General features: G+C 35.7%; 1 protein-coding gene across 1 annotated transcript; it reads right to left on the bottom strand.

Moving 5' to 3' along the window:
- Positions 1-9,177: 9,177 nt before the first annotated feature.
- sdc2 (syndecan 2) lies at positions 9,178-63,137 on the bottom strand. Its single transcript, XM_015357074.2, has 5 exons — positions 62,675-63,137; positions 19,060-19,177; positions 13,090-13,235; positions 12,500-12,653; positions 9,178-11,223 (listed from the first exon to the last, which is right to left on the bottom strand). Exons 1-5 carry the CDS (start codon positions 62,732-62,734, stop codon positions 11,060-11,062), a joined length of 642 nt encoding a protein of 213 aa, XP_015212560.1. The 5' UTR covers positions 62,735-63,137; the 3' UTR covers positions 9,178-11,059.
- Positions 63,138-64,487: the final 1,350 nt, after the last annotated feature.

Raw genomic sequence — 64,487 nt, 5'->3', positions numbered from 1 at the left:
CAAATGAAATACGAACCAGAGTGAATATTATGTGGACGTGCATTTAAAACAGAGAGTTGGTTAATTCTCATTATGTTACGTAATGTTTATGCCACTGTCAAAGTCACTATAATCATGGCCAGTCTTTAATGCGTAATGAATCAAAATGGCATCTGAAAGTACAATTAATATCAAGAATCCTTATACTTTATTTAAAAATAAATTATTTACATTGAGTGCTGCAGCGCATTGAAAAGGTATTCCAAAGCTTGAACAGCTTTCACATTCTGTTACTTAAAATCTTGCAGTTATGACACTTCAAAGTAGCAATTAGTATTTTTAATATACATGTATACACACACAATCTTCTCTATGGGTTGAAAATAAAAAACGGAACAAAAAGAAGTCATTAACTATAACATATGAAAGAAAAAGCAGTGACTGCATAAGCATTTAAGCTCTTTAATGTAATAAACCTAAATTAATTTAGATGTATAAAATTATCTTAACAAACCTGCAAATTAGTTGAGAAGCCTCTGTGTGCAATAATAATGCCCCACATGATTTCAGAAAAAAACACATCTCTTTATCAGATTGTGAATGTCAAGAAAATCATGAAGACCAATACACTTTCAGAAGAAGGATGAAACATTTCAAAGACTCTTAATATTTCTTTAAGCATGCTGATGTCTATCATTAAGAAATGTAAATATCCAGAAACCATTTAGATCATGCTGCAAAGTATTTTTCTAAGGCATTAAATCTAATGCAACCCCAGAATAGTGCATCACTCAGTCATCACTTATTTACAGTAGACTATCCCCACTATCAAGCATGGTAGTGGCGGGGTTACTGTATGTTACAGTTTTGCTTCTCATCAGCATAGAGTGGGAAACTTGTCAAGATTTGTGGGAACATAGATGGAGCAAAGTACTAAGTACTTTGAGGAAACTGTCAGGCTCACACATATTCAACCGCAATGTATGTAATACACCATACATACTGTATGTGTTCAAACCTATTTCCATAGACAGGTTTTTATTATGTACCTTCTGCTACATTTGTTTCCACAATTATTAATTGTGTAAATCTAATTGGAATAGTGGAAATCTATTCGTTCCAGTTTACTTTTAGTTCTCACATTGGAATATGCACCAAGGCTCCATGCACACAAAGGATATGAGAAGGTTCTAGTGCCCACTTCTGTGACAACCAATGATCATCCTAATTGTCTGGTCTACAGTAAATTTCTTAATCCACAAAAAATGTGTCCTATGCCCTTTCAGAGCTATTTCTGTACCTGTTTATGCAGAATCAGAATCCCTGCTATATCCCATCTAAGAGATTTGTAGGTGGTTTGTGTACGTGAGTTGTGGTGACACAAATAACCTCTTAGTTGTTTTTCTTCTGCTTAAAAATTATATCCTAAAAAATGACAAAGGGTATGTATTGTCCAAAGTACCTACTTAGACCGAATGGAACAAATAATTGCCATTTCGCTGATTTTCTTAGACTGCATAACAGCAAATAAGAGATTGATATCCACCAAAATTACAGTTATTTTAAATACAAATAAAGCAAAAGAAAAAAAAACACTTTAAAGTAATCAGGGCAAAACCTGGCTTGAACAAAATACATGCTGTAATTCCAAAGTCTAAGATCTTAAACCCACGTAATAACATACTGAATGGATGCCTCTTAGAAATATAGTGTGCCTTCAGAAATTATTAACCCCTTTGAACAATTGTGTGAAATGCAACAATTATATTTCTATATTATAATCAAAGGCTTTAATGCATTAAGATATTGATATTTACTGAAAGCGTACATTGAAAAAGACATTTTTAAGACAAACAAAAGTAAGGGGTCTTATACTTTGTGTTGTCAGATACTATGGCCAGCAGCCATATTGCCCTGCAACTCACAACAAGCTAAGGAGGTATGAGCCTGTCCAGTACCTTGATGGGAGACCTCCTGGGAAAAACTAAGGTTGCAGCTGGAAGAGGTGTTAGTGGGGCCAGCAGAGGGTGCTCCCCCTCTGGTCTGTGTGGATCCTAATGCCCCAGTATAGTGACAGGGACACTATACTGTGAAAAGGTGCCATCCTTTGGATGCAAAATAAAACAGAGGTCCTGACTCTCTGTGGTCATTAAAAATCCCAGGGTTTTTTCTCAAAAAGAGTAGGTGTGTTTCCCTGGTATTTTGGCCAAATTTCCCACTGACCTTTATCAATCATGGCCTCCTAATAATCCCCATCTATGAATTGGTTTCATCACTCTGTTCTCCTCCCCACTGATAGCTGGTGTGAGGTGCGTGTAATATTGTACTATGACTGCTGTTGCATCCTCCAGGTGGGAAAGCAACAGCAGCCACAGCTAATGAATTATTATTATTAATTATATACATCATTACTGTATAACATAACCATGTACAGTGGACCGTTACACAAATTATCCCAGAAGGTGTGATATTTATATTATGGCAGGACTTTGTGTAGTTAAGCAAAAATGAGCACAAATGGACACCACCATACAAATGAGAGGTTCTTTTACCATTGTAGAAGGGCAGCAAATGCTGTACATTATGCTAACTTCCATTCTTCTTTCAGTGATGTGACATTCACTTATTCTGTTAGCACAGGCTGCTTTTCTTTTTAATCTTGGTGACGCTGATGCTAATGCACACTGACTCAGAAAGGCCAGGTCTGTTAACTTGCTGACTGTCTGAAAAGCACCGGCCTAGTATCCCTGCAGTTAGCCCCGTTATGAAATGTGCATTGAGGATGACATTCTCACTCTCATCATTTACACTTTCCACCATGTCAGTCTGTACAACTGTGCTACATTATTCATGCCAGTTCTTGTACATCTTAGGCCTCTTTGTAGCAGAATAAAGAGTTTTGCTGATAGCTCTTAATCAGAAATTTAGTTTTTGTATACTTTTTAATGTTTATCAGTCCCATCCAAGTTATTTTGATAATGAAGCTTGTTTTCATGAAGTGATGATTTCTTTATCAACAAAAAATAATACTCTTCAGTAGACCACATTGAATTTATAGACCAACAGAAAATAAAGTGAAACACAGTACATTCCTGAAATCATCCAAGAATTAAAAGATTCGGAAAACGTTTTGTGTTGTTAATTCGTAGAGTCATATCTTAGTTCACTATACGATACTTACATTTACTTTTTAATTGAGAAATACACTGAGATCCTAGAGAAAAAAGATTGAGAGATCACAGCGCATACTCAATCCCAGCCCCCCTAATACAGCTATATTAGGGGACTTGCTAATAAGATATGTAGATAGTGCAGTATGAACAAATGAGGGATTCTTGATGTGCTGTCTGCCTGGAGTTAGGTTCCAGACCTCCCTGAGTGAGTGGAGAAGCTATTGACCACGGGTAGATGTATTTATCACAGTCCTTGTTGTAACAAACATTATAGGCTGCCAATACTGCAAGGCAAAAATAAGGATTTAGATTAAACCTAAAGGAAAAACATCTATGGTGTTCTCCTAAGAAGTTATACAAGTAACATTAGCATTCCCAGAGAAGCAAGATGACATTTGAAGATTTAACATCTAAAAAAGGTGAACATATTATAATTATATGTAAATCTAATAACATTTACAAATATATGGTTATTTAAATTCATTGAAGGATTCAGTGTGACAGCCAAGTGTCAGACTTTGGAACATTCAAAAAACGCAAGACACAATGTCTACAAAATAACCAGTTAATGTTGGTTTCATGGACATGTTGTCTGTATGAGAGTTCCACAGCAATATAAACAGAAAAGGCATGAATTTCCCAAATAACTAAGTAAATCACATGTCAGGTGGGGCAAATTGATGTGGTTAAATAAATAGTAAATAGTTTGTATAGTTCCACCAGCAGAATGACTACTGCAAAAAAGTGGACTTGCATCCTGTCAAGGATGTATAGTTTGATAGAAGCAAGGTTAATATTGAAAAACAAGGCCATCACTTTTGTGAAGAGGTGAAATGGATGTGTTTTGCTTTGAGGCTGTTTCACATCCCCAGGTCTATGTGTTCTTGTGAGAATTGTGGACAGTTGGATGCCAAAATGTACCACAATACCATCTTTCAGCAGAGGGTTATCAAAAGTATGAGTAAATTAATCAGAATACATGGAGGCTGCATACAGTATATTCAGGAAGTGACTGGGGAAGTGGGATTGTTTTCCAGAATGCTGGTGTTCATAGGCTGGTTTCTGAAAAAAAACTGGGGCACCAGCACAAATCCTTTTCCTAATTATGCAGATGGCAGACTATTTAGAGCTGACTGGAGCCCCTGTTCACAGTGGCATGTATCTTTGTGGTAACTCATCACAGCACAGCTCTGACAAACCTGGTAGACACAAGGAACCCAACTGGCAAAACAGTTTTTGGCAATACACAGAAAACATTTGTTTTTCTTATTTCTTCATTTTATTACAAGCCCTGTATTTTATTACATGCTTCACAGTGAGTAGGAAAGCCTGGAATAAGCTTTGTAATGACAGTTCAAACAACATTTAACACCTGATTAACATGATGTGATCAACCGTGAAAAATACATCAGAAAATACACATGAATCTTGCTATCATAACCCACTTCTGTTTTTTCAAATGAAAAAGGCTGTGGGGAAAACATTTTTGTTTTATTCCAGTGTTTAAGAACCAGGTCAGATTGTCTGTGGTAAAATCTGGAGATAATTTGTAACAATCTAAAACATTTGCTGATAAAACAGCAATGTTCTAAAACAGGTGTTATTAATGCAGCCATGTTATAAGAGACCAGGCTGGACTGTTGGCTCTTCAACAAAAAATGTTTTGCCAGTTTACAGATTTTGGCTTATTGCAGAGTACAACACATTAAGTGAAGGAAGATCAAATATACGATAAAGCAAAGTACAATGTCAACACAACATGGAAGAAATAACCAAGAGCAGTTGTTATCTTGTGAAGCAGGAATTTTAAAAGCTGTGATGCTCAATGTTTGTGATTGTAAATACATGTTTCAAGAAAGTATTGAATTTTCTGTACATAATATATATAAACATATTTGCTGATTATCAGACAAAAACTAGCAACAATGTTAGAAGTATCATATTATCCTGTTTCTTTTTCTGGATAAATTGCACTGTGGCCTAGAATCCAGATAACATCATTTTATGCCTAACTTTACTGTATACAGTAGCTCAACCAAAGTAAATAATAACACAATCACAGTTATGTTTCTGACAGAAAACGACAAAAGTATATTTATTAAAAATGGTAACCTTTCAGAGCCTTCTAATGTACAGTATAGGAGGCTAAAATTTGAACGACTTCCTTTATGTTTTTCACAATGTTTATATTTTTGTTTCATAAACTTAGCAATTCTGAAATGAAAAGTCTTGCACATGTACAGTACAGTAAGTCACTGTGTGCAAGCTTGAAGCTGGACCTGTTTTTCATTGAGTAGTTATTATGAGGCCCACCAATGTTTACTTTGGGAGACATGTTCTTGAAATTTCTGCATGATTTAGCACTGACTAAGAGTGATGGTTGGTTGCTTTATTGAATTAGTTCTGTCTCAAAGAAGGGAACCCAGTTGCTTTTGTTCATTGCTTATACAAGAATGACACTTGAAAGAGCTTATGAATTCAATAAAAAAACATCTGAATCCTCAGACATAGGTCTAGTTTGTTCAACATACAGCAAGTTTCATACAAATTTGCTCACAATCATTGTTTATGTTTCCAGCAGAGGAAGTCTGTGCAATAAAATGTTCTACCAGGCAATGTTTGTTCCAGTACAGATCACACTACCGCAAGTCCTACTTTCTAATACAGTAATGCATCAAGCTGCTTCACAGGAGTACAAACAACTCCTTGTTAAACAAATAACAGCCTTAGTTCATGCTAATATTTGTGTACATAAAGGCAGAAAACAGGTACTCAACTAATGTGAGTGCTGATTTTTGTTTTTCGATATTCCATATTTTAATTTATTTTGAAGGAAAGAATTTTTATTCAGCCTGCTTTCATGGTGATGGCATCCTTCATTCAAGTTTGTGTGTGGTATAAATGTACTGTATATACCGTACACTGTGTCCATATTTTAATTAAAGCATATAAACCAGTACTTGATTACACCATAATTCAATGTCTGTGAATTTCCTTGACATCACAAATAAATTCTACAACACACACAGCTAACCCAGCTGGACTTGGGGCAGCTACAGTATGTTTATCGCAGTCAAACCGTTCACATTCAAGCTTCATGTCCTGGAGAGCTGCAGTGACTGATGGTCTTTATTCCACCTCTGCTCTTAATCACCTAATTAAGATAATAATTAACTTAATTGGACCAATTTAGCATTTGTCTTCAGATGTAAGTGATTTATAGACACCTTGCTCAATTCTGGCTCTAAGAAGCTGAGGTTGTCCACGTACAGTATAGATAAAAGTTAATATTGTGAAATCTCAATGTTAATCTTGGATCTTAGATAGAGGCTTATACAGCATATTTCCCCCCTTTAATAAAGAGAGTATGATAATTTATTGATAACTAGCACCTTTTTGGTTACAACTTTATCCTTGCAGTTATGGTTATGGATATTTTAACAATACTGATATTACTATATTAAATAATAGTATAATAAATATTTTTTAGATTAGGCAGGGGAATGATTCTGGGATCTCTAAATTAAGGAAATGTTCAATCTAGTTCTCTAATATTACATTTTGTGTCTGACAAAGAGGGATTTTTAATTGAAAATATTTTACTTTCTATTACAAATACTGATTTAATGGTGTTACTAAAATCTGGACTTTTTTAACATTTAAAAGAGTTGAACTCCCATTCAAACTGTTTAGGTCTTTTGCTCAACTGTTTTACATTTACAAAGAAACAGGCCAATGACTTATTACTTGCAATAACCTCCCACTGATTTTTCATTTGTCACCACAAGGCAAGTACAACACAACATGAACTAGACGGCATATTTCAAAGGCAGCTTTCCCTCTTTCATTAAAGTACCAATCACAGGTGTGTCACTATAGGTGTTCAGAGTCATTAACATTAATAAGGTTAAAGGACATTTCATTTTAATTGCTATTGTTTCTAGGCACGCTGTTATTTGGACTCAAGTTTCTCACAAGGGAAGCTAATTATAGCTACATTACAAGAACACGTGACCAGACAATGTGACAGACTGCTAAGTGAAAAGTAGTCCCTTAATTAAATATCTAGCTGTGATGTTATTACACTGTCAAAGCCTTAAGATGAGGGTGGCAACACAGTTTGAAAGAGACAATTGCTTTCCAATCTAAGCCTCAATCCCTGTCTCCTTTCACCATAAAATGTATCATTGGACAACAGAATTTTACTTTCCCCAAGTAAGCACTCTGTGGATAACTTTAGTATTTGACATTATTGGTGAAAACCCTCAGACAATAATCGTAAAAGTATAAATATTAGCTGGGGACATGGTGACCTTTTTTGCTTTACAGTCAAGCAATTTATATTTGTGGTCATGTGATTAAAGCAAGTACAATACAATACATATTTTGTGTTGGGGTAATTCAACGTGCGGATTTGATTATATTAGAACAAAAACGTACATTGTGTTCAATTTAATGATCCCCAGCAACTCTAAGTATTGGAATACATCCACTTTAAGTAAGTTTTGGATTGTACAGTATGTCAGTAATTGGTTGCATACCCCTTTGTGGTAATAACTGCATGAAGCCTGCAAGCCGTTGTGTAATCACGGGGCCTGTGCATGGATGGGAGCCTCTGGAACAGACTCATTCGTCTTTATTGATGATGTAACTGATGATGATGAATAAACGTTGTGAAAACATTTTGACTTATATAGAAGATAATGTTTTCATACTTGACTTTCATACATACTTAAGGCAACCAAGGAGTTCAGCCTCAAAACAAAAGTAAAAAAATCTTAGACTGACCATGTCATGATCCACATTTAAATACAGTTTAACATGTATTTTATATGCTTTAGAAATAGTCAGAACACCGCAAGAACTCAAAGTGGATACAGAAAAGGCTTGGCAAATGATCAGAGATAATTGAGCTCAAATGGCTGCTCATGCAGTATCTAAAGCAAAATTAACAGTTAAGACTTTGCTGTCCCACAACACCTGTAAACCAAGAACTTTGTCTGAGAACTTAACCACCCACAAAGTGGCACTGTGCCCACAGAATCACCCCAATATGCATGCTGACCTCATGTTTCCACTTGTCACCACTCATGAACTGAACTCCTTCACAGCAGCTATCCCCTCATCTGCAGAGAGCAACCTACTTTTCCCCAAGAGAAAACCACGATCCCGGATTTTGAAGCTGTGGGTACAATCAACATAATCAGAGTTTCTTTACACAACTTTTGGGCTTACTGTCCAGAAGAGCACAAGGACTGAGTGCATGCTGAGCCTCTGCAATGAGAGGAGACATCTAAAGTGGTTCAGTCACATAGTGAGCTTGTTCCCTGGAAGGCTCCCAAATCCCAAATCAGATGCAGGGCATGCTAGAGTATATCTATTTCTTAGCCAGCCCCGAGAACTTTTGGAAATCTCAAAGGGGGAGATGAAAGTTGTTGTAGTGGAAAAATAGGTCTCGGTCTTCCCTACTAAAGATGCTGCACCCATGACCCTCACTTAGACAACTGAATTGAAAATGGATGGACTTACCATGGTTTAAAGGCTCTTAGCTAGAAGGGCTTTGATGTGGTTCCAAGCTTGAATCAATTATAAATTGAGCTCAAATTTGGGTATATCGCCATTGACCTAATTATTCCAATGTCCTGATACAATCTTGTTTGCTTTAGCAGAGAGGCCATCTAATGACTGCTTCTCAAACTCTTTTTACTGCTTTGCACCTCCTTAAAACTGGTTCAATTTGTCCAGTTCACCAAAAGTGTTTGAATTAATAATATCAAATTATATAAAATTAAATAATTAAAGAAACTTCTATGTCCCTAAAGACCTAGAGTTAGAAACACCTGCCCTAGCAAGGGATAAAAGCCATTATCTTTTTCTACCTAAAAGTATAGATATGACATGGTTTATACAATAAACTCACTGTGAGTATGTTCCTGGGTAAAGTGGTAATGAGTATTCTTGCCTACAAAAGGAATGAAAGAGAAACCTTAAGGGTGGAAAACAAGAAAATAAATGTCAACAGGTGTTCATTTCAATTATAGGCCACAATGTTTATTCAGTAGTGTGTTTGAAATTATAGATACAATACTGTCTGCTTCATAAGACTAAAAAAAAAAGGTACCATTACAGTTGCCTGTGCTTATAAAATACCAGCTTACACCATAATACAGAAATCTTCCATTCCAGACAGGTACAAGCACAACTCAGAATGGTAGGCACTTCAAAGGCTTAAACATTTTGTGAATATATATTTCTTACATATACTATTAAGCAGTTGGATTCAAAATGGTCTGATCTCTAATCAAAAACCTCAGAATGGGGGGAAAAAGAACCGTGGCCATAGTAATCTGCAGCAACTTCGAGAATACTGTTAAAAAGTCTTTGGGTTTGCTTAGGCTCGTCAGTAGCTTCTATCAGACCCTCCACTGAAAAGATTAGTGTATCATGGACAACTATTTAACTATTCAGTTAAAGGCAGAAACTGCAGGAGACAAAAAAAAAATATTTTTCAATCCACAGTGTGATGAATGTTTTCATGTTCTAGTTTGCCTATCCAATTTCCTAAGCTCAGTTTCAAAGACTCTATATATTCAGGCATTTCTCATGTGTATTACATTTTTACAACAGCAGTGGGATTCCATCACTGGTTTAACTGTAATACATTAGCTTACAAAGAACCGTATGACTGCAGTTCTACACGTAAAGTCACAGATGTAAGTGTTGGCACCCTCCAATGTTATTCACTAACTTACTAAGTGTACTGAGCAGTATATTAAGCTTTTATTTGAAAAAAAAATAAATATTTGTCTAGTTCCTGAATTACTCATTCATCCAAACCAGGGGTTTTCTACTCTACATCAAGTTAAATTGATGATAAAGGGTGTGAATACTTATTTCTGCAACGCTAATGAAGTGTACGATGTCATTGAAATAAATGTGAAAGTGCCCATGGTAATTCTGAATTCTACAGCAGCAATTAAATTTTGTGCACTGGTGCAATTTCTCATGTTCATATTTTACTTATTTGCAAGAAACCAAAGCTAGCTCATTAAAAATAAATGTGTGGCTAGCTTTACAATAAAACAAGTCTTATTAGTAAAAGTGAGTTTTTTAAAAGGGTCTTCCAATTTTTTAATGTTCTGGACATTGACAAACAATGGTCAGTGAATCCACACCAGGAGAGACCCCTGTTGTATTAAAAAATTAAAATGTAAAAACATTGTAAATGTGAAGAATTGGAACAAAAAGTATATGAGAAGACAATTTAACTTTTTGATCATGCACTTCTACCTTTAACACCAAATTCTTTGTACAAAGATGCTGCTTTTACAACTGTCTGAAGCTACATTAAGAAAAAAAATCTCCAACTTGTTCTAAGTTTTATATGAACGAAAAAGACAATACATTAAACTTCATAACCTGAAAGATAACAAATTTACATTTACCATTATCTGAATTAATATGAAGACAAAATTGCACCGTGAAAACTATAGAAAGGCAATTTTAACATTTGAAACAGATAAATTAATGAAATACATCTTGTAAGATCAACCTCAGACATGCTATGACAAATTTAAAAAGAAAATAGTAAAGATAAAGGACAAATATTTCCACGTATTATTTTTACAAATACGTTCTGCTGCAATTAAAAACTAGTCAGTGATATGAAATGACATCTGTAAAAGATGTCATTTGTTTCTCACCTCCACAAACTAAAAGTGTTTTTTTACTTCTATCAGCCTTTTCAATGAATACAAGAAATGTTTAAATACATTGGGATTTGCCAGAAAATAGCCTTGGCTGGCTTTCCTTAAAAGAAAAAAAGAGGTCTTCAATACTCTATGCAAAAGCTTTTTTTATTTCTTTAAAAAGTTCTTTGTCTCCATCAGAGATGCTTTTTTTAAGGTTTATGCATAAAACTCCTTTGTTGGTGCCTTCTGGTAAGCAGCACTCGATGGCTTGCGCTCTCCAAGATCATAGCTGCCCTCGTCCTTCTTCCTCATGCGGTACACCAGAAGTAAAATCAGGAAAATTGCAAATAGAAATCCAATGACTCCACCAGCAATTACAGCTGCACAGGGGGAAAAAAAATCAATATTCCGATTAGTGATACTCTGCATCTTCTGTTTACCCTGAGTTTTAACATACACAGAGGTTACCACTACACACAAGCCAGCTCTACATGTCTGCTTAGGACAATCTAATTTCACATAAGCTACTGATAAGGGTTTATTATCTTTGAAGGTGTAATGCATGAAACCGGTGTTAAAAATGTACTTTAAAATGAGAAAATGCAGTTACTACTATCAAAAATAAAAGGCCCCTTTTTCTAAAGGTGTATTTTACTTCACAGTGTTAAGTCCTTAAAGCTTTGTGCATTCAAAATTTAAATGTTAATATGACCTTTAGGAATATCAGATTTCATTCAGCACCTTTTGGGAACCTCATTGACAGTAATTTTCACTATTTTTTTTTCAAAGAAATAAAATTCAACAGAACATAAATGTACATGGTATAATTAACTCGGAATGCTTCTACTGGGTATGTGAATGTAGACAGAAGTATTCACAAGAGGTTTTAGGCAGTATTCATTGCCGCAGAACAAAAATGGAAATAAGCCCCCTGTGGATATTTAAAGTGTCACATGATTACACTTTACCTTGGGAAAAGTGGTAAAGGATGTCAAAGGCTTTATACCGGAAATATGAAAGGCTGTACTGTCTCACAAAAACCAAAAAAAGTAATTCACCACCCACTGCTTTTAACTGCTTAGTCTCTACTGCCATTTTTTAAAGAGCTAAGGGAGTCTCCAACCATAATTACACTATTGTAATGTTAAGTCCTTATCCGTATCAGTCCTTATCCTTATCAGTATTGTAATGTTAATCATCAAAGAAGATTAAACAGATTAACACAGATGAACAGAAAAATGTTTTCATATAATATATTTTGGGAGAACAAATTAATTGCAGTTTTATGTCATTTCATATAAGTCTACTGCCATGTTCTTACAATGTTGTTAGATCAAAGGTTTACAGTATTAATATCCTGAAAGCTACAAAGTTAATGATCCAGGATGATGTCAAGGTGGCTCACTGTAAAGAGTGCAGCAAAGTAGTGATTTTCCACAGACACAATAACAGAAAGGCTTTTTAGGAATTTAAGCAGGAAGAACTTATGTTTATGAGGGATATTCTGGTAATCAAGAAATGTATTTTTATTTTATGGAGCTGGAAATCAGAAACTAAATGAAGATGTTACAGCTAAACTGCAACTGAAATTAAGATCCACTGATGGCCCAAGGGATTTGCCATAGTCCAAGGATGCAAATGTATTCATATACAGACCTGCCAATACTTCTGTTCTCTGGAAGAGGTTTTCGGAGCGTATCTCTGCTGATACATCTGCATTCGACCCTCTGCTGGGTTTCTTTGGAGGTCCACTAGTTGTGCTGGTTAAATCATTTGTGTTCTCTTCTCCTTCAGAGAAAACAGCTGTGGACTGTAAGGAAAGAGATTGCAAATAAGCTGAGCTCTTTGCTCTGATGAAGTTTGAAAAACGATGAGCTTCTTCAATGTCCAACATTGTGAATTCAGTTTTTCAAGCAGTGATTTTTTGGGCTTTTGGCATACAACTTGGAAACTGCTTATGTGACATATAGCATGTAGCAGTGGACAACACTGAGCCCTCATTGAGGTTGCTCCTGAACTATTTCTACAAAACGTCAAAAACACTGAGTAGTGCACTAACACAATTCCATCATCACTGCATATAATTTCTGGGATGTAGCAACTTTAGAAGACTAGCCTTTCATGAAATTATTAAATAAATCTGTGGTAGATCTAATTTTTGATTATCATGTAAATAATTACCAGGCGAAGAATTTATCTAATATAAGTTGTTAAAAGAGGTGGTGATAAACAACGAAAAGGTTTACCTCTGTCCTTGCAGGCTTTTTGGGAATAATTCTGGATGTTGATGTTTCAACTTTTGGTGTAAACTCTTTAGTTGAGTCCCTGGTTGGCTCTGCATTTGGAACAACGTAAAGTGTTTTCACAGTGATGGTCTCCTCTGGTACATCACCTAGTCCCAGGACAAAAATGAAACATTAAAAACAAATGAATTCTCAAGCACCACAATAAAGTAAATCCAAAATAACAAACAGTCATTAGTACTGGAATACACACTTTACCTCTGGCATATTAAGATGAAGGCTATTGTACATGGCAAAATGGTGGGATTGTTGCAACTTTCCCTCAGTTCTGTTCTGTATCCTTTTTAAAGAATGCTTGTGTGATTGACAAAGCCCAGCCACCCCTTGCAGATGTACTGCACCTGCACCATCTTCTTCATTTTGTGTTTGGTGTTGATTTTATTACGTACGGCTCATTGGCAGCTACTGTTATAATTGTTATGTTTTTGTCAACTGAGACAAACTCTCTGCAACTAACTTTTTCCTTTGTTGCATAACAATATAATCATACTTATATTCCACGTTGGATGAATTGTCTCCCTTCTTATATGTAAAGCACCGTATAAACACAAGGGAAAATTCAAGAATACGAGAAATAATCATTACTTTAAGTCTCTATGTATGCCTTATATTACTTTAAAAATTCTACTTTAATGATATACAGTAGCAGTTGGGCAGTGGGAGAGTAGAAGCAACAGGGAGCTCAACTTCAAAAAATAATCCATTCATGGAGGCCAATTTTTGATAAACTCATGTTTAAAAAAGTTGAAATAAAAAATTCTATCTTATCGTCTTCAACCATGTCATTCCTTAACTGATAATTCTTTTTATAATATAATCCCCTTATGCTTTGAGGGGATAAAAGCTACATATCAAATAACTCCAATTAAAAAACTGAACCACAAACAGTGTTTCTGGGATGCTTAATCTCTCAAAGTCTTGGCTCTGTCTGGAAAAGAATGAGAAACTCGCTACAGCTGTTACCATGGACACCATAGTTGCAGCATTCTGAGATCACGAGTTAAAAGGAACCTAACAGCTCAGAAACTTCTTGAGATCTGCGGGGATCCTGCGGGCTGTTTATTGGATCAAAATGTAAAAACATGCATTAATGTGAAAGCATGAACACCAACTTCTCTACGTTCACTTCTAAAATATACCAAAAGAAACCTGTCGCTTCCAGTGCAACTTTAAATAGCAGGAAAATTACAGTCTTTTCTGTAGTATGTATACAGACATATGGTTGGCACAGTGGTATGCTTAGCACTGCTGCCTCAAAGCTCTCTTTTGGTCAGAGGCACCTTGTGTGTAGAGTTTATCTGTTCTCCCTTCCAACACATGGCCGCAGGAGTTTTCTTCCACAGTCCACAGACATGGATATCCCTAGATGCACATGTGATTGTGTATATGTGCGCCCTGTGATGGACTAGAATCTCATCCCTGGTGATCCTGCCTTGTACCCACTGGTTTCCCTGTTAGGCTCTTGCACAACCCTGCATTAGACTAAGCTGGCTAAATGTACTGATATTTTTTAACAAACATGAAGGTCACAGGCTAGTACTGTGCAGCCATTCTTGGAAACAAGGCAAACTGCACATCTGTGACACATTCTTTGCATCCAAATGCCATCTTGTAGGACTCTATCCATTATTCTTCTAGAGCCTGGACAAGCATGCTTGTTCACGGATCTCTGAGCCCTACATTCCAATGTTATTTCAGCTCACTCCAAAATATTAAATGGTTCTGGCATCAAGTCTGGCACTAGTGGCCATCCAATGTGACCCAAAAAAGCTGTTTTTTGACAAGCAGAAGGAGGATGGTACAGTCCTGATGGAATGTAGACACATCCGGATGAGCCCATAGAAAAATAATAGAAAATGTGATCCAGGAGGTTGGGCAATTTAGCATCGTGCAGTAAGACTGTCAGCATTGACTACACGTAGAATTGGAGACTAGAGACATGACAATCCTGCCCAAAGCATTACACTGTAAAACATTCACTTCATGATCCATACACAAGCTAACCTTACTGACCAAGTTCTTTAGTGTTTACGCAATAAAGCCACTCAAGAGTGTCATGGTTAATCATGAACAAATCCATTAATCAATATTTTACTTCCTCTACTACCTCTCATTTGCTGACTTATTACTTAATTCTAGAGAGAAAAAAAGACATTTGTAAGTCATGTAAGGAACAAGCAAATGTTAATACCATGCTAAAAAAAAAAGTGTCATTATTTTGTGTTAATTATTGTTGGAATCTAACTGTTCCTATGACATACAGCACATGCTTTCTCCACTCTTTTTTCACTTGCAGGATTTACTGAAATGCTAGGATGAATCAGTGTGTTAAATAAAATTTTAAACGTTTATGGATAAATAACTAAATTTAAATAGACATGTTAAAGTAGTCTACATGAATAAATAAAGAACAATGGGTTTTTTTTATAAAGTCTGCCAACATTTCCAAGACTATATTAGGCTGGTTTGGACTTGACACTGAGCCCCCCTTCATTCATACCATGATCTATGAGAATTTATTTTATATTTAAGGCTTAAAATTTAGACCTTTCTGCTTAAAGTTTCCCCTGATGTGCCACCCAAGCCCTTCCTTCGCATTACACGAATACAAAACGTTTTATACAATCTTTATCAAGCTACGAGTTTGCTCTAACAATCTAGTAGAGTGTCAAACAACCCCAGCTCCCTCTCCAATATGGCACTTTGTTAGGCATATCATAAAGACAACAGATGAGACAAGGCCATTCTGCCCACCAAACGCATCTGGTTCTATTCCTCTATAGTCCCATTCCAAGTAGTAGAAAATAAATCCCCAACCAAGTCAGGAAGCTGAAGCATCTGGCAAAAATATTGCAAACTAAGGGTGAGCATGAAAACTCCACACAGAGAGGCCTCCCTGCTTGGAAATGAACCCAGAACCCTGTGACAACCGTGAAGACCAACATGTAATCATTCTTTCTGTGTTGATTTAGAAGCCTCAAGCATGCTTGAAACAGGTTTTCTGGGCATATATACTGCTTTGTTTATACTTATATACTATTTTGAAACTACACCTAGCTAATCCTTTCTGAAGCTCCTAATCTCCAAAAAAAAAGTTTTTGCAGATTTTTTTATAGTAGCATTGTTAGTTTATTTAAACCGCAAACCAACAGTAAAATGTGGTTCAAGTTACAATTTAATTTGACAATGTAACTACTGTTTATTTTGGCCTTGTTTTATCTCAGTCCTTTGTAATCTAGATATGGACTTTGCACAGACTCTTCTCTTTTATAACTCCTCCCCCCCCAAAGCATTTTTTAAGTTTTGATTTTTTTGGTTAGAATTCCTTTCTCTACAACAACTTTATTTCTACATAGCTAACTAGAAGTCTGTAACCAGGTGAATTTATTTCATCTAAAAATAAACTGAATGTGAAGGGATTTACTGGCTTGTCTCTCATTATAGTTAGGGTGACACAGTCTTTGTCACAGTCTGCTGTGCTCATTCATAATCCTCACGTTAGGCCCTGTTGCTCTTCTCAGATAGACAAGACATGAGCCCTCAAACTAAAAGGAATAGAAACTCTCGTTTGATACCCATATCCACAGAATAAAGCTAATAAACTGTATATCTAAGTCCTCTACCACATTACAACTATAGAAAAGTCACCATGTTCTTAATCAGATATTATTCTGTATTAATTTGTTACAGGTCACACAATGAAAAAGTAAACCCTTTGATTAAAAGAATAACTTATTAAATTACTCAACTTTGTGAGGGCACTTTTGAATTAATCATGTGTGTCTTTCAAATCCACAGACTGTGGATTAATTAAAAGTCTGGAACAGAAAGCTGGACTCAAGCCAGCATATGCGTACATACTGTAGTATATTTAATTACAAAGCACATAATATACCATTTTTGTTGGAAGTCAGTAATTTATAACTTTATACAGAGGAATTCAAGAGTCTTAATATATAAAAGTGTAAGGACCTTTAATTTACTAAGGAATGTTCTAAGAATGAATCGTAATGTTTCAGTTAAGGGTATTGTCCCTGACAACAAAAAAGCTTTAGGTCCTTCACACTTCAATCACAATACATAATTCCTGAGTTAATAATTCATTATTTCAAGAAATATCAAGCAGCATAACTGTTCCAGCTCTGCTACTGGAACGCTGCAAGTCTCACATCTGAATGGAAATTCTGCAAAGTCCAGCTTTCTATTTTGATCTCAGGGAAAAAAAAATCTTGGATACTACGAGTTTAGGTCTGAGCCCCAGTTGGAATAACTAAGGAAAAAAGACTAACTAACATGTTTTACTTTTTCTTTCCACTGAAAAACAGCTTTCAGCCTGCTGTATGACATATCTTAGTCAATTGTGAAAAACTCAAGCACTTTTTTCTATAAAAGATACCAGACTAAAGCAGATTCTACAGTAATCATTGTTACTGCCTGATATACTGTCTAGTGCCTGATATATTGGCATGGAAGAGCACCCACCAAACATGGCTTGCAAAAGTATTCAGACCCTTTCCCTCCCATTTCGTGAAATTATAAAATTATGCATACACTTAATATTTTATCTTAATATTTCATTTAAAACCTGAATGCCAAAACTTCAGAGTAAATGTCAAGAAGAACAAATGAGAAAAAAATAACAGAAAAATGTAGATTGCCTAAGTATTCAAACCTGTGAATTAAATATTAGACGGAAGTAGCTTTGACAGCAATTGTAGATGAAATTTGCTTGGTGCAATTTTTGCCTTTTTGTCTTGGTAGATTTGCTCAAGCTCTCAAGCTTGAAGATCGCTCCTAAATAAGAATCAAGTTAGGACTGCTCCCTTTAGTCTTGACAAGCTTCCCAATTCATTCTGATGTGCAGAGCTATAACACAATTCTGCTTCCACTAGCTTGACAGTAGGAATGGTGTTGACTGAGTGATATACTATGTTGGGTTTGCAACAGATGTAAAGATTTATATTTAGACCTCAAAAGCTCCAATTTTGTCTTGTCTGACCACAAAAACATTAGTCACGTTAGCGGTATCACTTTGGTGCTTTGTTCAAATGGATTTGAGATTACTTTTTTTGGTTCCATACAAACCCTCTAAATGCAAGATATTACGGACTCATGGACGTTTTCTTCCATCTCAGCCATTGAACTCTGTAACTCTTTCAGTGTCACTGCTGGCAACACTGTTATCGCCAAAAGTGTACTAAACTGTTTAGTTCCACAGAAAACAGAAGAGTTTTAAGAAAACAAGTTTTGGTTACCCTAATTAACTACAATTAATTTATATTTGCAACAGCAAAGGGTTTAGATACACATGTAATTATGACTTTTCTATTTTTATTTCACTCTGATTAACCATTTACTTTTTTTTGTTTTTTGCTTTCAAAGTGTGAAATAGGTTATGTATATAACACATTTAAATTGCTATTAGTGTCATGAGTTCAGGATTTAACAAAATGTGAAAAATAATTCAAACTACTTTGCAGAGCAATGTATGACATAATGACACTCTTCCTTGTATAGGCATGTCGTCTATACTCCACTATTGAAAATTTGAGCATCCTCTTCAAGAAAAAGACTTCCTTAAAAGAGTATTTATCTTCCATCCAGCGAGACCTGCTTTGAATATCGATGGAACGATGTGTCACTAAGGTTTAAATCTGTAACCTGGCGACTAGAGTAACCCAACATGAGTTTGGCTTTCAAAAGCTCAACTGCAAATGGCCTTGCATGAAAACAAGGGCACTCAATATTTTTGTGAAAACAAAAGACACTTCTACCTTGAATCAGCAGCACAATAAATCTTGAAAGGACCAGTGTTAATTAAACTAGCAAAAAAAATCCAGGAAAAGGGTTAACAATCTTGACTTCAGGAAAAAAAAAGTTCAAAATCAAAAAGAAGGAAACTTGACAACTTACCTGAGCCTGATCCAGAATTAAAATCGTCATCATCTACAGGATAATCTCCTGACATGCCATCATCAAGGTACAAATCTTTATCATCTGCTGTTTTGACTTCTTGTGCTGAAGCCAATATCTGTAAATAAAAGAAAAAAAACATCAATTGTGAATCATTTAAAACCGAAAACAACATAAGGAGGAATAAATGGATTTCAATTTCCATTTTGACTGTTTTGTAGCAACTACTATATTCCTTCTTTTTTAAGATGATCCCTACAATAATGGTTTTAATGCCGACGTAGTAGGTTGTGACAAGGCAGAAGTCATGCATCACACTTGATCATGTCTTTTACAGGTGCTAACGAAAATGGGGAGAACACTCTACATACACAATTTACCAGTTCAATTGCTAAAAATACACTTGTTTGTCAGTCTTCCTAAGTCCCAAACTAACTAGCAAATTATTTAAGCAGATACAGAATAAAGGTTAAACTCTGTAGCTTCTACTAGTAGAAAGCACCTATAAATTAGATGGTTATGATGAAATTATTAAATGCCAATAGTTAATTAAGATATTAAGTTGAATGTGTTATTTCTTAATACATTTCTTACAAGTCCTAAACTCCAAAGTATGCAATATTCCATATATTAAATTATAAAAACATGTCAACACTGTATACGGTTCGTTATTATGTACAGAATTAATCAAGCAATGATGTATCTAAAGGAGAATGTACATGTATGGCAACACGCCCCACTATAAATCAGTGGAACACTTTTTTGATCTAACAGAACATGGGCAGAAACACCTGGCTTTATTCCACCCACAACAGTTCCCTTGGTAACTTGATAAAATGCAGAAACATTTGTCTTGTTATTGGGGTGTCCAAATGAAAAATGTAAAAGCCAGCTACTTAACAACGTTCTCCCCTGTGTTCTGTGGATTCTAGCCGAATGATTAAAGGTACATGGGAAAAAACTGAAAAAAGTGTGTCAATAACTCATCACTCAGTAGACGTCTTTTGCCTACAGCTCCAGGCTCTCTGGAAGCTCAGTGGCATGGCTTTAGCTGGCCAAAATAGCATGGCAGCACCCATGGAAACAGCATTTGAAGCTGTTCAAGCTCATCCTAGCGGATGATGTTTTTAATACAGATTGTGCTTTTGAAATCTGTACAAATGTGCCTGTAATCAATCAGACAGATAGAGAGAGGGGGGTGGGGGTGTGGACAGTGTTAAAAACCTGCTTCAGTCAATGGGCTGTATTGATTCCTTTTCCAGTTCGTGTACTTAGCAGATAACATTGATGCTAAGAAGCCAGATTCAATTTTCCAGTCATTGCTTACAAATAAAAAGGGATCTTAGGGGGGAAAAAAAGACAAGACACACTTTCTTTAAAGAAACTAGTGCAAGAAGAACAGAAGTCCAGGTACTGTATGTGGTCCACAAAGCTCTTAAGGGCATGATGATTAAAATGGCACAATTCTTCAGATAGCTGAAAGGAACAGTGACTTTCTAAATAAAGGCATTCTTGTTACAGTTCTTTGATCAAAGGAGGAATTTGTTCAAAACCACAGCAACTTGATTTTATCCTTTTCTATTGCTTTTTTCCTGTTTTTGTCGATTTTCCTAGCAACATCATTTCACTTTTAGCCGAAGAGTGTTTTTTTAGATATAAGATTCAAGACATCATCCTTATTGTATTGACAGATATAGATAAATAGAATCACATTCATATAAGTGTAGGTAATAAAAGTGTCCCTTCATGAAACATTATGTGAAAGCTCTTATAGTAAACTCATCCAAATGATAAAGTACTTATATACAGTCATACCTAGATTTACAAGCTTAACTCATACACTGAGAGCTTTCAGGAAGGTGAACATTCGTAAACAGAAAACACAACTCCCATAGGATCCCATGTTAAATTTTCTAACTTGTATAAGACCAACCTAGAGCATTAGCCAGCACTCTCCAATCATTAGAACAGGAAACCAGAATACCAAGCATTGGATTCACTTCAAAAGAACTCACTGGCACATTAACAAACCTAAACAACATATACTGTGCAAAGCACTAAATAAGCTGTGAAATCATATTAACCAATCAGGCCTTCCAACAACAAGTAAAACAACCCGCACCAGCATTAAATATTTAATTTATTATTTCATGCTTTCTTCACTTTCTCAGAACTACCCTGATTTTTATGGACCTAAGATGGGTATTTCTTGCAAAGGCAATTTACGCTTAAATAAAATGAAAAGAGCATACACACACTGCAACACAACAAGCACAAATCTAAACAGTAGACCAAAAAAGTCCTAAGACTCAAAGCTTCAGCATGTACGCCCTTGTGTACAATATGTTTGCCATCTATAACGGGGTTTTCTTCTTTGTAGCAAAAACAGGTATATATTTATTGGCTTTGTTTATGTGAAAACTAAAAACTAGAACATTGTGAAAGTGGCCCATAGACACAGTTTAGAAGCAGAGATACTGAAGATAATCACAGCAAAATAACAGTTTACACTGAAGATCGTGGAAAGGTAATGCAGCTAATACAAAGGAAATTCAGAATTAGTTTAGTCAATCAAATCAAAATCAAGTGAAAATGAGTATTTTAAATGGTTTTCTATTTGAGGAGGACCAATATAAATAAAACAAATTAGGTTTATGATAAGAGCTGCCTTCCTCTTATCAGGTAAATAAGATTATTTCCATGGTGCTGATTAATCAATACATGTCTTTAAGGCTGTTCTTCAATGTTATCCACATGACCTAATAAACATTTTTGAAGATGACATTAAAAGAATGAATTTAAGTACATTAAAACCTGATAATTTAAATTCACATCTTCATACTCTTTCAGATCCATAAGTAATTTGCTTCCATAAGGTTAAATCCTGCAGAAAACATTCCAGACATCTAGCTAATACATATAAATGTGTTTCCTGTTAAATATCTTTTATATAAAGTTATGTTATATATCTATACTTTATAAATACAATGTACTGTGACCTTGTCAAATACATCATAATATAGCATTTACGTTAACTGAAAACATTACATTGTCCTATACATAAGGCAAGATATCATGCACCTCTTTCTCATTAAACTTATGTGGAAAACCTTGCTTTCCTTATATTGTTAAGTTCAAAATTCACCTTTTGAAAGCTTCTTCAGCATTTCCTTTAAATTCTAACTCCTTAGATAATTCACTTTTCACAATTCACTTACATATTAAAGGATTGTTATATGTAATATGGTTATACCACACATTCCATTTGTTTGTTAACGGGTAGCCCAGCAAAACAGTACTAATGACCAAGGGCCTTATTTTCACAGAGCTCTGGCTGTCTTCTAAATTTAGATGCAACACAACATGTGCTGTTAGGCCACTTTAGTCAATTTAGTTGCACAAAACTGCAGCTCTACAATAGTGAGGCCAACAGGTACGAGAAGTTTACACACTGAAGGCTGAGCGAGCAAAACCACAGACAATGAATAAGTACAGGTAGGATGATCTGAAAAAAAAAATCATTTCACAGAAGCGACCAACAAAACCCAAGCAAGTAGCCACTTCTTTTTACAACAGAGTATTTTAATATTAAGTGAGCAACTGTCAACCAGTAAGAACGAAGGCAGTGAGATACAAATGGATTGTCTGCAATCATACTATAGACTGCAAACAGTAAGGTGGGTCAGAATAAGCAGGGAATGATCTGAAACACCCAATTCAAGGAGACAACCTTGCAATACAGTCATAAGAGTATTATTTCACTGCAGAGAAGGCTCTGAAAATGGAAAGCAGCTGCAATTGCCAGCAGCCATATAACTCTGCAATTCACAACTGGCAACCCACTGAAAAACTAAGGTTGCTGCTGGAAGAAATGTTAGTGGGGCCAGCAGGGGATGTGTGCTGAGTGTTCTGGCGCAGTATGGCTGCCATCGCATCATCCAGGTGGATGCTGCACATTGGAGGTGGAGGGGAGTCCCCATTACCTGTCAAGCGCTTTGAGTGGAGTGTCCTGAAAAGCACTATATAAGTGTAAGCAATTATTAAATTATTATTATTAATTATTTCAGACTAAATCTGTGATTTGCATTTCCTTTGAAAATAAAGCCCCTGATTTTTAGTACTTTATGCTTGCTGTTGATTACATGAAGAAGACTTTGTTATAGCCATTGAAGATGTGTGATGTCAACATCTCGCTTAAACAAAACACCACAAAAAAGACTGCACAGCACTTTACATGAAAAACTTTTCATGGTGTACAGTATATATTATGCATACTGTATAAGCAACGTACTATACATTTTTCATAACGCACATTGAGGAAACAGTGAAAAGAACTGTTCTTGTACCTTTTGTTTTACAACAGACACTTCAAGGAAAATGGATCTTTTTTGCTGAAGCCTCAAAACTGTGGTGTTACACAAAAGCAAGCATAACCTATCACTCCCTCCTGACAGGCCTTAAGCCAAAAACATATATGCATAATGGTTTTAAATTTTTATACAATAATAATAATAATAATAATAATTACTTACACTTATATAGCGCTTTTCTGGACACTCCACTCAAAGCGCTTTACAGGTAATGGGGACTCCCCTCCACCACCACCAATGTGCAGCATCCACCTGGATGATGCGACGGCAGCCATAGTGCGCCAGAACGCTCACCACACATCAGCTATCAGTGGGGAGGAGAGCAGAGTAATGTAGCCAATTCATAGAGGGGGATTATTAGGAGGCCATGATTAGTAAGGGCCAATTGGAAATTTGGCCAGGACACCGGGGTTACACCCCTACTCTTTTCGAGAAGCGCCATGGGATTTTTAATGACCACAGAGAGTCAGGACCTCGGTTTTACGTCTCATCCGAAGGACGGCGCCTGTTTACAGTATAGTGTCCCCGTCACTATACTGGGGCATTAGGACCCACATGGACCGCAGGGTGAGCGCCCCCCGCTGGCCCCACTAACACCTCTTCCAGCAGCAACCTTAGTTTTTCCCAGGAGGTCTCCCATCCAGGTACTGACCAGGCTCACACCTGCTTAGCTTCAGTGGGTTGCCAGTTGTGAGTTGCAGGGTGATATGGCTGCTGGTGATAGAGGTGCTTCCCAGGCCCGGCCTGCCAATAAGTATTTGGCCCAGACTTAATTTATACAGAAAATTGCAATATTAGGGAAGAAGGAGGTGATTTGACTCATTGAAACCAATGAAAACTCCTACATAAGCACAAAGTGTTTCTTTGCACCATCTGACTGCCTTTTTCCATGTAGGCTGAAGCCATGAGCTGGTGCAAGGCGGACTGTAAATGGAGTCATTAGAGAATGTTATGAAGTAGGCTTTAACTGACCTACAGCAAAAATGAAAACAGTTTTGAGACCGTTTAACATTACAAGGATACAAAAACCAGGAGCATGTCAAGGACAGCACATTTTAAACAGTGCCCTCTCAAATTAAAATGTGCCAAAACTACAGTGAAGCTTTTCAGTCAGCTACTGTAATTCTTGAAGGATGGGCTCTCCGGCTTTTCGTAGCACGACTGCATTAGTTCACATAGTGTTGCCGTTTTCCCAGCAATACTCTGCAAATCTTTCCTGTCCAGTGCTTTGTGGCGTATTTCAGATTCATGAAGCAGAATTGAAAAATGTTACAGGAACTGAATCTGCCTTAAAAGTTTAGTTAATAGACGGAGCTGTGATGTGTTCGAAACAATTTTGATATTGCCAATTCTTCCACATCACGTCCATTGTAAAAATACCAGCCTTCTGCAAAAACATCAGCTGATCAAGCTTTAAATGAATAATACAGCCATACAACATCTTAGTATTGTTTTTTGTCTTCGGTTTCATTTAATAAGTCACATACTGTACAAATAATCCCTGTGTTAAGTTTACTCGTTACTACTCATCTATACATCTACATTACTCCATAAATACAAAGGCCTCATAAAATGCCAAAAAATTATTGAAAGTACAAACTTTCCTAACCTGAAGAAAACATTCCTAATGGAACCTCCCTGTTAAGTTTGCTTTCACAATTCATCCAGAAAAAACATAAGCTATACACTTACAGCTTTCCAGATGTCAGACCGATCGTTTAAAGTCTGCCATTTGTAAAGGACCACACACTTAACAGCAGACTTTGGCAACATCACAATCTTGGCTGAGCTAAGAAAAGAGTCACCATCTTTCATCAGCTTCACCAAATCTGCAGAGTTTGTAAGTCTTGGGAGTTTTAATGACCTGGAAAAAATATATTTTAAAAGGCACCAGACTACACCCTTTTGAGCCATACCACAGTAACACAGTGGAAGAACTAAATTAATATGGGCTACAAACAATTAAATAATTTATTCTGAAAGATCCTAGCACCCCAAGTGAAAACCATTCATTTTTTCCATTCATGTACGAAGCTTTTCATCTGAAAATCTTAGCAAGACTACTATCTTTCAGAGGACAAACAGAATACGATTCAGAGTTAATTTGAATGTCTATGTTTCGGTTTCAGAACATATCCTGAATGTCCTAAAGAGAAACTATTTAACTAAACATAAAATGTTACCATCAGGCTGCCTTCCATAGTAACAACAAACCTGCAATAGTTATAGCACATAAATTAAATCTTACTAGAAATCTGTTGCATTTTTTTTTGACAAGCTGAACAGTCCAGTGGAGTATGTTTCAGAAACCTCTGTAACTACATTTCCTACAAGACACATTTTGTGATATGACATATCTACTGGAAAAAATCTGCTATTACTGGTTAATGAATAACTAGTCAGTTGGAGTTCACATTGTAAAGTCTCTAAGGAGATGATACAGCTCAAGAAATGGTAGGAGAGAAAAGGCGAAAGATTCCTACACAAATAAGCTCATGCCTGCAAGTTACTTTATTAAAATGTGGACAAGACCACAAATTCACTACTCCTCACAGCTTAGTTGTTGTTTTTGGGAACAAAGGTTGGGAGAAGAGACTTCCTGGGTCTTCTTCTAGCTCTTTATCTGTTAAAATTATGCTCATATTAGCTCAGCAAAAAAGGGCTGACTTGTCCATACCATACGTCTATGGGCAAATGACCTGAAAGGGCTTGCTGTTATCCTTCTTTCTCCTTCAAAACAGTTTTAAAGAATTCTTACAAAAAGCTACAGAAACAGCTGTAAAAACTCGACATTGTATACAGTCTTGAAATATAACGATGGAATGCAACCTCCATACTCTCAACTTTAGACTCTAAAAAAAATGTTTAATTTTGTTTCCTACACTTTCAGTTCAGTCAAACTGTGAGATTACTGACAGCACTCTGGGCCTACATCAATTTCGCTTTTTGGCTTAGGTTCCCCCTCATGTGTCTCAATTACAAAGTTCCTCTAATTGGTATGCATTTTGGAAGACAACCTCCATGACACGCGGTGAGGTATCACTTAAAAAAAGCGATTCACAGACATATTCACAGAATAGAAGTATAGCTTTATTATGCTTTAGGTATGTATAAAAGTATACAGATAAAATGCAAAAGTGTACATTACATTTTACATTGCGATGTCTATTTTTGCCAACACAATCTCCTGCTTGGGTTTCCATTGAATACATTTAACTAATGAAAAAAACCAAATCAAGGAATCCACAATAAACAAACCCTTAAGGCTGATTATAGATCAAGCGCATCTAAATGCACAGAACTGAGAAGGATAAAGACTAGAAGTCAATGTTGTAGCAGTAACACCTATTACTAAGATTAAAAATTAGTGCTAGTGTTTTTATTTTTCATTAGCCTCAAATGGAAAATAATCCCATCACATCTTATCTCCTCTGTGTTTTGCCTTACAACTGTGTCTGAGATGGGGCGCTTAAATGAACAGCATATTTGAACACAACACAGGCCATATAAATTGGTTCCATTTTAACACCTCCAGTGATGAAATACCTAACCCTCAGTGCGTCTTTGTCTGCAACCCCAAAAGGGGACACCCATCCAGAGTGTTATCCTTGCAAGGTCTACTTACCATACACTAGCTCCATCATTCAAGGATGACCAATCCATGAAGACGCCGTTGGTTGGAGAACAATACTGAAGACATGACAACCAATCACCATCCATGATTACTGGACTTCAAAGTTGATGCACAGCACTGACAAATTTCTCTAAAAAGGTCCCAACTTCACGTGTTAATCAACCATGTGGCCGCAACCACTACTATCAGCGCTACAAAGAAATGGACTTAATTTCAGGTAACACAAGAATGAGCGAGAGTAAGTACATAAACATAATTCCACCTAAGAGTTTATCCAAGAGTGGTCTTGGATAAGCTACCAATTGTAATTTCACCTGATCAATGAAATATGGTTGGACTTTTGTTGAAAAGCGCAAAACATCAACGTGTACTCAACAGTAGCAACTCAAAACAGTATGACTCAAACAGGCCCAGCTGCATCTCGCTCTCAGACTGGACATGGATCTGGCATGCACATACTATAGTAGGAAAGCTGAGCTCAATGCAATGCTAGCAAGGTATTCTTTCCCATTTCAAGGGCCAACAGTTCAAGTTATGCCACTAAGCCGGCAGAAAAAGAATGGCCACAACAATAACAAGTCCAGATTTAGCTCCGTTTCCTTGCATGACTTTCAACTCTCTCCAGAATGGCCTGGCCAGTGTTGCTTCAGGTGAGAATAAATTCAATATTCACATTATAACCCGCGAGAAGTCAATTATTATTCCAAACATTTGATAATGGGTAGTTGACACTAGCAGCTAAATATTTACTTGTCTTCAAGCGTATGAATAAAGATATCGGATTGATTTAATTTAGAGTGATGACAATAAGTGTTACAGTCTATGTATTTTACCTCTGATGTTATTGGTCTCTTTGTAATCCCTAAGAGAGTAATCAGCCATTTGTACAAGTGCTGATTAATTCATGTATTGTTGCACTCTTGCTGGCTTGTTAAAGCCATTTTGTTGTTGCATTAATAAAACTGTATATGGTATACCTCGAATCTGTGTACATAGATTGCTTTTTTGTTGTGTCCAATTGTTTCTTAGTAGCCATACTGTATTAGCATTATCACAAATTAGCCATCCAATTTCTATTTGTTCCAGCATACCCAAACCATCCCAGCACTACAATGGCCTTGTGTATTTTTATCTATATAATTGCAAACTGTCCTTCTACTCACGTTGCACCATTTGTCGTATATCCTGCCCAAAAAAGACAACAAAGATGAAAATCAAATCGTAGATGTTCAAATCCAAATTCTTAAAGGCAAATTACAAATTATCACCCTGTTTCAAACTCACAACAAACAGTTATAAAGTAAGTCAAAATGAGTTCTGGTAAAAAAAAAACCCGGCAAGTGGAAGATGACATTTGCCTTTCATTTTGTATGATATCTCATAAAATTCAATAAGGGCCTATTTATTGCATTTGTCATAATCTGTGCCCTGATTTATGCATGCAGAGATGCTATATTATAGAATTTAGAAGGGTTGAGGTTAGGAAGAGTCTAAAGCAGAGCTCTATGCCTTGTGTAGTTTGTGCATTTGGAATGATTTTTTGTCATTATATTCCACACATCCTGCATAAAATTGTTGTAAACTTTTAGGTGCTATGTATCATACTGTCAAGATGTTTTTTTTTTACATTGGTACATTTAAGATCAAGTACTTTAATATACTATAATCTACTTTTAAATTTAAAAACCTCTACTAATGCAACAGATCCGTTTGTGTTTTGGGTAAGATGCTTTTCATTTAAGAGAATTAAGACCCTTACTACAGGCAGTGGACAAAAAATGGAAATGCCTGGGTAAATGACGTACACCAAGTATACTGAAAGTAAAGAACTTCCACACACGTGTGGCTCATTTGCTCATTAAGTAAATAGCATCCCAGCATGCTAAGGGTTATGCATAAAACTGCTAGACAGGCCTGGCTGCTTGTAATTACAGTATGGATACAATGGCTGCAAGAAAAGATCTTAGTGACTTTGGAAGAGGGGTAATTGGATAGCAGGAGCTTAAGTGACCAGGACCACTCAAACTGCTGGCATTTCTCAACCAGCAGTGTCTGAGGCAATTTCAGTATGGAACTCTGAGGGAAGGACAGTGGCAGCAATGGGCAACAGTGGGCAGAAGTGCATGCTCTAGGATCCCGATATCCACGCGTTAGTTTGAAATGCAAAACAAACCCAGCAACCGCAGATCAAATGACAGTAAATTTCAACCTAGGGCGCGAGCAGCCCACTTCATCCGAAACAGAATGCTGAGAAATCCAACGAGTGGAATATCAAGGTCGGGTTTCAGGGCAAAAAACACTCATCCCACCTGGCAATGTACGTTTGCAAGCCCAGTGGTATGAAGTGCATAGGCAAACTGACAAATGTGATACTGTCAGAGGAATCATCTTTCATCATGTTCTCGACAAATGCTTCAGTTCCTAAGTAGTGCTATACTACAGACCTCGACAGTCTTGAGTGCTTGGTTTTAACAGTGAAGGGGTCTGGTGGTTCTACGGTGTTGTGGGCCGCATTAATATGGCATGGTTTGGGTGCATCCATTCCTTTACAAGGCACAGTCAATGCTAACCTCTATCTAATGGCAATGAGTGATCATCTTCACTTCATGTTACAGCACTTCCTTCCTGTTGGGAGGAATATTTTCCTGGATGATAATGTAAAACCTCATATACTTTGGAACTGTAATTTGAGATAAGAAGAAATTTTGCTTCCTATTTTAAATTTTACTATTCCTATACGTTATGTTACTTTAAAAACAGATTACTAGCAGTACAACTTGGAATTTCTCTTGGATTGTTAAAGATTAATTTAGCTGGGTGCATCACCCCTTGTTAAATATTTTTACAATTCCCTCCATTCTGTATTTGTTGAAATTTAGTTTAGCTTTGATTAAGAAAAACACACAGGAAAGGAAGATCTCGAACTGCTTCCACACTGAATACTCTATGCAGTATGTTGCTGCATTTAGTTACTTTTTTTTTAGTTATGTTTTTTTAAAGATTACATACAAAACTGATCAGGTAACTGGGATTTTGCCAAATTACTCTAACAGTGACTTTGTTGAAGCTTTCCAACCCACTGGCTTTCGTCAAATACAGTAAAAATAGCTTACTATTTCTTAGTTTTCTACACTTTGTTTTAGCTATTCATACTGTATGTTTGTTTTATATTTGGTACTTTTTATGTGATGGCGAGGTGACAAGTGGTATGACAGAGGTGAGCCACCTTCTGTCCTCTGTGGCATGTGACATGGTGCAAACTGATGCATGAAGTAGTGATTTTGCGACACAAAAGAATGAAATACATGGTAGAGTTAAGAGTCATGGCTACTTTTGAGCAAAAAACAGAACACTTACAAACGAGAAAAAGACGATCATTGACCTCTCACAAAGGGGCACTTGCAAAATCTTCTTATAACGCCTTCTTATAACAGAGTTTGCACAGGATCACAGGCGTGATGGAATACATACAATAAACCAATTATGCTGTTAATTTCCATGCCATCATATCTTCTAATGGTCACCTGCAGAACTGCACACACTCCCTAGAGGGTGCATACAGTCATAGTTATTGTGGAACACATACTGCGCAGGAATCCATAAATGTGTGTCCAAAAATAACCTTAGTCCTGACCTTTAATTGTTCCTTAAGGTGAAATGCAAATGATCATAGGAACTCCAGATTTAAAAATCTTCTGGAAGAAAACTGTACGTCTACGTGCTTTATCAAACACTGCTTTTCTTATAATAATTGATACCAAGTATTCTATCACCTCTACATCTTTGCTTTTTAAGCATTATCGACAAATTTAAATATTTAGTTTCATTGGACTCAGTAAAACAACTTATTAATGCAACTTCAACTCAAAGCCTGGTTAGTTTCATAATTAACAGAACTTTTAGAAATTAAAGTGCATTTCTTGTGAAGGATTTTAATTGATTGAAGATTAGGTTCTAATTGAGTAATTGTCTCAGTATATTTTAAGCAATTAAAGTACATTCAATTAATACAGTGTCAATCAAACCTGATATAATTGAATTTTACAAGGTGGTGGAGAGCTCAAAAATGTATGACAATGTGAAGAGTTTTTTTCCTTTATGTTGGTACTTCAAGTTAATCCTGCCCTGTCAAATTGTTATTATTGAGTGTCCTGTTAATCATTTGTCATCTTTAATAAAGTATTTGAATAAAACTGACAAATGTTTCATTATCTGCTCTGATGAGGGTTCTTTTATTAACTTTCTTGTAGTATTTATGGACTGCTGTATGATGCCATACAGCTATCTCAGCACAGATCTACAGATACTCTACAGTAAAGTGAAGCTTGTAAAAATAGCTGCTGTAGTAACCGTACTGAATGTTATGCTAACTTTGTAAAATCCCTACAGTACAAACATTTGAATTTTCCTGTCATAAATAAAATTGAGATTGTTTCATTGTTAATTGGTTGGCTAATGCATTATATTTGGGAAAAAGTCTTTCCTAAGTGGCCTTTGTGAAAGATGTTTTTATTTTCTTATTTGGAAGCACTCTTCATTGAGGTCAATAGTGACAATGACTCTAACTTTATCATGTATTCCATTCTTCTCTGTGCAATTGTCTATTTAATTCTGAGCAATCAGTTTAAGCTGTAGCACAAAAATCCCGAAATCACTACTTCATACATTAGCTTGTAACATGGAAAAAGTCCTTTTTCCAATAGGGTATAAGGAATTGGCACAGCAATGCCTGTGTTACAAGAATGTGCTATTTACCTGCATCACTTTCTATACCTCCTAGCACAATTAACTGCTTTTGTGGAGCTCTTTTCATTCCAATGGGAAGGCAGGAATTCACTTCATTCACTGAAGCACAACATGCACAATGGTGATGCATGGCAGCCATTATGTTAGAGAAGTGAGAAATTAGTTTTACCAGCTGAGTGCAGGTGGGTTTTTATATGCAGGCAAAAGTGAGAAAACTCAAACTGGAATTGAACCAGGATATCAGGTTTAACACCTCCTACTCTTACAAATAGTGGCATGGAATCGTCAAATACTTTGAAAAAGTAGTCAAGACCTCATTACTCCTCCAAAAATGTGTCTTTTTATCAATTAATCGTCCATGGGAAAATTAATAAATCGATGCATTATCAGAACACACAAAGGAAACTGAGATACCAGAAAATTACACGACTAGGCTTGATGCTATGATATATTCACTCAATGTATAGCAAATGTCAAGCACCAACAGTCTGAATGTTCTGTTCTTAACCTTGTTTATGTTTCTATAAAAAAAAATACCATGAAAAAAACTGTAATACAGAAACTGGGTTAACATCAGATTTATTCAATAAGTAGCTCCCTTCTAATGACGACTCTTCCTTTACCGTGAAAATCCATGAAAGAGAGTGTATGTCAGATCCTAACAGGATAAGAAATACAAATCACCTCACTTTAAAGTTCTTGTTTTGTACATTTCATAGGTATATAGTGCCCTCTATAAGTATTTGGACAGTGAAGTCAAAATTGCTATTTGTGCTGTTTACTCAAGCAGTTCAGATTTGAGATGAAAAGATGAATGAGGCAAAAGCACAGAATGTCACCTTTTATTTCTGGGTCATTCGGTGCTTATATGTTGTAACACTTTTTGTGTAATGTCCTCCCATTTCAGGTAGCATAAGCAGTGGGACAATTGAGTACTAGGTGATTCTTATTGGTCATGTGTTTCCTGTTGCACTGTTTGTGCACATGTGAAAGAAGTGTAAATGTGTAGCATTGGACTTAGCCTTTGTTCTTCACTTTGGTTTGTGCATTTGGAGTCAGTATGCATTAATGATCACGAAGACTAGAGAGCAGTCTTGAAAGAACAGCAAGCCACTTGGGTGCTGAAAGAAAAGAAGAATTCGATCAGAACCACAGCACAGAACCTGGGTACAGCAAAATCAGCAATCTGGAATACCTTGGGAAAAAAAAGAAACCACTGGTGTACTTAGTAATCGGCAGCAACCAGCTTGCCCGAGAAAAACAACTGCAGTTGATGATAGAAAAATGATCAGCGCTGTGAAGAAAGTCACAACTGCCGATGAAATCTCCACATTACAGGGGTCAAGTTATCACAATCTACTGTTTGAAGAAGGCTTTGACAGCAGAATTAGAAAAGCTTAACTGCAAGATGAAAACCTCTGATCTGCACCAACAAGGTCAGACAATAATTTGCTAAAAAGTACAGAGATGTGTCAGTAGAGTTCTGGAACAATGCGTTATGAACCAATGAGACAAAGATAAAACCCTACCAAAGTGATGGCAAGGCGAAAGTGTGGAGAAAGGAATGAACTGCAGACGACCCAAAGTGTACCAATTCTGTGAAACATGGTGGGCATGCATGGCTGCCTCTGGAACTGGCCCACTCATCTTTATTGAAGATGTAGCTGATGACTATAGCAGCACCATGACTTCAGAAGTGCCCAGAAATATCTTGTTAGCCCGTGTACAGGAAAATGTCTCCATTCTTACTGGCCAGCGCTTCATCATGCAGCAAGTCAATGACCCAAAACACACTGCTAGCACAACCAACGAGCTCACTGGGGGGGGGGAAAGTGGAAAGTCTTACACTGGCCAAGTCAATCTTCCGATTTAAATCCAATCGAATATGCATTTCACTTGCTGAAAAGGCGACTGACATTCAAAACCCCCCCAAAAAAATGGCAACTTAAGATGGCTGCAGCAAAGACTTGGCACAGCATCTCTCATCTGCAATCAAATGCTTTTATTAAGGTTATTTACTTTTTAAAGAAGTTTTATTCTGCTTTACTTTTAGTTAATTTGTCCTAATACTAATGCTCACCTAAAACGGGGGAACACTAAAAGTGGTATTATTTAAAAACGTTCAAGCACATATGGGCAGAAATAGCCAGAAATAAAAGGGGACCTTCTGCATTTTTACCCCATATTCATCTTTCACTGATCGTTTGAGTATACAGTAAAAAAAGTATTTTGACTTCACTGTCTCAGTACTTATAGATGGGAACTGTATATATAGTACATTTATTTTCTAAACCACTTTACATATATATTTATGTAGTTCAGGTGGGTAGCTGTGTTGTGTTTTCTCTCTTTTCTTTTCAGCATGGAATAAACCTATTACTTGTTCCTTTGCATATATACTTGTGTTGCACATTACTAGTTTTCAAAATTCAGCAAAAAGCCAAGTCACTTTTCAGATTATTAGAATATTTACATTGGTTTTCTTAGTTGAAATTTCAGCTTAACAGAAATTTAAGGTATGAAAGTATAAAGCAGAACCCATTACAAACTGCAATGCACAGCAGTACTGCTTTGTACTCTAAAATATTTATACATTTCAACTTCATAAAAGTTGATTACTATTAAAGTCTACACACCAGAAAGGTCAAATTTATACTTTGGGCAAGAGGGATTTCACTTCTGTAATAATTTATTTGATGTCTATATTTGCATTTGTATGCACAGTGCTTTCTTGATGTGTGTTAATTGCCAATGTGTTTCTACAAATAAAGAAGAAAACATTTTTCAGGCTCCCAAAATGTATTATACATCTCCAAAAAAGGGGAAAAAATCCAGATGAGAATTGCAAAGCATACTTTAAGGTAAATATATCTGGCAGTAGTCAAGACTATTTTGAATAATTCACAAGAAACACTATGCAATAGTCTACGGTGCCCCACATTCCATTGGAAAACATTTATGTAAATACATATTTTTAGAAGTATTGTAAGATTTTTTTAACTGAACATAACATGGAGCTGCTAGGCCAATATTTTAAGACAGTTTAATGTCAACAACCGTTACTAAATAATAAATTCCCTTTAGTTTTTCACAGGCAGACTAAAATTAATCTAAACAAGGCCTTTGCAATGAAGGATCTTGCTTTTTTGCCTGCTTGTAACAATCATCGTACTTGCAGAATTTCAGACAACCACCAACTGTCCTATCTAGACCTAAAATACAAAATAATGTGTCTACATTATGATGATTTTCCATTAATAAACTGGTAAAAAAAATTCCAACAGAAATGGTTAATAGCTCATTTCTTTAGTCTATATTTTCCTTTAATATGTATTCTTTTAAAAGCAAAACTATGCTAATTCATCAAATAAGACTTCAAATTCTTCTTTAAATATCAATCAACTACTATATACAACTACTAAGCATTCCAAAGTTGTGTGTTCCTATCATCTTAGCTATCAATTCAGCTATCATTCCTATCATTTCAGCTAGGCATAGTAAAACCTATTTGAAAGCTGTGATCTGTAGTGGCTCTTTTTAATCCATTAGACAGTAACTGGTCCTAAAGGGATTGTTTTTAGCCATGCCCTGGGGTTTCTTAATAAGGAACTAATTAATTGTCAACCAACAAGAGCTCTAAAAGCCTTATTCTTTGTGCAAGCTGACTTCAAAACAGACCACATTACAAAGTACTTGGCATTTCTTCTCATATAAAGACAGAAGCAACTAAACAATTAGAGAATTTAAGGGAATGCAATATTTCTCACATTTAATAATTTTAATGACTAGATATTTATTTTAAAGCAGTGTTTTCCACTTGATATTAAAAACGCAAGCTGCTTTTAGCACAAATGTATCCTGTGAAAATAAAAAAATAGTTAAATGCCCTTTTCAAATAATTCAATAAAACAAAAAGTAAAGTGACAGGAACTATCCTCTAAAGAGGAAACAAGGTTATATATGATGAATATTAATTACACATGATAGGTATTAGTCATCGGTAAGTACTTACAGAACTGTTGAGCTTAATCATGCTCAACAATCAAGTGTTTCATATACAAGTAAATAAATACCTTCTGTCCACAGTAACAAAACTAACAGCGACAATTAAAACCTGCCCTTTGTGTACTGCAAGATATGTTCATGTACTGACATACTTAGGTCAGGAAGACAAATATCAAGCTTACTTGTGTCATACAATCACTTCTGAAACAGGCATAGAAAATTACAGTAATTCATTATGAAATAAAAAGAAACTGAGCCAAACTAAGCTTTGCTTTGAATTAAGTCTTTATGTTTTTGTCTACAAGACAGCATTACATGATTTCCCACATCAAGGTCCAGTAGTTATAATATTGGACGCATTCTCACAACATAGCATCCTTTCCTCAGTCACAGCACAGAAGATCTCATTTTAAACCAGAATGGCCAATAGGGATTAGCATTCCATGTTCAATTGCCGAGTATCAAACCTCCAGGAAGACAGTCATCATTCAGTACTTACAGAACTGCAAGCCTAAATCCTTTTACCCTCTCACTTGTTCAGCAGTTAATCCCAAAACAGATGTACTTCAAAACAGTTTTCCATGCACACATAGTCAATTCCAGATGAACAAAATGAACATTTTAGTGAAAGAGAAAGTTGAGGGCATACTGTATTAAAAAGGATATTCTCCAGTTTAAATCAGAGTAATCAAATTTAAATTAATGTACTTTCTCGGGTAGCACTGAAGGTGGTAAAAAAACGGCAATAGACGAACCGTCTTTTTGCCTAGCATACAAAATACTTTATACTTGAGTGTACTTGAGTGTGCCAACTACTTTCTCCTTGCCCAAGATAACTCTGTCATAAAATAATGCATAATATCAAAAGTATTGGGAAGCACATTTTAGTCCATTTAAAAAAAAAGTCCTATCTCTGTTATCTCTTTGCTATCTCTGTTAAATAACAATCACAACCCATATACAAAGGGGTCAGGATGACCTACATAAGAAAGATATGGTTTAGAATGACTATCTTAAGCTTGAATGCAACTACTATACATGTGAAGCTCCAGTATAGTACTAAAAATAAAATTGGGTAAATGGATTCTACTGCCACTTGTGACATTTTGCACAGGATATACCAACAAACAGATTTTCCGCCAAATCAGGAATGACTTCCTTTAACATACATACCTGTATATAACTTTAAAAATCTATATTTTCATATCAACTTTTAAATTCATAAACCAAATGTGAAAGTCCTGGGTAGGAAAGAGAATGTTACAGCGCTTGTGATTTTGGTAAAATCTCACATGTAGCTTTACCTTTTCATTTAAGTTTATATTAATGGGAGGTTTAATATTAATGGAATATTTTTTCATAAGAGGAAATGATAAAGAAAATGTCAGGAGACTATGACATATACATCAGCCACTGTACTGTTGCCAAATTAACATTTTCACTATAAAAGATAAATCACTTTATAAAATGTTAGGGACATAGTATGTAACCTTACTCAAAAAGAGATTTAATATTATCTGAACATTCTCTAACACTCTGTGTGTTGTCAAATAAATAAATAAAGCAGTCTGTAGCTTTAACTATTTTTAAAAATAGATGTGGAAACTTAGAGTAGCTGTGATTTCCGAAGTATGAAATGCAATGCCCAGTTAAGCACAATATCTCTGACCTTGGCCTCATTTCGACAGCAGTCACTGTACATATAGAAATACTCAGGCACATACAGATTTTCTCTAAGATCTACTGTATGGAAGCGTCATTGGAAAGTACAAATAGCTGCCTCAATCGCAGGTTTGTGTCTGAGCTTTGCAGTTGAAGTTAAAAGTGAATGGTTAAACTTTGAAAGAGTACAGGTCTAAATCAGCCCACACCCTTCACGCACAACATTTGTAATATTTAATTTTAGTGCTCCTTAAAACATCTGAATGTGACAAAACCAATACAAGCCGTATAAAACTTGACATTTTACTGAACATATAAATACGTATGCTATTTATGGGGGGGGGGGGGGGGGGGAACATGGTGGAAAATATAGTACTTGGCAAAAGAAAATAACCTCAGCAATTGAAAACGGACAAAACATCCAACGCTGCAGAAAAGCCACTTTTTCGTCATCGTATAAGTCACCTTTCATCCTCCCCTCTCATTAAAAAAAATATTATGGCATGGTCTGGACCCACAGGCCAAAATCATGTGTGCTTGCACAGTATGATAAATATCATCTCGGATTCCAAAACAAACTGCTGTCTGACATTTTTAAGACGGGTGCCACATTCCTAAGCCCCACTGCCTCACAAGAGGTCTATTGTGCTCGGGTCTTAGGCCAGACCTTTCAGGGTCTGCCAGGATTAAAGTCCAACAGGAAATACCACTTCAGTTCCTTCCTGTTTAATATCCCAAACACACTTCACAAAGATGGTCTTCTTTCGGTCTCATTTTTTAGCAGCTGCTAACCAGAGTAAACAGTTTTACAGCAACTGGTAGAAACCAACCAGAGGAAGAAAAATAAATAACACTGCTTGCTTGCTGTCCTTAACTAAACACAGTGAGGCCCCTCGTTTCAATTACTTCTGAAAACCTTAAAAAAGTTAATTAAAAATCATTACACGACTCACATTTAAATCTAAAAGTATGACGAATCTTTACGGCTTAATTTGTGCTGAAATGTTATTTAATGTAGTTTTTCTTGTTACGGAACTACTAATTATTTTAAAGAAAGTTGCTGTAGTTGTGATAATTTGCGTTTCAATACATCAAATGAATCAGCAATATTCATAGGATAAATTATCAAAGGATTTCCTGCTTCACATAAACAGAATATGTACAGTATAAGGTAGGGACTAGGAATTCCTTGCATTTTACGATAAAGGTTATTTAACTCTGCATCAAAAAATGCTTACCAATATGAGAACGAAAACTAATTATATAGAACAAAATATTTCTGGTTATTAAAGGCTTCCTTCCATCACATATGCATAACGTACCTTTAATTTGGATTTTTATTTCCCAATAACAGCGGCTATAATAATACAGTTGTTTTTGTATGTTTATGACAGTGTATTTTCATTTGAATCAATTCTCTTCATGTTGTTCAGTGATAATGTGGGTAATCTAAATTGCCTGGTCTTTAAACACCATTTTAAGCATGGCCTCAAAATCCAAAGGAAAAAAATGAACACTGTTTTATTGTTTTTTGAAGATAATTATATTGACTCTGGTCCTGGTTTTTACAATTGTTTACAACAGTGGACCACCAAAATCATGGAGACAACCATAATGTGGAGCACTAGGTTAATCCTAGCACCTTGCATTTTAACATACGCCAGTCTTGCAGTCGGCAATCATTTTTGAGACAATCAAAAAGCTTTTCTCATTATAAAATTTACAGGAAAGACAACAGAAAAGAGTCAAAACAACTGCCTGACAGCCTATCATTTGGTACACTCATTACACAATAATTGATAATGTAGGATCATGATGCAGAGCATGCTTAAAATTGTAAAGAAAATACATTTAAAACCTCTAAGCAGTAGCAACTGTTAACAACATGTTCAGAACTATAATGAGAACTTAAAGAAATGTGTACCAAACGCTCCAGGGAGAAAGTCTTTTAAATCAATCCTTCTAAATTCAGTGACGACAGCAGTTACGAGAGCCCCGCCTCTGATCATGTCACAGAAAGTTTTGCTTGTGTAGAACCACAGCCAACGCGCATAAATGGTTTTCCAGAGTTCTTCCAACAAGACACGCCATTCCCCCTCTATAATTTCCTCTCTTCAATATTGCTTCCTGAGAGGGCGTTCAGTGGAAGAATGTCAGTTTTATGGTCTCCAGTAATAACAACATTTATGAACTGACACATTGGCAAAAAATCATGAGAACATTTAAGGCGAGTAATTTGCTATGTATTTTTCTGCTGTCTCTTAACTTCAAATGGCAGCCAATTCGGCTCTGGATTCTAAGTCAAGTGGTTCAGAGAAAACACCAAACTCAAGCAAAAAGCCTTTTCCTTAAAATTTGAGTTAACATTGATGAGTTCTGGTGCTTTGCATTACTTCAGCTCTGGCTGCAATACGAGAAGAGCAGCACTGGGACTGACCTTTTGAATACACAAAGGTCAGAGCAAACATAATGCAAAGCACTTCACATGTCTATTATATGTCATAAAACAGATGTCTTCACATATTTATAAATTCTTGGAACTAGGTCTTGCAACAGTAAATTACAAAATAGATCAAATATAAACAAAAATGTAAAATTACGTTAGCATTTATATATTTTTTTCTACTTGGTAACCAATTGACCTTTCATACAACTGTACTTAATTTTAAGAAAGTGAACAAGTATGCTGTTGGTGAAAAATGGCTAAATTTCATGTTCTTAGAAATATCAGTAGTACAATTTCATTTGGTGGCTGTTATATTGCTACACAATGGAAATATTCTGATAATACAGCTTTAGCTAGAAACATAGGAGAAAATCAGTTTTATCACATGCATTTCACCACGATCATTACATTTCTGAAGCAATAACAATGTTGGGTAGATGTGTGCTGTTACCTTTCTATAACAGCCTAAAAGCTTAAATTACATTTCATACATTTAAATAATTTAGTTCCATCTGACCTGAGAGTTAATCCAGTTGGAAAACTGGCAAATTCTTGTATTTTCTTTTCATGTTGTCACAGAACTCTCAATAGACGCAAAATTCATAAGGTCAACCTCAAATGGTAGTCTTGGATATGCAGTGTCCTGCTGATGCCAGAGGTCTCTGTAAATTTCCATTAATTCCCTTTGGGTGCGAGTTAGCCTCCCAAACCACTTTACTGACCACAGATTTGGCTAAGCCATTCTTGTATCCTCTTAGCTTTAATTTTCTGGATGAAGCTGGATGTTCTGATTTTTTTCACATCTGTCACCAGAGTTGCCAATGTCGATCATCTTTTACCTTAGATCTCTGGACAATATCGGATTTTCTCCATGATGTAGTTCTAGGTATACTGATAATATATTCAGCTCTCTTGAACCCCCAGAGCCAATCTTGACTATTAGATTATCTATAAACTTTGAGTTTTTTTAAACTATCAGATGGGTAAAAATATTGTGTATATAGAACAATATGCAATAATCTGGGTATATGTATTTGTGATGTACAGAAACAACAATCTTAAAACCGTTTCTCATTTATTTACTGAAAGTACACTTGCATTTTCAGTTACAATGCAGCAAGAAACCTGCTATGTGTATATACAGTATACATTTGTGAGCGTGGGTTAATACACACTGTAGTAACATTTATTGAATAATTGACACTACAGTGTGCTTAAAAAGTTATCAGACAAATTTAAATAAAGAAAAACATTTCCATAGGGTTACAACTGCTGCTCATAAAAATGGGGAACATACGCTCATCAGAAACAATAGCAATGGTACTCATCAGATGGCCCTCGTATTAGTTTTGTTCACCAAACACGTAAGCCATCATGGACACAAATAGTAGTAGTAAACAACCAAGTTGTATTGTTGTATTTTCAGAATTGGCAGGTTGATTAAATAAGACGATTATGGAATGTCAATTATCTATCCATCCAGTTTCTAGCCTCTTTATTGAATACAGGGTTGGGGGGACCCTGAGCCTAGTCTAGCAAGCAAAGGGCACAAGGCAGGATACACCTGTATGGGACGCCAGTCCACTAAAGATCACACATAGTCACAGACACAGACACGCACACACTCACAGAAGGACCAGTTTTCCCAGAAGCCAGTTAGCCTACAAGTTTGTCTTTGGACTGTGGGGGGAAACTGGAGCCCCTGGCAAAAACGCATGTAAACAAGGGAAGAACACACAAACTCCACGCAGATACAACCCCAGTTTCTGACCTGAACCCAGGGCCCCAGCGCTGCAAGGCAATGGTGCTAACCACTGTGCCACTGGGGTGATTATAAACCCTTGATTTCAGCTGCTACTGCTGTCATTGCAGACCTGTTCATTCTCAGCACTTTTTGATGTTATCATAAGCTTAATTTCCTCTTGTGGTACCTTCTTTTTATTAGGTAGACATAGATTCTTCTAGAGTCTTAAGCTTCATTTCAGCATTTATCAGCTTCTGGTCCCTGATTAAACTCCAGGAGGTTGTGCTCTAGCAACTCCCAGAATCTGACTGCTTTAGTATATATATATATCCATTTTTAACTGGGTTATTTATAGCTAACAAACATAAACAGCTTTAAACCACATTACGTTTCTCAGATTATATACAGGCCTATGCCTTTTTCTTCTGTATATGTACATTGTGTGTCTGTGTCTTTACAGTCAACACTGAAACAGAATTCTACTTTGAAACAAATAACATGGACCGTTAGCAGAAATATTCCACATGATGAAGACAAGCATGCTTAAAATATTTTTAAGCAGGAATTATTAAAAATAAAAGGAATATTTTATAAATGTCTTGCTTTCTATTCAGAGCACTTGTACTCTGCTCAGTTTTGTAACAACCTCCACAGTACAGAATCTTGATAGCATCTCCCATTTATAAATATTCAATTAACACATATAATAAAATAGCAAAAACAGTATTAAATATTATAGAGCTACAAAGGGATTATACATACAACAGTATAATGACTAAATGTCTCTCAATCAATATTAACGCAGAGTAACAGCAAAGTTTCTCACTGCAACCTGTATCTTGGTAGAAAGTGTGCTTTAAAACAGAACTAAATATTTTCTATGAGCTATAATAAAGTTATAGGAGAGTAATTAGGAGAAACCTAGGGTAATTATGGTTTGCAAAATTGAAGCACTCCAAATAAGCCTAAAAATAAGCTCAAATTCTGAGCAGTCAAAAATGATCCAATTAGGGCAACGTGTCACTTATTTCTCGTAAAATAATATTCATTACAAAGCTTTATTTTTTTTCTAAAGTGTATTGTTTAATCATTGTTTCCATCCTCCTACACAAAAACACATGCAGACAGAATGACAGTCCTGACTGCCAAAACAACGTGCTTTTGTACAGGTGTGTTTTTATTAGTAATTCGGTTAGGTGCCAAATGTGAATAAGTAGCACAGAGAAAGAAATACAAAATGTTTTTTTTTTCTTTTTGGAAATTACTGTCATTTTTTTAATCTGCACAAAAATAGAATAAAAAAACTGCATTTGGTAATACTTAAAACTAACAAAATGAAACACTACTTTTAGTACACATACTGCACAGTAACAATTAATGACTTTTTAAAAGCTGTTTAAAAATGTGTGCCAAATGATCTGTGGGAAAAATCCACACATGGTGGTACCCATGTTGAATGTTGCCTTAAAAGAAGGTCATCGCTAATACACAGTAATGAATCACAAGCAAAGCTGAGCAGACAAGCATCAGAAATGATCCTCTTTCTTAGAATTCAATAAGCATGAGTTAATTTTGGCGTTGGATTCAACTTGCGATAACAGAGAGAGATAGCGGTACTGTTGGTGGTGAGCTTCAGAATAATTAAAGAACAAGAGTTTTGCTAAATTAAGTGCCTTGAATTTTGTCGCATTTGACAGGTCTCTGTGAGATTTTTCTATTGGTCTGCTGTCACATATAAAATTCTTAGAAACAAATTCTTCATGAGAATTTAAAATTCACCTTGATGTTCTCAAACAGGAATTAAATTACTCCTGTAAACGTCATACAGACTTATATATCAAGCTCAGGTGGTGAATATCTACAGTCACATAGCACCCGACACAGAGTTCAGCAATTATAAAAGCTGCCAGAGTGTCTCACATAATTCAGAAAATATTTCCTATGGTCTCCCTCTTAAATGTCTAATTAGTCTAATAAGTGCCATGTCATTTCTTTAATTTTTCAGCACTCGTATACATCTCCTCCCACGAACCCATTGAACACACTGAAAGAACCATGTTTGCTATACTTTGTGACAGGACAATATATAAACCAAATTTATACAAAAAAGTTAAAAACCTCCCATAAAAAATGTAACACTAATATTCTGCATTGAATGCACAGTAGGTCTTTTTGACCTCAACACATGGCTCAATAATAATGGGAACCTCACAGATATATGTTTTACACTTACCTCATTTATTTCAGTTCATTAAAATTCATCATTATCTCCAATGAAACTCAAACTTCTACATTTGTGGCCTTCAACATCATCTTGATTCCTAGTTTTGTTAAAGGTGAGTTTATGAAATACGCTTACTTCTTGTGAGCACTCACTCATGGTGCTACTTAGAACAACCTGACTTTCTCCATCGTAGTGCTCAAAGTTTTTTGCAATCTGGTACAGTATTGGGACATACCACAAATGGCTAAATCTTTTGACACGGAGTGAAACTTTAAACCCTTTGTCAGTTAAGAAACATTATATGCTGGGAAATAGGTTTAATATGAATGAGGATCACCATCAGGAAACATGCAATGTGTCACACACTGATAAATTCCAAAGAAATCTTATCTTCATGTAAATGCAAAACACATCTGAATGTCTTCCATGAGGAATTCTTTACTTAGCAAAAAAGCCATCATTCAGCCACAGTTCCAAAAGAGTCTGACAGCAACAGTCTATGTATGTTTTTTTTACAAGACGTGGAACTGCCGAGAAACAACTTAGATTTTTTTGTTCTCCCTTTAAGACTGTATAATTAGCTTCCCCTTCTGAAAATATCATAACTTAAAAGCATACCAAGATACAAGCAAAACGTGGCTTATTTTGTGCCAATAAATTAGTAAAGCCTCTTACTTAGAACTGCAATTAAAAAAAAAAGCATTCTACTCTTTTAAAAATAGAATAGTTCAAGGACATATTCATGGAAGCAACTACATACACACTCCAAGTCTAAATATGTAAAAAGTTTCCTCGATAAACTAACATAGAACAGTTTGTTAAAAGCATTTAGTCAACTAAAATATTTATAACAGAGACGTTATAACTCAAACATCATAAGACTCACATGTGGCTGTTATGCAAATGGGATCATTTAGTTGGAAAATAATGAATATAAGGCAAGGCTGCACTACGAGTTGACCAATCACATATTCCTGACTGACAAGTGCCGTTATCATAGCTGCAGTCAATACGGAACAAGCCGCAAATATGATGGAATTCAAACTATGTACTTGTAATTAAGTTTAAAAGGTCAAAATGACAAAAAAGCTTTATATATAGTAGAAACGTTCATTGCACAATTCAAAAACTTAACTTGTTGCAATAATTAACAATTATGAGTGCTGATTATGAGTGTATTACAGAAAAAAATTGATTAACAGACTGCCTACAGCTTTTGATGTTATAGATCAGCTAAGTGTAACCCAGACAAACCAGCATCCCTTGCAGGTGTTGGCATTGCTACAAGTGTAGCATTAATGGCTACAAATTAAGGTAAAAATCTATAATGTGTAGTAACCCAACCTGTTACATTGAAAATACAGAGATATCCTTTCCAGTAGAGCTGGCATATACTTGGCCATCCCTATACACCACACCCACCACACCCTATACACCATACACCACACCCAGTGTAAAACCTAGAAGTGGCAGCACAAGGCCACAAGGGTTGGTCTGGAGCAAAATAAAGTTTGTAGTTTCAAAGAAGACCTACGGGTAAAGAACTCCTGTCAAATATAAGAAATTTCCAAGAACATGTAAGTACACTGAATGCTCATTCCTATTTTTCACATCCTGTAACACTAATTAAAAAAAACGACTAGGTGAACTGAACACTGTACTATATATGATCTTTGAATCTGTTCTAAAAATTCACTGCAGCAGTTATTCTTCTCATTTTCTCTTTGACTGCATTTGTCTCACTGTAAACAAAAGGCCTCTGTACAAACTATGTGCTGCTTTCATGGTTTTCTGAGAAGCAGGTTATAATTGAGGTAATGCAACAAGATAGTGTATCTTTAGTGTATCTTATATATTACACATGTAATAGGGACAGTAATTTTTCAGTAGGTCATACTACTTCAAATATATGTTCGCTATATATATTCTCATATGGGAATGCACCATTTTTTAATTTAAAATGCTAAGAAAAACATCTGGGAATATGTCTAAATTAATGTGGTTGAAATACACAATCCTAGTTAGACATAAACGTAGAAATAAATGACATTTAGGGTGCTTGTTTTGCAAGGGTTTGCACTAATCATGTGAAGATCGAAACGAAATCATACTTAATCCAAGCGATATCTTTGTTATATTGCCAAATTAATGATGCCTGAGAGTGGGATTATTGAAGAGTCAACTAGCCTTGCCAACAAGAAAGTCCCCAGACTCATTCACGAGTTGTTTCAAGAACCTAATTTTCTCTCTAAAAGCCTGTTAACTGCTTTCATTCTGCATCTTGTTTTATAAAATCACTTATTTTATCAATAAATGAGATTGAAAAAAATAAATGTGAAAAGACAAGCAGTCAAAAACATGGAGTAACTGAAATGATGACCAATTTAACATCTTGGATCACACAGTTAAAATGTAGGCCTATTTTTCTTTAAAAGGACACAAACATATCCCAATTTACTACTTAACAGTGCAGCCCATTAAGAATAATTACCAAAATATATCATAAAGCTATTATTATAGTATAATTTGAGCTTTCAATTAATTGTTATTGAACCTCTGATTACAATGGCTTTTACAGACACCTCTTTAGTAAAAACAGGAAGGAATCACAGATGGGTTCTTATGCACTTAATCATGGTGAAAATGGAAGGCCTGGAGCTCAGCTTAATGTGATTATGGAATTCACCAGTTTTTTTCCAGAACATTACATAGGGATTTTAGGTGCCTGATGCTGTTCCAACCCCTAAATGTCATTGATCTTAAATCTCATCTGGCATAATTTTAAAGCAGCACGTGGGTGGCTATTTTTGTTGACATTGGTTATTCTTAGTATTTGATTCTTTTCCAGTCATTTGTTTTTTTGTTTCTTGCACCATTGACTTTTTTTTTTAAAAGTATCCGAGAATCTACGATTACTAACAAGACAGCATTTTTCAGTACAGGTGAGCATGAAAAAAAACATCTAGCCTAACCTGTAAAAAAAAAAAATTCCAAACATTTTAAAGCTGCTTTTCTGCCCATTCCTTAGTTTTGTTTTTCAGAAATAGAATTTTATTATCATGCAAATCTAAACTGGCTTCAGTGCAGTATCTGAATCAGATTTCCTTTTACTGTTTGCTGTCAAGGCCGAAACACACATATTACAAATGAAGTGCTAAACTTGATCAACTTTAGATATCCAGAACTAAGGAAAAAACAGAACACATTTACTACTTCTTACGATTACACTACTAGTTAAGATTAACTACAGATTTACGACTATATACTACTGAATGAAGAGAACTTCAATATTTAAGAAGACAACTTCTCGTGTTATATTATATTGTTTTATACAACAACATCAACATCTACAAATGCTACAGGCAGAAAACTGACTGCTGGAAAATGGAGTGAAAATGAAGTTTGACCATGTTACATGCAAAAATGTTATTCCTTCACAAAATATTAATTATGCTGTTTAAAAACATCCTGTTACAATTTTTAACAGTTTATAATCCAACATTTTCTGCAACTGTGTGCCTTTTATATCATTTCTATATCACACTTTCACCAAAGAGACTACAAGTGATGTATTGTCACTTACTAGCTTTAGCTAATGGTCAAACATTCATCTGCATTCAAACACTTTGCATATGTGCAGATATAGGTAGTGGGCAAAAAATTGAAATTCCAATGTAAAGTCACTTAAAAAGGCACTGGGCAACCACCTGGGGCCAGTTCAGCCTGAATGAACTATGGCATAGAATTTACAAGTGTCTGGAATTCTGCAGGAATAATAACAGTAAAATAATTAAATTACATTTTAATCACAAACAAATTTTAATTATTTTTCTACCAACATTAGGCAGTACAATTTATTTAAAGAAGAACATAATTTTTGTAGTGTACTTTTTCTACATTGGCTAAATCACAACAGACAATAGCAGGCAATAAAAGATTTTAAATTCATTAAACAGAGAAATCGTATGCAAGATTTACATTTAAGACCTTATGCTTGTTTTCTACATCTATTTCCAGGTCATCTATAGGAGTTACGTTACCCACTAGAATTGATTACATCTTAAGATAATCACAGATAATAATAACTGTTCTCTATAAATATCCACTGCAGTTTTACAAGCAGATTTTTTGTTTCAGGTTGTTCTACAGATTCATTTCAGACTCCTTCTTTGGCAATGTATTCAAAAAGCAGCAACTTATATTGACTTCCAGAAAAGCATTCAGCTCAGAACGCACGAAACATATCAAAAAGAAACATATACAAAGGTAGCTTTATTGATTTCCCTGCAAAAATGTTAAGCAGCTTGGCAGTGAAATTGCATTCTAAAATCACAATCCAGCAAAGCAGAGATACAAAACAAAAGAAAGTAAATTTCTCAGGTCACAAGCCTTATGAATGTGTATTCAGTAGTTTGCAGTTGTAATTTTTAAGTAACTCAAAGGATACAACACTATTACAAATACAGTAGGTACAGTATGTGGAGCATGCATGCCAGATCACACAACAGCACCTTCTCTGGCTGTTGACGGCCGTGCCCAAGGTATAGGGAAACAAAACTCACCCACACAATGATATCGCGTCATACGGAACATAAATGCATTCTACTGCACAGAGGTAAAAGACAGCAGTTCCAATGATGTGAAGGCACAAGTGGTATTCCTGCAATTTCTTGATAGACACGGGTGCTGCACTTGGGGCTGAAGACCAGAATCTGGCATATTAAAAGAACATCGGCTTCTTGTTGCGATTTCAAATACTTAGCTGTCCCCACCTCTAATGGTAGCTCTGAAGATTTCCACTACTCTTGAAATTCCACTTTGCTTTTGAATAATAGCTGGACTATCATTGTGCAAATTTACATGAAATTTTGGCTTTCTGCAAGGACAGTAATTCATCGGCAGCCTACCTTAACGCAAAAAAGCAGTGTTATTAGAAATAGCAGGACATAAATCTTGTTCTTGGCCACAGCAAGTGCAAATAATTACTATGTTTTTATATTAATTTTCTTCTGAATAGCAAAAACACCTGATCTGCATTTGTGGGCGAATATAAATAAAACCAAAACAAACAAAAAAGCAGATAATTAGTAAATGTTTTAGCACCCAGTACTAATATCATTTTACTTTGTATGAACAACAGTTAGGGGCTTATAAAGAGAAGCTTTTCAAATAATTGTCATTACCATGTTGGATTAGGTACATGGTACATGTCTGAAATAGACAATTCCACATAGAATCTTACAAAAAAATCTCATAATGAATACAACACCCATGATTGACATTACATTTACTTGTCTGCATTAAATATGTACCTTAACTAGCAATACATATTGGAGTTCAGTATGGGAGTGATTAATATCATTGTATTATTAAGTTGTTCCTATACCTGAACTCAAAGAGGAAGAAAACAAAATAATTTTAACTCCATATCATAGCATAGAGATAAATTACTTTTAATTTTTACATCAGAATTTTTCTCATCATTGGAGCATTTTATGATGTTTGATACACTTGTTTTCTACATTCAGTGATGTTATCATGCATCACAGTACTGGCATGTCTACGGTGTAATGCAGTAATATTCAGAAACGTAACGTTTGAAGTGCCAGAACTCATAGCACACTACAGAGGAGTTTGCCTGCCAGTGGAGGATTTATAAAATGCTAACTACAGGGGTGTGAAAAAATGTGAGCCTGTGATTCCTGAAATATATCTATAACCAGTATGACTTTGCTCTCTGCACAGTGATAAAGATGACTGGATAACATCTTTTTAATTGTTACAGCAACAAAACGTTGTACAATCTGTTATTTGATGTTTCTCAGATTTCATCAGTATGAATAAATTTGGAGAGCACTGTACTGACCAAATTGATAACAGACCACTGGCCAGGTTTATACCATTAGACTTTTGTGGGTTGTTTTTTAAAGAACTGTGCCCCTAATTCCAATTCATTAACTACATCATTACCAGATTAGCCAAGGAAAGAATCTGAAAGAGAACAGGGGGCAACAGACATATAACACGGTGATTAACACAAACCAATGGCTCAAGAGAGCTCAGGCTTACTAAACTAAACTGCCCCACAAAAAAAATGCCCTGCCCCCCATTCCAGATCCACCCCGTCCTTCCCCGTCACATAAAACCGGGAGAAAATAATTTTATCGGTTCAGTGGCTGATCTATTTCAATCCTCGCTGTGCAGCAATTGAATTCACATCCCCCCCATAAGAGGATTTGCGCTTGGGGACTTCCAGTGCCAAGATGCCGCTCAGAGAGAGGGAGTGAGCTAGGATATCCATGTTTTCATCTAAACTCAAAGTGACAGCTAGTGGAAAGGAGAAATTCCGACCTCGGGCAAGAGCAGCAGGTGGGAACCTTTTATCCCATTACGCAAAACTAATGCGGCATACATGCAGGCCTGTTTCCCCCACTTTTCATTCCTGCTTGTTTTTCTAATGTTCCTGAGCAGGCCATCCCGGAGAATAGATTTGTATGAAATAAACACAAGGGATTTCTTCCAACCCATCATACATTTTTACAGCATTTTCCTCTTCCCGTTGAAGAAAACAGCAGGCGACTGGTGAGGAACAAACAAACCTCCTTTAAAATTAGAACCAGGAGACAGTGACAAAGGGGCTGCCGCGTGTGATTACTGAAGAGTGTGACAATTTTCATTAGCTGCAGGAAACAAATACGAAAAGATTAATCGCGCGCCGTGAGGCGAGATTTCTAAAAAAGATTAACAACATTGCTTGGGTTCAGAAGTGAAGAGAAAAAAAATCAACGCATAGAAAGAACCTAATAACAAGAACTCAAGATATGCCATTTGTTTCACAAATTCAAGTTCACTACCAGCCAAAGACTACAACTGGAATATAAAATTTGCACATACATTTACATCATGATAATTGGCAACCCGCACTATATTGATCAAATTCTTCATTTCTGTTGCTTTTGGTGAACTTAATCTGTAACCACCACCAAGTGTGTCAGTGGACTTCATCTTCGTTTCACACTTCAAACATACTACAGCAAAGAGGTCACTTGATTTTTGGAATAATTCCAAATAGCACAATGATCCACTGGCATCCCTGAAGTCTGTTTAGTCCAGAATCTTCCAAATACAATCACTAAGCAATTATAAGAATTATACCATCCTATTTCTTTGTGATGTCCTGTAAAAACTAAACCTATTTTTATAAGGCTTTTACTCAAAAGATATCCAAACACACAAAGCATTTGTGAAGTACTACAGTATTTCAAAAGGTTACTGGTACAACATCAATCATTAAAGCTTAACAATAAAGTTTAGATTGCTGACTATGGACTAACTACATTAACTAACTGCAATGCAACAGTATACATTTTACAAGTAAGAATATCTGGTTGAATTCTTGCATTTGTAGCCAATTTAATGCGAGAGATTTTAAGTTTTAACAGAAGAATACTACGAATATGAAAACAGCCATAACAACAAAAATTACTGTGCAAATATCAAAAGGCTACTTCAGTAATGAAATAATAATCACAGTAGAAACCAGGCACTGTTTACACCATATTGTTAAGAAAGACCCAAGACAGAAATGTTCATGTACAGCTGGAAAAAACAACTTCTAAAACAACAGTGAAGGCTGCAACATTACGCCCATGCTTTTCCACACTTGTAAGGATAACCTTAAAACTTAGGCTGTTGAGTCCAATCAATTAAAGCTGGAGTTCTGCAGGTTGTACAGGCTTAACAGGTAGATCGGTAGTTTATCTGCAATATAGTCCAGTACTTTAGGTGTTTCTTGATTTAATTTTCCTGCTTATTAATGCTTACTTTCCTACATTTCCAATGCAGTTCACTATCATTATACACAAAAGCCAAACCATAAACTTTGAAGCTAGCAGACTTCAAGAAAACACCTGTTGGTGTTAAATGGTGAGGTTTTATTATAATCTAAGGTATGAAAACAAACTAGCTACATTTTTAACACACTTTATAATACACCACTTTTTTGTGGTATCCCAAGTGATTTGAAGCATTTCTGTTTTAATTGAACTTCTAGAGTTATTTCTCCAATGTTTAGGAGGATATCACCATAATAAGGGCATGCTTGTCATATGCTAAAAGAATAGCTTATAACAGGAAATGCAAAGTCTGTTTTTTTAAAAAAAGCTCCTTTAAAGCCTGTGCCCCAGAAGGTCCATTTATGTTGAGCTGTGAAAGTGCTTTACAGTAAAAACCTTGTGTAAATGGTTTAAAGCAATGATCCAGGGACCAAAGGTGATTCAGGAGCCTAGAACCAATATTTGTGTGCTCGGTGCAGTCAGATGTTGAAATTTGTTCCCCGTTTTTGAAAAAGTCCCACTGTATGCTGTTCCTTTAATTTACAATAAGAATCTAGGAACCTCTAGGAGACATCAACTGCAAAGTGACATGACTGAGAGCCTCTTGAATCCTGCAGATACAGGGTACCTCATAATTTTAATGAAATCAAATGTGTACTGTACGTGTAAAACTGAAGCTGACCTAACAACCATCCCCTTTTCTGCAGAGCGTGTTTAATCAGCTTTTTTTCCCCCCCACCAACTTTCCAGAGGAGCTATAAATATTTTAAATAAATACACACAGTATTGCTCATAAGGTCTGCTATTTGATGTCCAGTTATTTAGATGCATACATCTTATTTTATCTCAGCTTTTCAGCTGAGATACACAGATCATACATAAACAATGCAGTAAAAAAATGTCTCATCAAAAAATGGATGAAATAAATTGCTTTAACAAAGCCATATGGAAGGAAGTGAAGCAGGATGGGGGACAGAGAAAGTGATTGATGGGCCCAAATTTTCAATGCAGATATAATGCTATTACTTGGCTTTGATAACATAATGAGACTGTCAACTTCTGGTTATAATTTTGTAAATCATCCTATAACTGACTTGTCTGTAAACTGTGAGCTATCATGCCATACAGTATATGACAGCTTTACAGATCTGAACAGAGTGGTCGGTATACATTAATCAGTTGTCATGCATATGGAAATTTCTTCTTTATATCAACATACAAATCAAAGTTCCCATTGGACAATAGCATATCTGGATGCACTGCAGGGCCCAGGACTCAATGATCTAGAATTCAATTTCTGATCTTAGTCTTCTATTTATTTAATTTCCAGATAAGCTTAAAGATGCACTTCATCATCTCATAGTTTATTCAAGATACTGGACAATGTCCAGATATCCTAGTATCATTTAACACGCTATACGGTTTTCAGTAGTCCCTACTTTGAAATAAATGTTCATTGTAAGCCTATGTAAAGACTGGCGATGAAGATGTTGTAATGGAAGTGTGTAGCCTAAATTCAGCTAACTGGGAGTGTAACATTTTACTGAAAAGTGAGGGGGAAAAGTGACAAAATATGAACATCCTTTACAGTAGGTCTATATGTTTTAGAGGACATTATGTTTTTAATGTCCTGCAGTATAGTAAATAAAAATTCTAATTACTTTGCCTAAGAATCAGAATTTTGCCCAAGCTTACATGTTTCTTAAAAATACTTCCTAAAACAAATTTTCAAAATGATATATTGAAATGGTAAAGCAGCTGTTGTTAAATCCTAAACATTTCCTTTAGTTCCAGTTCCCTCTACAAACCAATCCCCATTTCCAATTCCAAAAATTGGAAAGTGAACCTGGAAATATGATCTGATTAGCTAAGATTTAACTTTGCTCCATAGAACTGTGAGGCAGCAGCACCCACCAACTGCTATACTAGCAGGCTACCCACATTGTAACAGTTCGTATTACAAATTTAGAACAGCTTTGCTTACACAATACTGAGCTCATTTTAAATGTGGAAAGAGGTCTCTGTTCCTCTGCCAAAAGTGAGCAAATATTTTAAAAGATACAAACCACCTATTCTATTTAATTTCAGCCAAACCCAGACAACATAATGAAAGCATAATAACCAAATAGTGAATTAAACTGCACATATTACCTCAAATTTAATCCAAACACTCCAAAGTGCAATGCAAATGTTAATGTAGCTTTTGCAAGTAATCTTCAATTCTCCAGAAATCAACATTCCACTTGCACTCGACTGGTCTGTGATATGGACTATCTACTAAACATATTTTTTAATTGATACTCAAAAAGCTTTGAATGTAACTTAATTACTAACCTTTGCACATTTCCAGATGGGTTCTTCCAGCTCAATTCAATCGTATAGAAGAGATGGCCCATCTGTAAAATCTAATATCTTCAAAGGCATTTCTGATCTTATTTTGGTAGAAAACGACTTCTTCAGAACCTTCATTGACAGAATTTGATAGCAAGAAAGATGATTAAAAAAAAGTTTAGAATAAATTATAATTATGGATTAATGATTCAGTTCAAATTAGCTAAACAAATAACAAAACTCAAGTATTTAATCATTAGGTATAACAGTTTCCCTTTAGGCCTCTGAAAACACCACCTTCTACCTTGTGAATACCAGTACCTCCTAATTGTCTAAAGGCTTTATTTCTTAAGAGCATGACTTTAAAAACTGCTCAACTTTACAGCTGCATGTTTGCTTGCAGCATTCCAATACCTCTCAAGCAGTGAAAACAAATAACCTGCTGCAAAGCTGCTTATTATGTAGAAAAAATTGTCAGTTACATTCCCAGATCATAATCATTAGCTTTCCCAGCTGCAAATAACTACAGGTGCAAAGAGACAATGTTCAGACACTCAAAACAACCTGCTGAAACATGAAACCAAGGAATTGTCTTCAGAGATGTTTATTGTCTGGCATACCTCAGGATAACACAAAACCTTCCATACAGCCAGAACTATACGGTGTACTGAGAAGAGAGCTAATATACAAAAAGTAATCATTTTCAGACCACCATGACAGCAGAACATGAACCCTGTACTGTGCACTTAATACTTGAAGATAACGATTTGTGTGACAAACAAATTAACAAAGTCCCTATGATTTCACATAAAATGATAACACTTTTATGGATAATCTCTGTAGGCTTTTAAACCCATTCTTATGTCACGATAAAAAAGGAAATTCAAAGGAGGTTTATCTTTTCAATTTTTCAAGTACAAATACTACAGAAAACAGGATAATAATATGTGCTTTTTAATGTGACTGTGTGCTATTAACCTTAGCTAAAGCATGAAAATTAACCTCAAACTCACTTTTCTGGTACTTATTGAAAAACGAATTCCTTAGAATACTTAAAGCAAGGTCTTCAAAATAAACTCCTAAGTACTAAATTACACACTAACATGACAGTTTAATTTTCATTTTAAAATTCTGAGCCTTCTTTACAGTCTGGTGTTAATAAAGAGTCCATTAGCATAGATTAATTCCAGGCTTTTAGGCTATTACAGAAATTTGACTAAATGCAGTAAATTCTGCATTAGGTCATGAAAGGGCAATACCTTTAAAGTCATTAAAGATAATGGATATTATAAACAACTCTCTCATCCTTTCAATTCTTGCTTCAGATCAGGTCCCTAACGTTGAAAGCTTTTGTCATTCGTTTTTCTTTTGTTAAAAAGTGAGAACATCTGCCAACAGAACAGAGACAACTGCAATGCAGTTAGGAACAAACCATCTGGTTTATGATGATTCAGTGTAATTACTTGGTTTTGTTAATATAAAAGTAGGAACTCGCTTTCCCTTAGATACCATGACCTGTTCTCATAGCAGTTGTTTAGCATCCTTGATTGTAAACTCCACTTGCCTGTTAAGTAAATATGGCTGTTTTAGTTTATTTTCACAACACCCACAGTATAAACGCTCAGGATCCGGATGGGGAAATGGGCCATTATGCCCTTTGTTTTCTTTATGTCAACATGATATTGCACTCAAGTCTTTGGGTTGTACATTATTAGGAATACAGACAAGACCCAAATGATGTATTACTTTGACAGAACTCCAAACGCAAAGAGCTACTGTAAATGAGAATTAATTTGCATATACGTTAGGGAGAAGAAATTAAAATGACTTTTGACTACTGTAAGAAACGTGAGAAAATTTCTACAGTACCACAAAACATATTTTACTCATCTATCCAGCACAGCAAGGCAAAAGTGGAAAAAATAATTCTGCAAAAATACAACACCAGCCTTTTGTAAAGTAGTTCCATTCACTTCAGGATAAGACTAAATGTTTAGGAAATTGGTACATGGAGGATTTGGGGAAGTAGGCCACTTATGTATGCACAGAGACCTTTGCAAAGATGACTAAACTCTTTTACCTTCTGAATCGAGAAGAATTTTGACACTGGTCAAAAGATTGCTTTCATCTGAAGGGGGTCAATTCAATGTGTACAGAGTAACATCTACTTTCAAAGCTAGAGAGAGGAAACTATGCAAAACCTTATTTGCAACTTCTTCTGAAATAGTAACAAACTAACATGTTATAGGCTTATTCCATGCTGAAAAGATAAGAAAAAAACACAACATTTCGGCTGTGGAGCCTTCTTCAGGTGAGCTCACACCTGAAGAAGGCTCCACGGGTGAAACTTTGTGTTTTCTTTGTTCTCTTTTCAGTATGGAATAAACCTATTGTTCCTTTGCAGCCTACACATGCTGACACAACTACCCACCTGAACTACAAACAAATATGTTGTTCACTTGTTACATCTTATGTTTAGCAATGGAAGCACTTCAGGAAAGAAATATACATTTCATGGTTCCAAGAGATCCAAATAAACTCAATATTTAATAGTTATAAATTCAGGAGATGGGTGTGCATATACAGTCCAATTAAGTAGTTACTAAAGGGACTGTGGATACAGAAGCCTGAAGCTGATTTAAGCAATGTCAGATAAGATATTTATGTTTCAATAGTGAGCCGCACAAGCTTATTGACTTCTACACTGGATTTTCTGTACATCAGGGAGCCTTGCACAAGTTTTAGCACTATGAATTCACATTAGCGTGAGCTTTAAAAAAAATATTCTGGTGCAGAGGTAAGAGATTTCACACAGATATGACAGAGGTGCAGGGAAAAAAACAAGACTTCACAATATTGGTCCTTGTGGGAGTTCAAGATATTCAGAACTATTAGTTACTATAAAGAAATAGCCTAAATGATGGGCAACATAAAACAATGTAGTGTTTTGTTTCCTGTTTCAATAGCATCTTGTGCTACAGTGACTTAGTAACTCTTTTAAGCTGCTTCTGGATAATGAAGATGCACTTCTCACAAGTGCTAACAATCAAATTGTGCCTTTTGAAGCTCCACTACAAAGATGAAAGGGTGCTCTGCAAGTGTTTGATCTCCCCATCTGACATTAAAATAAAAGTAAAAGGCCTCTTTGTTAGCAATCAGTTGCAAACTATTTTTAGATGGACTAACACAACAGTCAGTCAGATCAAACTACATACATGTCACCATTTCCATTATATTGCAAGTCAATATAACAGTCAAACAATGTAATCAATAATTAATACAGATGTCAAGCAGTGTACAGTACTAGCTTTTTATTCTTCATGAACATGAAGAATGTTAATTTATTATGTTAAAGGGATATAACTATCAATAACTGATATATTACTATAACTTTGTTATAGTATCTACACCCTACTCAGACTGCAGATATCACCACATCCACAGATGAGCTGCCATCAATTTGAAAAGTGACAAGCTTCTTACCAACTGCTCAGGTTTTACACTGGTGAACAGAACAGGTACCCACTGCAGACATTCCCTTACAGCCACATTGGTAACTTAAAGAAACAGGACAGTAAGTAGAGAGCAGATCAACATCTTAACAGTACAGTGTAACCTTAGCTTGGTACAGCTCCACAATAGTTAAGAGATTAAGCCTGGTTAAATTTAACATATTCATCAAAACCTCATTATCCAATGACATCTTCCTAAAAAATAAACAAAAGTCTCATTAATATTAAGGCTGTCAAAGTGTAGTCGACAGCCCTGCAGCAAGTCAGTATAAGCATATGGCTTTGTGATCATCATCCTTTCCATAATATGCTGACTGCTCACATACTTTACAGCAATAAAGGACAAATGAAAACAGAGAAATCAAACAGAATTTGCCACCACAGAAATTAGGTTTGGCAGAAAAGCAATGCAAAAAAACAGACTGTGTAACAAAATGGCTTACTTTTCAGTGCTCCCATTTTCAAACCTCAGTCCCAAAGTTTCCATTTGCTAAGCTAATTAAGAACAAAAAAGACAGGAAAGGTGCACAGTTTTAAACTCCTTTCTGATTTTTCACAAATTCATATGGCTAACTGTAACTACAATTAGCCTACACATTCTGTTTACACAGATATATGAAACCAAGGCTTTCAATTCTATTCTCAGCATACTGCATTTTGTCAAGTTAAAAGAGATGCCTAGTACTATTCTTATTATTTACAGTATTGTAGTAACTCGTTGTGTGTTTTCAATTACATTCTTCCTTTTTATTTGATACAGAGCTTATCCTTATCCTTGTGTGTTTGATCAAAACCCACACTGGAATGTGTAATTGAGCTCTCTCCCAGAACCTTAAAGGGACTTTAAGGGCCATTTCCAACCAGAAATATTACTCTACTTTCAAAAACCCACCAGAACTCTAATGGCTAAATATAGACTCAAAATGCATCCCTGTCCTAACGACTCAGTTTACAAACCACACAGGGGAGTGAGCCTCTGTTTTGTTATTTTTCTTCAAGGAATAACCATAGCACTTCCCCCTTTATGTCGTATATCTAAGGACCACATAAAAACCTCTTCATTCAAAGGGCAGCCCAAGTAATTATAAAACACATGTAATATATAAAACAAGAGCTTGAAGTTGTTTCCTCTGGGGAAGGGAAAGAACTGATGTTGGCAGTTTTTTAAAAAGATGACATAATACAGTTGGTAGACACAGGAATATAAAATACTGGTAAATTACTGGCACTGGGGCATTTACGCATTTCATGCTAAGGATGGAACCATCCTCATTATTAATTAATATAATTGATTAATATCAATACAAAACCAAGTTATTATATTATTTATTATAACTATAACGTTGTTCAAAAATTAGTTAAATTCATATTGTGGCGAGTATGAATAAAATGTAATGCAATTTAAAAGTCATGACAGAGCCACCCACTTTTGTGTTAACCCAAAACTGTATTCATGGACACAAACAACTATAACTATATTTTTCTAACATATGAGGACTTCAATAAGAGTGTCTATTAGCACAACTGCCTCACTAGTCCAAGGTAGAGGCAGTGCAGTTTTTCATTTGGAGGATTTATTCAGGTAGAAGAATCAGATGGAATCACTGAGAAAATTGAAGATAAAGCCTGGAGCAAAAACTGCATTTGATGTTCCTCGGAATGCTTGACTCCTTTTCACAGTCTTGTCTTCCTTTTAAAGAAGACTGTAGGGCAAGAAGAGGATTAACTGCAAAAAAAAATATATGCGCTAAAGCTTATGCTAACTTTGTTCTTTTGCTCTCAGAGAGGGAAATAAAACAGCTTTTAAATCTGATGTGAAGACGCATCTGTGCTCTTTCATGAAACAATACTATTTATCTATATCAAAAAGTCCAAGTTGTGAAATTACTTCACAAGCAACAGCTAGAAGAAAATACTTGAAGCTTTATTGTGAACCTTAGGCTACTTTGTAAAGTTCTGCTCAGTTTCTCAATACTTGGTTCAGCTGTGATTTTTATTGGCTATAATCCTTATTTCTAGATGAAAACCACAGAAATAAGAGATCATCCTGCATGAAACAACTGTGCTTTCATATTAGAGTCTCACTCCTGAGAAGGTCCAGAAGCAAAAAAACCATTGATTTTAACAGAAAAAATATCAGAAGTGTGTTTTCCAAAAATATTAACATTGGACCGACGCAGCTTTGAGTAAAATGTTGAGTATGCAACTAGTTTCATACACTCAGTTCTTTCTTTTCTGGTCAGCATGTGAAAGCATGTGTCCAGCCCAGTGCTTGCAACTCCAATTTTACAGAGGTGAGTACTGTCATATCCACCCACTTTTTTCTTTCTTTCAACAGAGGATGAACCAGACTGGTACAAAAACCTATTGTAGAACTAAGAAATCTAAATCTACCCCTCCAACTCAAAGATCAAATTTTGTCAATGACAAGATTAGCTTTTACGTGTTTTTTTTTTAATACTGAATCACATGCAATATCACAGAAAAAAATAAAAGTGACTTAAACAAAAAATTCTGTGACTCTACAAAATATCGCAGGCACATTTTTATGAATGTATAATGTTAAGTGAAAGAGGGGTCTAAGTCGTTTGTTTTTTAATGCATTTTATTACACTACATTAAATAACATAGCTGCATGCATAATAAAAAATAATTTTGTAGCATAATAAAAAATAATTTTGGAGCATTTTCAACATTTGACAGTGATTAATCTGTAATCTGTAATGTAAAATTAATTTTAAAAATATAGGTGCTTAAAATAATTTTTCAGGTTCGAAAAAAAATGATCCCATATGAACGCTGCTTTATCAAAAAGCATTAAAACTGAAAAGACGTTTGATAGGTGTCCTTAATCTTTACCTGTCATAGCTGTAATGTTTCATTATGCTCCATAGAGAGAGGGCCCAGAAATTGGGGCCTTAAAGATCCATGACTTAACGTCATTCTTCATCACTAAACACACTGAACTTCAGTCTCTCTGGGTGTTGCTTCAAACAGGTTTTAGTCAGCAGCATATGCAATCTTTCATCAGAATGTAATATTCCTAAATGAGTTACAATTACCAAGATATAGTCTTTTAAATAATTTAATTGTCTGACAAATTAATTCATGTTTTTTATAATTTATACTTCTTTATTCAGTTGTGTATTTTTGGCTGAAATACCTACAGCAGCAGTTTCTCATCTGGGATTTGAACCCACAGCCTTCCAATTAGGAGTTCAGGGTTGCTAACCACTTCTCCCACAGTTACCTTCCATGTTGCCATTTAACTAGTAGTAAACTGTCGTTTAAAAAACACTAAACCCACACATCAACACCTGCAATGAGTTCATAATTTACATAACTGGACAAAAGCAAGCAAATCTAGACTAGCACAGACACCACCACTATCTCACATCTCCTATTCCTGTATGTGTGAGGTTACCAAGCCCTAACCTTTTTTTTCCCCCATCTCAATTTAAAGTTTATTTTATTCATAAGTTTAAATTTGTCTCCAAAAAAATCAAAGGACACTTGGAACCTTTGAGGTTACAAAAAGCACAGCTCTCCAAAAATCATTCTATTAAAATTCCAATTTAAAATATTGACTCTTTATAGACACCAAATTCTTGCATTAGCTCACCACATATCTGCAGTTCACTACAAGATAAATCAAAGTAATGTACAATTAAACTTACTCAAGGGCTATGTTTACAAGTTTCAGAGCAAAGGGATGAAGGAAACTTTCAAAGCAATGCATTTTAAAACTATTACAAATGGTAAACGTTATTCTGCAAATGCTTAGAAATTACCTCTTCTACTAAATTTAGGTCGGCAAAGTCTATAACTGATCGGAAATATTATTTCAAAAACGTTTTCTAGCAACATCTTATTGAGAGCTTATTTTTTATTAAAACAATCCTAAACAACTGTAATGTGTTATACTTTGCTGAAACCATTACACATAATACTGTAACTTACAGTATATTTTCATTAAAAAAAATCACCTGTAATTAAAGGATTCGAGGCAGACGGGTACATAAAGTTACTGATTACTTCATACTGTAGCCTATGGTGCACTCATTTCTAGAAAACTGGCATATTAATGTAAATAAAACTGATGCTTCAGCAGACAATGGAGCAGTGAACCAGAATAAACACTGAAGTTGCTTCTTCTATGTACAGTAGGCACGTATCCTATCCAAGTAAAATTACATCACTGTGCTGTTGTCCAGATTTGCAATGTCTTTGATGTATCTCCTATTACCGTACACTGTAGTACTTGTTACGTGTCCTTCGTTCATTCAAAACACACATTTGCTAGTTTCATTATGGACTCAAAGCATTAATCATTTCAGATCAGAACGAAGACAAACAAAAGTAGGTGAAGTGCTGGGAATTAGTAGCTTAACGTCTATGGATGTACATGATCACTGATATTCCAGCTCTTATTATTATCGGTAAATAGGATATGGTTAAATTAACCATCATACTTGTAAATGTACACACCTTTTAAGCTACAGTATATCATACATTTTAAGTTTACTTTAAAATCACAAGCTTCCCCTTTTACTCTAATCCTAAATTTAAAATGAGGTCGAAATGCATTCCAGAGATAGCATGGATCTTTGTAAAAAAAAGGACATTTGAAAGGAAGCACGCAAAAAAGCGTTTTTCGTCTGTTCTTTCACGAACATTAATACCATATTACATTATAAAGGGCGCAGAATAAAACATCTATTCTCTGCAACAGACAGTGAAAGAACCAAGAACCCCATCAACATAATTAAAGTTTGACATTCAAAGCGTCCAAACTTACAACATACAGTTTAACTATAAGACGTTCAAATTAAGTTGATAACATATGTTTAAACATGATAAGACGTCGCAGATATGTTATCTCCGGGTTGTTTGCTGTTTTTTTTTTTGCAACACTGTAATAATGTAACGCTGATAGTAATAATATTATTATTATTATTATTAAATGCGAGTAGTAACAGTCTTTCACTTATTGTGGCATAAACTGAACGGCTCGGCTCTTCATGTTACGCGTATCACCCAAGCAACAGTCAAAACTTTCCCCCTTAAAGGAGACTTAAATAGCCATGTTGAGCTATTAAAACTTACCCTTTCCCCCGTAATAAAGGACGCCAGGACGACAGAAAAGATTATCCAAACGTTCCTCATAATTCCTTTGACAAATGAGCGTTGCTGGAAACAAAACAAAAACAAAATCTCTCTCCTGTACAATTCCTCCAAGCACGGCGATTCGTGTACTTCTGCTCCCCACTTGTTTGTTCCTCTCTCTCCCACTATTCTCTCTCTCTTTCTGGAATCCCACCGGATACGTGTTGCTTTTTTTTATTCCTCCGCGCACTTTTTTTTTCCTGCTCAAACCGCACACTGAGCATCAGTTTAGGGATATTAAACAAGCCCTAGTCATTCTCACTTCCTCACAGAGCGTCGAAAAGTTTTCTTAGTATGAGCTTTTTCCTTTTGTGGTGGTGGTGGTGGGGGGGGGGTTGTTTCTTTGTGACAATAAGTCCATTAAGCTAACATGTGCAAAGCCATAGCACGCAGTGTGTTGCTGAGCTCGGAATGCGACGCCTACAGCAGAAAGAACAGAAGAAAAGGAGATCTTCTCAGTGATTGACAGATGCCCTGACCAGATGCATGCATCACGCATCGGGGAGAGACGGTTTTTTAAAAAACTTGTAAATACTAAAATGACTCCTGCTATTAATAAGCAGGGAGAAAGCTGAGCTGCAGCTTGCCTCACTTCAATGTTTCCTCTAATGTGTCGCTTAGTCGTGGTATTGGCTTTTCAGAATTCAGGCTGAAGCACTTTATTTTTTTTATTTTTCTTTATAGAGGCTCTTATAATAATGTACATGTAGTTCCAACCAAAAAAGTCGCCCCAACAACAAAGACATGATTTCATCATAACACCCTGCCAAGTGGCGAGATATGATTCCTTTGTTGTTTTTGCAGAAAGGTTTAAACGATTAACGTGTCGGTGTCGAGATTCGTTTTATGGTTTGGTTAATAATGCAGTTTGTAAATCCATCTTTACCAAACAAACGATAGCTGGAAAGCCTGCTGTTGGCGAGGGCAAACCTGATGCTGAAAGAAGTTGTTACTCCACAAAACCTTTTTCGTTTAAAGCAACAGGTGGGGTCATCTGCCTTTGGGAAATATCATCCCGCAAAGGATATTTTATTCTTAAATTCAGGTTTGGAAATGTTAAAATTATAAAAAATATTGTTTTTTTGTTCTTGTTTGTACTGTTCAACACAACTAAATTCAGATGAGTTTTAATAGTATTAAGCATCCTGAGCGTTCTGATCTTATTTGGTTATCAGATTGTGTCTCCACCTAGTGGTTACTGGAAGGCTAAAGTTTGAGCCGAGAGTGAGCGTGGAAAATCAGTTAAAAATAATTGGAATCCACTTTCTTATCGCTCGTGTTATGACAATGTAAACGATAGGCTGATGAATTAAGATATCTGACCCGTCGTCAGTAAACGCACATAGGTTAGGGTTTGGAAGGAACAACGGTTTTAACTTTTAAAACCGAACCAAAAAAATCCATAAGCATAAACATCAGACGAATTACTAGGCAACTATGCATTAAGTTTGTACTTTTAAGTTATTTTCCCATTTCAAGACAGCAATAAACGTAAATATTAAGTGAGTAAATTAGTAGTCCCAGTTCTCATGTTTTCATCCTATTCTAACACCAAAGTTGTAAAAGACAGTCTGGGGAATTGAGGGGTAACTGGCTGGCATTTTCGAACAGGTCAGTTGAAGATAACTCCACATGTACATGTGGAATTTCTATCAAGGCAGGCCTGTGATGCCCTGAATGTCAGTGGCAGGGGGTGTGATGGGACTCCCAGCAGGTAGTACTGTATGTGAGGGAGTTGTAACACCTCACTCCT

This window comes from Lepisosteus oculatus, chromosome 10, assembly GCF_040954835.1.
Source record: "Lepisosteus oculatus isolate fLepOcu1 chromosome 10, fLepOcu1.hap2, whole genome shotgun sequence".
Taxonomy (NCBI): Eukaryota; Metazoa; Chordata; class Actinopteri; order Semionotiformes; family Lepisosteidae; genus Lepisosteus; species Lepisosteus oculatus.
The sequence above is the reverse complement of the archived record's forward strand: the minus strand, read 5'-3'. Positions and strand labels throughout refer to the sequence as shown.

Bases quoted from the DNA above. Each gene is read 5' to 3' on its own strand.
- sdc2 (XM_015357074.2), bottom strand. From the start codon at position 62,734: ATGAGGAACGTTTGGATAATCTTTTCTGTCGTCCTGGCGTCCTTTATT. The intron at 13,236-19,059 runs GTAAGTTGTCAA...TCCTGGGACTAG, and splicing joins TAATTCTGGATCAGGCTCAG to GTGATGTACCAGAGGAGACC. The intron at 11,224-12,499 runs GTCTGTATATGA...CCCCCTGTGCAG, and splicing joins GAGAACAGAAGTATTGGCAG to CTGTAATTGCTGGTGGAGTC.